General features: G+C 45.0%; 3 protein-coding genes and 2 long non-coding RNA genes across 10 annotated transcripts in view; 3 read left to right on the top strand and 2 right to left on the bottom strand.

Annotated features, from left to right (window-relative positions):
• Nucleotides 1-18,023: 18,023 nt before the first annotated feature.
• LOC143527183 (uncharacterized) lies at nucleotides 18,024-25,213 on the bottom strand. Of its 2 annotated transcripts, none has more exons than XR_013134046.1 (2): nucleotides 25,110-25,213; nucleotides 18,024-21,757 (listed from the first exon to the last, which is right to left on the bottom strand). It is a non-coding gene; the product is annotated as an uncharacterized LOC143527183 (long non-coding RNA). The 2 variants fall into 2 exon arrangements; XR_013134047.1 differs by lacking the exon at nucleotides 25,110-25,213 and adding an exon at nucleotides 24,541-24,670.
• chst1 (carbohydrate (keratan sulfate Gal-6) sulfotransferase 1) lies at nucleotides 24,911-27,666 on the top strand. 2 transcript variants are annotated; one of them, XM_077022216.1, is made up of 2 exons: nucleotides 24,911-25,051; nucleotides 25,977-27,666. In XM_077022216.1, exon 2 carries the CDS (start codon nucleotides 26,037-26,039, stop codon nucleotides 27,297-27,299), a length of 1,263 nt encoding a protein of 420 aa, XP_076878331.1. In that variant the 5' UTR covers nucleotides 24,911-25,051; nucleotides 25,977-26,036; the 3' UTR covers nucleotides 27,300-27,666. The 2 variants fall into 2 exon arrangements, with proteins under 2 accessions (XP_076878331.1, XP_076878332.1); XM_077022217.1 differs by having other exon boundaries at nucleotides 24,927-25,065.
• Nucleotides 27,667-28,723: 1,057 nt separating this feature from the next.
• LOC143527182 (transmembrane protein 263-A) lies at nucleotides 28,724-46,972 on the bottom strand. The gene is made up of 3 exons (XM_077022218.1): nucleotides 46,778-46,972; nucleotides 46,162-46,264; nucleotides 28,724-30,800 (listed from the first exon to the last, which is right to left on the bottom strand). The coding sequence occupies exons 1-3, from the start codon at nucleotides 46,781-46,783 to the stop codon at nucleotides 30,520-30,522; spliced, it is 390 nt and encodes a 129-aa protein (XP_076878333.1). The 5' UTR covers nucleotides 46,784-46,972; the 3' UTR covers nucleotides 28,724-30,519.
• Nucleotides 46,973-52,702: 5,730 nt separating this feature from the next.
• LOC143526492 (uncharacterized) lies at nucleotides 52,703-53,767 on the top strand. The gene is made up of 3 exons (XR_013133866.1): nucleotides 52,703-52,814; nucleotides 52,931-52,967; nucleotides 53,492-53,767. It is a non-coding gene; the product is annotated as an uncharacterized LOC143526492 (long non-coding RNA).
• A 5,818-nt stretch (nucleotides 53,768-59,585) lies between these two features.
• Nucleotides 59,586-70,000, top strand: part of shank2b (SH3 and multiple ankyrin repeat domains 2b) — a 93,070-nt gene continuing 82,655 nt past the window's right edge. For all 4 annotated transcript variants that reach the window (XM_077022201.1, XM_077022203.1, XM_077022204.1 and 1 more), the window contains exon 1: nucleotides 59,586-59,804. The gene's annotated coding sequence lies outside the window, so the exon portion shown is untranslated. The remainder of the gene's footprint in view (nucleotides 59,805-70,000) is intronic.

Genomic DNA, 70,000 nt, shown 5'->3' with positions numbered 1-70,000 from the left:
ATTAAACACGCAGCTAAACATAAGAATTACCTACACAAGCTGAACAACTAAGACAGAGCTAGGAACTGGAATACTGATTACAGAGGAATAACGTACAACAGAGAATCACCAAACTCACAAGTTACACACACAGTAACATATGAGTTCAAAGACTTACATACATGCAATAACCAACAAGGACCCACACAAAACACAGGGATTAAATACACAGGAGATTACGAGAAACCAAACAAGAAAGAGCTGGACTCAATGACGAGGGTACGGAGTTACAAATGACAGGGGCGTGACAGGGTAACCCATGGAGAAACAAAACAAAGAATGACTGACAGGCGGGAGTCGGAACCAAACCACACGACAGGGGAGGGGGGCGGAGCTATACTTGACACTCCCCTAAATCAGAAGTCCGAGGACATGCAGAACAAACCAGGGTCCAGTGCTATTGACCATCACAAATGAAGCTCTACACCCATGAACTGATGAACGGAGCAAATGTGGATACTGGTGGTGACAAGCCAACCTGGAACACCCTTCTGTTCTGCACTGACAGACCGTGACTACACTGTGGCACAGTTAGGCTTTTTGCTTCGATTCTGCAGTATTTCTGAGTTTCTGTGCTCATTTCCTATTTAAAGTCCAGCAAACTATCAGTCTTGGCTGGTGACCTGCTGTTTTAATGAAAAAGCCATTTAAATGGAGCCGAAGCTGCCAACCTGCTCACTGGGACAGGCACCAGTGTTACATTCGCAACCCTATCCTTTGGTTTCCGATGTCGAATATGAACATGTGAACACATTATAATTCTGCCATGGCAGTAGCCGTGAAACTCAGCACCTGACCCACCTCACCTTTGGCACCTGAGCCCATTTTGTGCTAATCCGCCTTCCCACAGGCACCAACAATGGACGGAGGTGCATTTAACTCACCTGGCACTGTGACGGCTCCTTTACTGCCCAACCTCAAGTGCTCTGCCTGAGTGTTTCGCACAGGCTAAACTTCTTTTGTAGGCCACCGTGAGTCCCAAGGCATGGGTGGCGTACAGCGGGGATGTGTTCAAGTCTCACCGGGCCGTGCCAGACCCCTTTGTAATTACTGTATGTCTGTCTTCTTTCTTCTCTGTAAAAATAGCACAGATTTCGGTAAAAATGAAGGCAGTTTGATTAGTGCTTCTAACAGCATGATTGCAATCTTGCATGTTCTTTCATGGGTAAATTTATTTGATTGAGTGCCATACTGCGATGATAATAGTAATAAAAACAGATTTTAATCACATATTCTTTTACAAAAATAATCAGTATCATTCATGCTGCCCAGGGACCAGGCAGGCTTGCTTCAAGAATCAGAGGTCCTCTTCACCTGTTCATGAAAATACCAAAATGAAAATGTACCTAAAGCACAACAAAAGCTGCTTAGCATGATGGCATTTGGATAATGCTGAGAGGCCCCTGCCAGGGTATATTAATAATATTAACAAGGTTTGGAGAAGAATACACATCTCACACTGTTTATAAGAGCAATTTGCTGCATTTGACATATTGGCACTTAAATTATGATTGTTGGTGATTGTTTTATTTTTGTATTGATGATTTACAGTGCCTTGTGAAAGATATTCTTATGTTTTAAGGAGGGTGGGGTAAGTTTGTATTTCTGTTAAGGGCTCTGTGATGCTGATGACCTAAATAGATCAAGGAGAGAGGGAAGGAGAAGACAGACAAAAGAGGAGTTGAGTGGAAGAGAGGGGAGGAGAGAGGAGAGGAGAGGGGAGGAGAGATGAAAAGGGGGTGAGGAGAGAAGAGAGGAGAGATGAAGAGGGGAGGAGACAGGAGGAGAGAGTTGAGAGGAGAGGAGAGAGGAGGAGAGAGAAGATGGAAGGGGATGATAGGAGAGAGGAGATTCTAAATGAAATAAAACAGGTGCCAATGATGATTGGGAGACAGAGCACAGAGTAAGGATTTGATATTAACTGGACGAACGCCTTTCCTTTGGAAACACAGGTGATAAGTAAGATTAGGTCAAATAACAATGGGCCTTTACACATGCCCTATGGGGAAAAATGGACAAAGTTTTGCCACCAAGGTCACCTTCCTCCTCTGTGCTGAGTCATTCTGTGCTGCACATCCAAAAAGCCTGACAGGCTTAGCAGCACTCTGGCTGCCAGAGGGAGGTGCTTTAAATGAAACTGTCTCTGTCAGCTGGAGAAGACCTGTGCCATGATGGTTCAGGAGAAATCATTCCTGATTTACCACTTCTGGGAAACATCTGAAATGTTTTGGGTGCAGAGCTGGTGCTGTTTCTGATGATTAAATTTGCAACCAGCAAAAGCCAAACCCACATGACATAATTTAGTGTTGGATGAACACTTACAATGTTGAATGAACACCAACAGTGTTGAATGAAGAGCTGTGGTGTTGAATAAGCTCTTACAGTTTTCCTGTGTTCTGTAACCAGAGTCAACACTTCCCCTTGTCCTGTGTAACGGACTATCCTTTACTCTGGGACAGAGATTAAACTGGAACAATATATATGTGCTATTATACTGTTCTCAGTCCCTAAATACCTTAGAGTAAGATATGCCAAATGTTTAGTACACTTTGGGTTTAGTATTCCATACTATGTATACTCTAACACAGTGGTTCCCAAAGTGGGGGGCGCGCCCCCTAGGTGGGGCGCGGAGCTATTGCAGGGGGGGCGCGGAGCTTGAAAGTAAAACGTGCACATGTGTCAATATTAGGGATGCACCGATTCCGATATTAATATCTGAAAAAATTCTAGATCGGGTATCAGTGACAATGTGACCGATCCATTAAAACAGATCTATTCAGTCTAATTCTATGCTTGTAACGCTTTTCGGAGTTACACTCCGACACGGACAGAAAACTTGGACAGTTAACAGGCGAGTGAAACACGAAGCACACAGAGAAGAGGTGAATCACTCACTCGTACTTGCGCTGGTGCTATTCCACTTAGTCCGTTTATGTGCTGGTTAACCAAAATAAACCTGGGCTCCATCATTACTTGACTGTTCATACATGAACTGGTGAGTTGTCCAAAGCTCATTGAATGCGTTACTTACAGAAATAAAATAAAGATAAAATAAAGAGCAGTGGTTTTCTACGGCAGAAAGCTAAATAACAACAATATTCCATACGCGCGCTCAACTCGCTGCCTTAAAGAGACAGTACACATATTTCTGGCCGTTACATGCTTTGTGCTCTGCGTGATGTCAACGCTAGCAAACTAGCCGCATAGGTATTGCTGTTTCTCTTATTTCATCTCCTTATTTATTTTAAATGATATTTAGAATTCTTGAACCATTTCAAAGGTTTCTTGCAGTTTATTTTTTTCATGTTTGACCAAAGTTGTGAACCTATTGTTTTTGTAAGTTTCAGGTTCTTTGGTATTATTTATTTTACATTCAATGTTATATTCATAATTGCCCTGACTGAACAAATGCAAGTTGTGCTGTTTTTACATGTTTTTATGTGTGTTTAAGTGTGCTATACTGGTGCAGAGTTTTCAATAAACTTGTAATTCAGTATGTCTGTGTTAAAAAAAAAAATGTTTTAAGTCGATTCAGCACTGTTTTATCAGATCGGTATCGGATCAGTATCGGCCGATACCAAGCCTCAGATAGATATGAATGGGTATCGGAAGTGAAAAACGTGAATCGGTGCATCCCTAGTCATTAGGGAGGGGGGGGGGGGCGCAAAAATATTCTCATCTACTAAAGGGGGGCACGGCAGAAAAAGTTTGGGAACCACTGCTCTAACACATATGTAGCATTGTCTAAATCTTTGAGTTGGCTACACAAAACATCATCACGAACAAAACCTCCTTCCCTTTCAATTAAGAACTTGAACTTGTTCAAATGAGCAGTTTGCAGATTGCAGACCATCTGTCGTCCTGCCCAACCCGTCCAGCGCTCTCCACACATGGAGTTGGGTTTAAGCTGTTTCACTGGAATATCAGTGCAGCCTGCTTCTCCTCTCACTCTCCACCAGCAGACGGACATGCTGACAGCTCCTCCTGGGCCTCAGACTGTTGAACTTGAGGCTTCGTTATCCAATCACCTAGTGCAACATGCTGAAATGGAACTGAAACATTAGCATATCATTCATTACAATCTAATCTAATCTCTAGTGTTGAGTTTTAAGATATATTCTACTTGGACAACATGGAAAAATGTTAACGTAGAGGTTAGGGTTATGTTAAAGAGGTTAGGGTTATGTTAACGATGTTAGGGTTATGTTAACGAGGTTAGGGTTATATTAACAGTGTTAGGGATATTTTTACAAGGTTAAGGTTATATTAAAGAGGTTCGGGTTATGTTGACGAAGGTAAGAAGTTAAGATTATACTAAAAACATGTTGAGGATTTCAACTTTCAAATTAAATTTTGCATTTCATAGAATATTAGCTTCAGCATGTTGAATGTCAAGGCCTAATATAGAATTCAGGAAGGATTTTCAGTTGTCAGCCAGCAATTGTTCTCCATTTTCATCTGTTCACCCTGTTAAAACATGTCTGATTCAGTCAGTGAATCAGAGAAAATAACCCTTTCAAGAAGTGAGCCATGTTTGTTAGGACAGAGAAGTCAACAAGAAGACAGAGAGACACCAGTGTAGCAACTCAGCTAAACAGCTAAATATTCAAATGTGATTAACACTACACCAAAAAAGAACAGAAAGCACAGAAGCAGCAGTCAGAGGAGAGGTGAAAATATTGACTCATGTTCGGTGTATAAGCAGGTCTGTCATTATTTTATCTGTTTACTGCTGTTCTGTCAAGCAGCCAAGATCATTTCAACTCCTGAAACAAGGCGTTCCTGAAGGGGTTCCTGTACGAGGCACTGTGGCCATGTTTAGACCTTGTGCAACTCTGAGGTGTTTCATTATTAATTCATTAATTTATTTATTTATTCACCTATTCACTTATTTATTATTCACTTCATCATTTGGTGATAGAGTAAGTCTGTGCAGACTGAACTAATCCTCATGAAGTCAGTAATGGCTTTAAGCAGTGTCATTGCTTACATATTTCCACTTCCCTTAAACTCTGTTGGCGGGGTTTTCGCGCACACGTACTGGACGTACTGGAACGTGTGTCTGAAGGTGGAGAGGCAGCCAAGGTTGTGCCAGTGACAGTCCCCATGGATGCCTGGCGGAGGTGACTGCTGTACAGAATATACATCACACTCTGATGGAAACATTTTGGACCGTTAGGTGATTGGACAGTTGGTTCTTTCCATGCGTAATTTCATGGTTGTAAAAAATAAATTAGCAACCATTTTGAAGTCGTAGGATAATTAGTTCAAATCAGCAGACACCTTAAGTGTTTTACTCCACTCTTGGAAAGCTGTTAGTCTGGAGATTGAAGATTTTCTCAAAACGGTGAAAAAAGATTAAATATTTATTTGGTCTGGGATTGTAAAGTATTTTCAGCTACAAAACATGACCTTTTCCTGAGAAGCGCACTGATGCTTGAAACAAGAGGCTTTTCACATCATCTGCTCCACCCATGCAGAGCCCAGGGCTTCCTCCACCCAAAAGCACTGCTTCACCCTTAATAATGCGTTTCCCTACTTACCGGCCCCTTACAGTAATCTGTCAGCTCTACTCTGCATGCTGTTCTTAATGTAGCTATTTAAGCTCCACCCCCCCCCCCCCCCTCCTCAAAGGCAGAGTAGAGCTTTTCAGGAAGTCACACCGAGCTTCCCTTGTGTCTGAGACTGCTGTAGGGGCTGGACTGACTGCTGTGTGAGAAATATCAAACATGTCAGATGGGCATTAATGCAGTCCAGGGTTACTCCCGGGCCTTAGCCGTAATCCAGCCCAGACCAGGAGCGACAGGAAATCGGTGTAATCTGACAGCAACGTGGCCGGCTGTTGCCACGGGGGGCTGCGTTTGCCCTCTCATACAGCCAACCCCGCGCTTCCACGCCGGGTCTCCCCGATCCCCAGCACATCACCCAGCATTAGCATGCAGACGCTAACAATGCCAGGACCAAGCAGGCTGTTAGATCGAGGGCATTTGCATAGCGTTTTGCATATTCTAACATCACGAACGGGACAAAGAAGACTGATGCAAAACAAATGCAAGAAGAGACAGGAAGAGAGACGGCGAAACAATCTGAGAGGTGACCTGGATGCCGTCTCCAGGACTGTCCTGCAGGCCTGAGAGACGGCGGAGAGTCTGAAGATGGCTTCTCCTGAACCTCTGGATACTGTGTCTGCTGGACCAACACCCCGTCCATCTCCCCATGGCCCCTGACTCATGTCCTGAGTTGAGAGTGTCTCTGTTTCTCCACCTTGGTTGGGGGTCTGGTGCTCTGCTGTGAGAGGGATGGAGGGTGATGTGGTGTAGTGGGGGTTTAACCTTCAGCTCCTGTGTTGCACACAGGTTTATTTTCTTTAATCCAGTTTATCTAGTTTGTGTATTTCAGTACATAAATGCTGTTATGATAACATCAAAATCTAGTATATTTACAGTCAGTAAACAGTAAATACTGTACATGGTGAATTCACACACACGCACACGCACACACACACACACACACACACACACACACACACACACACACACACACACACACACACACACACACACACACAGATCAAGGGTACTTTTTGACACTTCCACTCTCTGCTGAAAGGTGATGAGCAATGACAGGTGTGCTGAGTGAAGCACAGCAGGAGAGGAGCTGGCCACACACACACACACACCACACACACACACACACACACACACACACACACACACACACACACACACCACACACACACACACACACACACACACACACACACACACACACCACACACGCTCACACACACACACACACACACACACACACACACACACACACACACACACACACACACACCACACACGCTCACACACACACACACACACACACACACACACACACACACACACACACACACCACACACGCTCACACACACACACATGCACACACACACACACACCACACACATGCACACACACACACACACACACACACACCACACACGCTCACACACACACACATGCACACACACACACACACACACCACACACACACACACGCTCACACACACATGCACACACACACACACACACACACACCACACACGCTCACACACACATGCACACACACACATGCACACACACACACACACACAAATGCACATCATTACATGCACACATACAAACTCACAAATGCACATCATCGCATGCACACACATGCACAAACAGATGCATGCACACACGCGCACACACACACACACACAGAACACACCTACAAAACTGTGCAAGAGTGGCAATCAGGCGAGTGGTAGCACCTCCACGAACCTGTTACTGACAGGAACAAACTCTCTCCTCTCTGGGATCCTCTCTGCTCTGACCTGGTGCTCTCGCTCTGTTGTGAACTTTGACCCCTCAGCCTGAGAGATTGCTGCAGTATGTTCACACATCAGTCTCACATGTATCCGGCATTTAGACAATCCGGCCGTGACCAGAGAGACACACTATGAACATGCACCACATATCGGCGTGGAGAGGAGGATTCTGGGTCTTCCAGATATATATGACCATCTTTAAATGCAGACATTGCCCTGACAGTTGGTTAAAATGGACGTTTCAACCAAATATCCATCACTTCTCAATTCTAATGCGAGAGTGAGAAATGACAGGTGTTGATGCCATTTTTCACATCAAATTGCATTTCATCAGAAATTCAACAATCTTCCATTGATTTCCATGTTTTATTTACAGAGATGGTTGGAGGAGTGATGGATCCAGGCAGCTTTGGCCCAGAAGACTGATCTTCAGGACCCATCCAGTATTTTTGTGTCTGTTTATTTTAAACGTATCAGAAACTGTGGCTGGACACCAGCCATCCTCAGGGTACGCTTCTCACGTCTGCAGCTCCTCACGTCTGCAGCTCCTCACGTCTGCAGCTCCTCACGTCTGGCACGTTTCTCGACAGCTGCTATTCCGCACTGTTCCCCAGCCCCCAAGGATCGGCTGGAGGGCCTTCCTTTACTGCAGCCCAGAAAAAGGGCTGAACTTACCTCAATGCCAGTGCATTGTTTTACCACTTCAAGGGTGTTTTTATAGAGGGATATTAAAAGAGAAAAACCCCTCAGCTATAAACATCTCAGCACTTTGTCTCGGTTATGGCTCTTGGAGGATGATTACAAGGCATTTTCTCATGGATCAAAGTCTCAGAGAGATCAATAAGGATCGGTTCTGCTCTCTTCTCCTATCCAGCATGTTATTTTTTAAGACTGTTAATTTGCACAGGTGATGGGGATCTCTGCGGGAGTACTTAGCAGTCCAGACATCGACCTGCCTCTTAGATTACCTTTTTCTATGACAACTCAGCTCTCATGAACCACGAGGAGTGAAAGGACGCACTAGGCAAGGAACAACTGGGAATAATAGGACAGGAGTGGGAGGAGATAAAACAGGCCATTGATCTACGAAATTTCAGATAAGCACCTTATTAAAGTCCTGTTTCTGTCACCACAATGCAGTGCACATGCACTTCAGTCAAACCCACCAAGATTAGTGTCATTATGTGCACAGCCGTACAATGAGTGCTTTGTGTTATCAGTTTGGTGTTCGTCAGTGCTCTCCGTCTTGCGTCGAGACTTGAAAGCTGAGAAAGATTTGACAACTCTTGAGATGGGGCATAAGAAAATGAACTGAGGACATGTCGGAATTTCTTGTGTATTATTTGTTTTGTGTGATAACGAAAGCATGGAGACTGCACCGCTCTGTGTGCTGTTCCCAGTGTGCTGTTCTCTGTGTGCTGTTCCCAGTGTGCTGTGTGTGCTGTTCTCTGTGTGCTGTTCCCAGTGTGCTGTTCCCAGTGTGCTGTGTGTGCTATTCTCTGTGTGCTGTTCCCAGTGTGCTGTGTGTGCTGTTCTCTGTGTGCTGTTCTCTATGTGCTGTTCCCAGTGTGCTGTGTGTGCTGTTCTCTGTGTGCTGTTCCCAGTGTGCTGTGTGTGCTGTTCTCTGTGTGCTGTTCCCAGTGTGCTGTGTGTGCTGTTCTCTGTGTGCTGTTCTCTATGTGCTGTTCCCAGTGTGTTGTGTGTGCTGTTCTCTGTGTGCTGTTCCCAGTGTGCTGTGTGTGCTGTTCTCTGTGTGCTGTTCCCAGTGTGCTGTGTGTGCTGTTCTCTGTGTGCTGTTCTCTATGTGCTGTTCCCAGTGTGTTGTGTGTGCTGTTCTCTGTGTGCTGTTCCCAGTGTGCTGTGTGTGCTGTTCTCTGTGTGCTGTTCTCTATGTGCTGTTCCCAGTGTGTTGTGTGTGCTGTTCTCTGTGTGCTGTTCCCAGTGTGCTGTGTGTGCTGTTCTCTGTGTGCTGTTCTCTATGTGCTGTTCCCAGTGTGCTGTGTGTGCTGTTCTCTGTGTGCTGTTCTCTATGTGCTGTTCCCAGTGTGCTGTGTGTGCTGTTCTCTGTGTGCTGTTCCCAGTGTGCTGTGTGTGCTGTTCTCTGTGTGCTGTTCCCAGTGTGCTGTGTGTGCTGTTCTCTGTGTGCTGTTCTCTATGTGCTTTTCCCAGTGTGTTGTGTGTGCTGTTCTCTGTGTGCTGTTCCCAGTGTACTGTGTGTGCTGTTCTCTATGTGCTGTTCCCAGTGTGTTGTGTGTGCTGTTCTCTGTGTGCTGTTCCCAGTGTACTGTGTGTGCTGTTCTCTGTGTGCTGTTCTCTATGTGCTGTTCCCAGTGTGCTGTGTGTGCTGTTCTCTGTGTGTTGTTCCCAGTGTGCTGTTCCCAGTGTGCTGTGTGTGCTGTTCTCTGTGTGCTGTTCCCAGTGTGCTGTGCTGTTTTGTGTGTTGTTCGGTGTGACCACACTGTTCATCTAGGCTGTTCATTTCTTTATTTCTCTTCTTTCTCTCTCCTCTATTTCTTTGTGTACCTGTTTATCTCTGTTTCTGTCTCTCTCTGTCTCTCTCTCTCTCTCTCTCTCTCTCTCTCTCTCTCTCTCTCTCTGTCAAACCCGCATGTTTGAATACACCATGAACAAACCATCCCTACATCCCTGTGAAATTCAAATGAGCTAATGGGGGCACAAACACAGAAGAAAACACAAATGTCTGCTAGTGTTGACTTGTTTGCTTTTAAAAACTTGGAGCCGACGTGTGCAACATGTGTGCAAACTCTACAGCTCTGTAAACAGCAGCCAGCACACAAACATAAACAACAGACACGCAAACAAAACCACAGCACTTTGGATGTTGAATGTCATCCTGAGCAAAAAATTGCTTCGGTGTTTGTAACTTTACATACAAATGTAAATTCTAATGTGCAAACGTAAATTAGAATATGATCTTTAAAAAGGCTACCATGTTTCTTCAAGAGTCAGCTGCCTCCTGGAAGAGCCATTTTTAACCCCCCCCCCACCCCCCAGGTCCCTCCAGGACAGAAATGCATTCACAGTTCCAGGCATTGTGGGATGTGTCTTAGCTCTCTGTGTGATCAGTGGAAACATGAGACAGCCTCACTGCTGATAAAACCAGAGACACTGGAGAGGGCCAGCGTGCGGCGAGGGGCCCAGGCACCATCCCTCACTCCTGCATTCCCACTCATTTCTTCGCTGTCTGCACAATGGATGCGCTGTGGTCGCTCTTTCAGTCATCACCAAGCTCACTGGAAGAGTACAACTGCAGTGAATCATGTTTTAAAACCGATGTTTCGAGCCACAGAAAACACCTCAGCACCTTAATTCCGCTCACTGTTGGAATCCCAAACACCACACCGACAACTCAAACAGTGGTCTCCATAAGTCTTACTAATAATGCCGTCTCACTGAGAGAGCCCCTGGTGAATGCTCTTTACTGAGCTGAAATTTGGGATAATTTGCATTTGTAATACTTTATAGGATCGTTTGGTTATGTAATTTACTGGGGATTTATTGTTGATATGGTGCAGCAGTGCTGGATAATGGTGCTGGTGTGGGTGATTAATGGCACCCATTAAATCACGGAGTGGGGTAAAACAACTTTGCTACGTCTCCACTGATTGTTTGCGTTGTACTGATCTTTAATTGACTTCCAACTTCCAACCAAGAGTTAGTGGCAGTTTTGAAGTGGACGAGTCATAAAGAAAACATGTGCGCTGTGATTCAGTCTTCAGAATCATGACTTCCCTGCACCACAGTCTGTCAGCACCTCCTTGACCTGACACATGAGACACATTACTGAGTACTGGAGTACGTGAGTCATTCTGTTTATGTATGTGTGACACCGACACATGTCCTGCTTGACACGAAGACCCTAGGATTTGGGGGTAGTGATCTTGGGGTAGTGGTGTTGGGGCTGGGGTAGTGGGGTTGGGAGTAGTGGTGTTGGGGCTGGGGTAGTGGTGTTAGGAGTAGTGGTGTTGGGGGCTGGGGTAGTGGTGTTGGGAGTAGTGGTGTTGGGGGCTGGGGTAGTGGTGTTGGGAGTAGTGGTGTTGGGGCTGGGGTAGTGGTGTTGGGAGTAGTGGTGTTGAGGGCTGAGGTAGTGGTGTTGGGAGTAGTGGTGTTGGGGCTGGGGTAGTGGTGTTGGGAGTAGTGGTGTTGGGGCTGGGGTAGTGGTTTTGGTAGTAGTGGTGTTGGGAATAGTGGTGTTGGGGGCTGGGGTAGTGGTGTTGGGAGTAGTGGTGTTGGGGCTGGGGTAGTGGTGTTAGGAGTAGTGGTGTTGGGGGCTGGGGTAGTGGTGTTGGGAGTAGTGGTGTTGGGGCTGGGGAAGTGGTGTTGGGAGTAGTGGTGTTGGGGGCTGGGGTAGTGGTGTTGGGAGTAGTGGTGTTGGGGCTGGGGTAGTGGTGTTGGGAGCAGTGGTGTTGGGAGTAGTGGTGTTGGGGCTGGGGTAGTGGTGTTGGGAGTAGTGATGTTGAGGGCTGAGGTAGTGGTGTTGGGAGTAGTGGTGTTGGGGCTGGGGTAGTGGTGTTGGGGCTGAGGTAGTGGTGTTGGGAGTAGTGGTGTTGGGGCTGGGGTAGTGGTGTTGGGAGTAGTGGTGTTGGGGCTGGGGTAGTGGTGTTGGGGCTGAGGTAGTGGTGTTGGGAGTAGTGGTGTTGGGGCTGGGGTAGTGGTGTTGAGAGTAGTGGTGTTGGGAGTAGTGGTGTTGGGGATGGAGTAGTGGTGTTGGGAGTAGTGGTGTTGGGAGTAGTGGTGTTGGGGCTGGGGTAGTGGTGTTGGGGCTGGGGTAGTGGTGTTGAAGGGCTGGGAGATAGTGATTGTGAGGAGCTGGAGGTGGCGATGGTGTGGGAGTAATGGTGATGGAGTAGTGGTGATGGGGTGAAGGTGATGGGGTGGGAGTAGTGGTGATGGAGTGGTGGTGGTGGTGATGGAGTAGTGGCAATGGGGTGGTGGTGGTGGTGATGGGGTGAAGGTGGTGGTGATGGAGTAGTGGTGATGGGGTGAAGGTGGTGGTGATGGGGTGAAGGTGGTGGTGATGGAGTAGTGGTAATGGGGTGGGTGTAGTAGTGATGGGGTGGTGGTGATGGGGTGGTGGTGGTGACGGGGTGAAGGTGGTGGTGATGGAGTAGTGGTGATGGGGTGAAGGTGGTGGTGATGGAGTAGTGGCGATGGGGTGGTGGTGGTGATGGGGTGAAGGTGGTAGTGATGGAGTGGGCAGCCTTGCTTACAGGCTTCTGTCTGCAGTCGAGAGGACAGTCAGCAGAACCCACAGTGTTGAAAGTCGTGAGTCTCTGTCAGTACTGGAGACAGAGCAACAGGGTCCAAACTAACAACCCTGCATGTGTCAGTGCTCTTCTCCCAGTGTCCCCGACCTCTACACTCACACTGATGTTAGGTGAGTCCTGCAGTGTCTTACAAGAGCTCACCTGTATGTTTACAGTACACTATACACTACATACATGCACCAATAGGTCTTCATATGTACTGTATATCTTCAATCACATTCATCCACAGTCAAGATGCAAAAATAAAAATAAATAAATAGCTCCGTATTCCCTCTTCATTCTAAAGTCATTCTTAATTCATAACTTTTAGAAGTGCCATCAGAGCTCACCAATGTAATCATTCTCACACTCTTGTGTGATCTGAGCCAGGGGAATGTAATTATGGAGAAGTTTCAAGGCAGATTTACACCTGCTGCCATCTGCCCAGGTGAGGGGTAATTACTGGACCTACTTCGCAAGACTGGGGTGTTTTGGCACCGGAACCCAACAGAGTGTGTCGTCATGGCGATCACTGGGATGAGGAGGAGGGGAATGTTTCCAGACGGAAGCTCGGAAGCTTCTTCGGTGTGCTGTGTTTTCTGCTGTTCGGTCTTCCACTCAATAACCCACTTTCGCACTGTTAATCATCATTAACGTCCATCCCAGGAATCTCGCACAGACTCCGATCTCATGCTCCATGCTCCATCCGGATTATCCTGCCAATCCCACTCCAGCTGGCTGTGGAATCCGCTATGCTAATAAGCCCCAGGCAGCGGTAGAGCGTATGCAGTGGAGTAGAAATGGCGGATTGTTCTCCAGGGTCCTATTGTTCTGCTAAAAATGCTGTCACCGTGCCACAAAGCAAAACAGACTCAGGGTAGCAAAAGCAATGGTAGCACTGCACTTAGAGAGCTCCAGGCTCCAGGCCAAAGCCCTTAAATCCCAGCATGGCAGGCTGGCTAATTCCCATAGCTCCAGGGCAGCTCACGCCTGGACTGGGACCTGAACACTCCCCTGGACCTGAACCCTCCCCTGGACCTGGACCCTGGGACACCTGGAGAATGTTCTACACGTTCTACCTGGAGAATGTTCTACACGTTCTACCTGGAGAATGTTCTCTTGTGCTCTCCTCTGATTTTTCCAGGTGATTCCCAGGTGTAGTTTAGAGTTGGACATACTGCATGTAAAAATCAAGATGTTGCTTTGTGCATCAGTAACTAGAGACTGCAAAGAAACACTTTCTGTAAAACAACAACAACAACATCAACAAAAAATAGGATTAAAGATTAAGGATTATGGTGTGAGGGTCACCCAGTAAGGCGTTTGAAAGTTGAAACAGATTCATATCTGTTAAAGCCAATTCATGACAGTTGATGACCGATGATGAAATTTTGAAGACCTTTGACCTTTCATCTTTCAGCATGTGGATGAGACAACATCAGGGATTCCAAAACATCAGATAAATTCTAATATTCTGTTCAAAATTATAAAATAATAGAAATATCTGAAGCGTGTACACAGACTGATGCTAAGAACACAGGCCTTGAACCCCATTGGCTGTCGGGCTGATCCCCACAAGGCCACATGTCAGTCCTAAGCCACCTTCAGCACTTTGGGAAAAAGGAAAACAGAAATAGAGAAAGACAGAGATTCAGAACCCTAGTTAAAGTCTTATTTAACAGATGGATATAAAGTAAATTCACCTCTTGCAGGGCCGGGTTTGTTTCTACATTTCAGTGCATCGGCATAATGTAGCACTGCAATGCCGAGAGTCTATTGCATTGCCGGCCAGTATAATGTGATTAATGTCCACAGAAGGATTATTCAGCAGGCAGCAGTGAAGTGGGTAGGCTTCATGGGAACAGTGATAGGGACCTGAGGTGGAGAGAAGTTAATGATATGTCTGGGAGCTCCAGGCTAAAACCTGCACACAGGGAGTGACGGAGAGTGTGTTGTTGAGAGAAGGATATAGAGCAGCATTTCTCCTCACCACGACACGAGAATTCAGCCCGCAGAATAGAACCGTCCCATTCAAACCCAGCATTTCACACACCGCAACACAGGCGCCAGGACACGGACCAGAGAGGCACCTTGATGATTACATCACAGGATCCCATGGTGATGCTATCACATTTGGCAGCAACAAATACCATTATGCAGCAGGGACAGGGGACAGGTGTCCTGACCAATGACAATACATGATTATGTGGCATAGTCTGGCAGGGAACGATCTGCTTCTGCTCCATGTCTCTCGGGTGGTAACACATCAGTAAAACTCATCAGGAATTAGCTGCAAAACAGGTCTAAAGCGTGTTCAATACAACCTGAGTTCCAGTGCTTCTCATCTCTGCGCTTGGACACTTCCACCCAGTGCAGACATTTCATCTATTTGAGTTGCCAGAACAGCTCAACCTGGTAAGCACTGCCTGGCAAACTCCTTATTTATCCACTGTGACTGCTGCAATCACTTGTGACTATTAGAAGCATGGACAATTCTAACTCCTCAGCATGTGACAGCTTCACTCTAACAGGTACCTAAGAACAAAATAATTAAGGTTATATACTTATTTGAGAGTTTGAATTCTGGGTACGCCCATCTACACAAAAATCAGGAAGGTTCAGTATCCACAACCTAAAAACAGCTGAGATCTGGGCTCTCTGTTCTCCAAAGGTGGTGGTCTTATGAGGAGCAGAGTCAGGAGTCAACCCTGCAACAGAAGCACTACTTAAATCTGTCACATTACCATTGTATGATAACATGGATATTACCATAATTATAATATAAGAGCGAAATGCAAATAATGTTTTATTGATGTAATTATATGGTCTAAAAGCAGATGGGTATAATAGATTATTACTGCAACCTAAACACGGATAGCACATAATTGCTTAAACAGCTGTGTCTTTAGGGCATGTGAACAACTAGACTGGGTAGAGAACAAATACATGAAATACTAGTACATATCATCAGTATTTTTACATTCTAGTGATTACAGTGATTCTAGTGGTGTTTGCATAGTCTGATGTTTGGATGGTCTGGTGTTTGGATGGGCTGGTGTTTGGATAGTCTGGTGTTTGGATGGGCTGGTGTTTGGATAGGCTGGTGTTTAATTAGTCTGGTGTTTGGATGGGCTGGTGTTTAATTAGTCTGGTGTTTGGATAGGCTGGTGTTTAATTAGTCTGGTGTTTGGACGGGCTGGTGTTTGGATAAGCTGGTGTTTAATTAGTCTGGTGTTTGGATGGGCTGGTGTTTGGGTGTGCTGGTGTTTGGATGAGCTGTACGGATCACGGCTGCTCTCCTGTGGTCTTTGAGCTTGGCCTGTACACTGGCTAAATGTTCCCACACTCACACGGTATGAAACAGGACAGAAAACAAAAGCAGGAGGAAAATACTGCAGCTCTCGACAATGGGACTGTTGTGAAGAAAGCGGCAGCAGTAAAATCACAGTGCCATCGCGGAGCTCAGCTGCCATTCACAGCTGTCATTCGCTGCCACCAAGCCCTGATACGCCCCAGTGCTGTGGAATTGCCACTGTGTTGCTAGGCACGTGTCATTTTCTTATTACGTTATTGTTACCCTGTACCTGCAAACTGATCCTCAGGAACAAAAAAGCCTATTTAACCTCACAACAGTGTATCAGCACCCAGTGATCCAGCTATCATTCCACAGATGGGTTATAAAGTGTGTTTTGTTTTGTTTGTTATAATGTGCTAATGTGCTGAAATGTATCCTAGCAAACCCCACAAAATGAATATCTCATATAGAAAAATCCAACATTTTGAACTGTCTTTATTTATTTTAAGCCATTTGCTGTCGATGGACCTTTAATGTCTATTTGCAGTTAAATATTTAATGTCTCAGTAATATCCACCATTATTGGCACCATTCAGTGTTTGTCTCCGTAATGCCAGCAGTATTGTGAGTCTAAAGCTCACTGGCCCGTCCATTGAACTGCTACTGTTCAAATGTTATCCAAGCCTCACACAGCACAGAAATGGGGAACAATTCATTTCTGTTATGCACATGGTGTGATGGAAGTGAAAGTAAAAAGACTGATTTAAGTGGAGAAGTCAGAGCTTCGGTTCACAATGTAGCCATATTTGTCCCGTGTTGTCCAAACAATAACCACAATGGCTGTCTAAACTAGGGATGTCCCGATCCAGCTTTTTGAACTTCCGATCCGATACCGATATTTATTTGCACTTCCGATCCGATACCGATATCGGCCGATACCGATACCGGCCTATCCGAGCATGTATTAAAGTTTAAAGTTATTTAGCCAACTTACTTTGTTGTCAAACTCATGTTGAAAAGCGTTTTACTCTTGATAACAAGTAGCCAGCTGAATTAGGTGTGTTTGAATAATACACAATGGTTGGTAAGGAGAAACTGACCTGTTTATTTAGCAATTAATAAACTCAAAATAGACAAAATATTAAATAACAAACAGAAATAGCATCAGTAAACCAAGGATTAAAAAGCCACAAGTGCAAATAATATTGTAAATTATATTAAAAAAAAAACACACAACCTGAGTGGAAAATAGTCTATTATTAACATTAACATTAACATCCATCAGTGCTCTTGTGTAAAGTGTAAACCAAAGCTTTAAAAAATCCGTGCACATATCGTAAACTAATTAAAAGCAAAATGCCTTCTACTCCACACTTTGCTGCTCCATCCCCATCTATACACTCCCTTCAATTCAAACGTTTCTGCCAGTGTTAGTTGTGTAGGACCTTTCTTTTTGTCTTCGGTTTTCATTAGAAACTCGTCATGTTGTTTATGGTGGTATTTTGCTAAATGCTTGATTAGATTGGTGGTATTAAAAGTTCTTACAGCTTTACCACAACGCTTGACTTTACTGTGGCATATGTTGCACTCTACCTCTTCGTCTTTGTCATCCTTTAAGGTAAAATAATCCCACACAACTGACCGATAACTTCAAATTTACACGGCGGTCCGAGATGCCACGGAGCTAAATTGGGGCAGAAACTACGCTCGTGTGCTGAAGGTGCTGGAAAATGCGGACCGGATTTTACTCTCACTAGCAAAAACTGGAAGGGATTATCTAAATGGATTATCTAAACCGGGATCGGACTTAAAAAAACTGGATCGGGAGTCTGGATCGGCATTTTCTCGTGTCTGCCGATCCGATACCGATACGCATTTTTTGCTAATATCGGCGGCCGATCCGATCCAAATATCGGATCGGGACAACCCTAGTCTAAACCCTTCATTTCTTCTTCAGCCTACCTCCGTTATAGTTGTATAAGAGCTTTGTTTGTGTTTCAAACAGAAAAGGTGTGTCCATTGTCATTAGATATAGTAACGTTTCAAGGGGCGGGTGTGACGCAGATGCAGGATTTGAAGGAATTTATTAAACAAAGTAGAGACAGGACAAAGCACAGGGAGACAACCAAGTACACAGGAAAGTAGGCAATGGGAAACATGCTAACAGTTAACCGAACTAACAGCTAACCGAACAACTAGGGACAAGAGTAACAATAAATCAATCAAACACCACATGCCACCAATAAGGAAACCCTACAGAATACAACTAAAACGACAAATTAAACGGTCATACAAACACACTACTGGATGCACTACTACGGCGACGGACAACCCTGACTACAAATGCAGTAAACATAAACAGTAGAACAGTAGAACTAGACAGTAGACAGTAGAACTAAATGAACATAAGGTCCTTTCACTCCCAAGCGTAAATCAGACACTACATAAACAGGACAGAACAGCTGAACGAACATACGATTCTTTGACACAGGTGCGAGCACCGAAGACAGGGGCGTGACAGAAAGGGGGAAACTAGGCGGGACCAGGGAGGAGGGTGGAGCTGGACGTAAAAGATATGTTAATAGATCTCCCACATCACATATAGCATGTTAACACGATTTAAAAATGGAACCAGCAATAATATATGAATATATGGATACAGTATAGGAAACCTAAAAAAAAGAAAAAAGTACATCAACAAAAATAATAGTGACGGTTGTTTTAAATGGTTTGGTTCCCATCGAGTGTAAATGAGTATTGTAACACGAGGCTCGAGGAAGCACAATGCTAAACAGAGAGCATTTTTGTACATGTTTTATTTTTTGTAAACCTTTATTTTAAACATAAAAAACAACAGTGACATGAAGTCAAGCCAAGTCTGATGAAGAACACAGACTACACACACTTAAATACACAAATGACAACAAGACACAAGTGCATAACGATACACATAACAATATCAAGACAAGAGACAGGTGTGTCGAACACATACACACCAAGACACACATGGAACCCACCACATACGGACAGGCATAAACACGTGGACACGCTCGGAGGGACGGGTCAGGGGTCGTACCGTGACAAGTATATTATCCACACATATTTCAACAGCTCACACAACTGCCTCTTCATCTCACATGCATTCTTTCACCCTGCTTTTCATCTGAGGCATCGAGCCATTACGGCCATGTAGGATTTTACGGCAGTATCGGGGACAATATAGCTGTTGGAATAATCCACTTTGAATTAGACCCAAGACAGCGGCACAAAGCTAAGACAGCAATTGCTCACACTTGAAAGCAATTTGCATGACATACATCATTATTAGAGGCCATAAAAGACATTCACGTTAAGGACTGGGTGTTTAGCAAGAAATAATATTTCCCCACTGTGTAATTTCTATGTGACCTGAGTGTTGTGATGGATCTACTGGGTTAATTAGCATCAGATGAGAGGCTTTGGTTTTAATCATCAAAGGTGCTTAATTAAACCTCTTCACTTGGTGCAAATGTCATTGTAATCTAGGAATCTGCTTTCCAGCAATGCTAATGTCAGTAGAGTGACACCATCCTGCAGAAATACAGCACCTGCTCCCCCCGCTCCCTTTTGGGAGAGAACCTTCAAGGGAGTTTGGACTTCTTGGTTTGGTTTCGAGCTCTTTTACTGACTACTTCCTCTTTCTTCTCAGCCTGGAAAGTCCTTGTTTGTGCTGTGCCACCGTGCCGGTGGAGGTGAGGGGTCTGACTCCACAGGTGACCCTGTGCTCAGGTGTGTTTTTCTGAATTATTCAGCACTGCCCCCTGAATCCTTTGTTGCTGCTCCGACCTGCTCTGCCTCCTCTCACTACTCTATAGATGCTGTACGAACTCATCCAGACATGGCGTGTGCCATTATCCTCCCGCCACGCATGCTTGTGCCTGTTTAGAATGCTCTCTGCACACTCGCTAAACCATGACGCTGCGCTTAAATGAGGGCGCTGTGTACTACAAGGTACCACTTAACTTGTCTGGCCTTCCTCAGCCGGGCCAGGGATACGCGGGCGGCCTTGACCCTGAACCACCGCGCATACAGAAGAGGCGGCGCTGATGTTCCTCAGTCTGGACCGGTGCCTGCCCTGCGAGAGAGGTGTCTGTGCCCAACGTGCCCTGTGCCCAAAGCTTCCCACTGGGATGCCATCCGGATCGGTACCCACGTGCCTCTTCCTGCCCCTGCAGACGGCGCCTGCCTTTCGGGAGAGACACTGCAGGCTGGAGAAAGATGGAAGTGCTGGATGTGTTGCAGACACCTGGGTTCCCCCCTTTGGAGCAACATATGGTGCAGAGAACAACCTTCCAAATGGCAGGAGATGACACATTACTGTATATACCTGACCACATGACATTCAATTAAGTAAATAAATGCACATTTTATTTCACTATATATGTGTCTGCGATGGAATATCAACATCTTTCCTAAGAACAGTTATTATCAGTATATTACCAGTGTCAGTATTATGAGTAACATGTTTTTAAATGACCAACCCTAGCTCAAGTTCAGTGAAGTCTTCCAAATCCCATTGCATGGCATGTCATTAGTACAGAGGGAGAGCTGTGTCTAATGTCATGACCCTCCCTCAGATGTGAGAGTCCTGCCAATACATACTATCTCTTAGAAATCCACTTTCATCAAAGTCATTAGCAGTCAATTTACAGTCAATCTATTTCAATATTTACCATTTTCATAGATGGTCATAGATGGTCACCTGTAACATCTCAATAGTAATTGTGTGCACTTAGAGGCACGTGATCTCAGACCTCTCATTGTTACAGCGAGTGTGTGCACAACTCTGACCAAGACATGACTAGGAGATGTTAAAGGCAGCAGTGAGTGTCAGCAGAGAGATGACCAGGAAAACATTCTCCTTTTAAAGTCTTACACTGAACTGCTGCAGTCGATTTTATTCTCAGAATATCTCATCTGGCTGCTTGCCTGTGTCTTATTTCTGTTCTCTTCTATTTTTGTCTTGAACAGGAAGCAGACAGCTATTACCATGAACGTCTGCTGAAGTCTAAGAACATTGAGACCTTACAACCCCAGCTTGTGATCAGAACTGCTAAACTAGGCACAGGCATACATCCATGACAGCTGTTAGCACAAACATTGTTTGAATGATGCCTGAATGAACTGAGCTCAGAGACTGTTTTGATGATTGTTAATAATATGCTGTCATGTATTAGTTTTGATTAGACCTACTATATATATGTGACGTCGTTCTGAATAGTCCTTGTATAGCGAAGGGCGAGTGTGGTTTCCTGCAGACAGTAACAGAGCTACACTAACTTCCTTTTGCTTCTGGATTAACTTTCCAGTAACTGATTTTGTATTTGGGATTAAATATTTTACATGCTGTTCCATCTGTTTTCATTTGTCCCTTGATGACTACATTCTGGAAAGCAGCTTCTAATGTTTAAGCCACATAGGATGTGCCTGAAAAGGGCTGCTAGCACCCCAGCAATATCGCTTTGAGTTTACTAGAGCACAGCATGGTAAGCCAAGCCTCTGTGGGTTTTAGCAACTTCATACACTAATTGTTACTTCAAAGTCTTTATTGTTGCATCACGCAAACCGAGCCTGTCAGCTGCTACACTTGGGAACCAGGACTTTAATAGAGAATGTTACATGTACCTTTAATCGGTCTGCCTCTCCAGGGTGTAATCAATGGGACACAGTGCTGTGTGTGCACTCTCAGGCAGAAGGCTGCTGGTCTCTCCTTCAGTCTGGCCTGGACACGGCGTCCCCTGTCCACATCCTCTCCAAGCATCCTGGAATAATTAACCACACAAAGTCTGCTCCTGTCTCAATTAAGAGTTCAGTCTGGCTCATTCCGGCGATGCAGAGGAAGAACCTTGACCTGTAGTGACCTAAATGCGCCTGGCTGAAGGTAAATCAGGAGAGGCAGGAGAGGCAGTGATTGGAGGAGAGCAGAAGCACTTTTTAGGACTGTGCGAGTGAGTTTCAGCTTGGGAAGAATAGGCAGTTTGGTTAAATGCTTGGTCAGTGGGTGTGAGCTAAAAATGTGAGGTGTGTGAGGAGAAAGAATCAGTCGGACCTCATGTGGAGTTCTGTGATAACAGGAGCTGTGAAAACGATGACGCCTGGCACTTCTCCTTCATTGGCTCATCTGTTCCCCAGTCAACACTCCCATCCTGCAGGACACTGTTACAGCCCCCCACACACACACATATTCCCCCACCCACACACCCCCCCCCCAACGCTGCATAAGGTCCTTCAGGAGAACTGGCCTTCCACTGCACAGGAGAAGCCAGCGCCCAGAACTCCAGCCCAACGTACTCTGGCGTCCTTCCCCTCTGTTTTATATTCTCCACAAACCACAATCGATTAATTGAAAGCATGGTCCGTACTCCCAAAAATGTCAAATAAACTCTGTGGAGAATGCAATGCCTGATATCTGATTCCTTCTTTTTTGAGGGAGAGACTGCACTTTGTGGCATTACATGAGAATGTCACAGACAATACATTTAAGGGGATTCTCATTGCTAATTCTAATGGTGGTATTTCCCTACAGGGATTTGATGGGCATCGCTGACCTCAGCTGCTCACATGAATTCAAACGTGAGATAAGCAATGCAGAAACTTTCCCCATCGGTACTGAGCCAGTGTTATCATGCACTCGGAATAAATCTGACCTCTTAGATGAGGGTGCAAATAGCAATGAACTCATGCTTAATTGTCTTGACTTTTAATCTGAAGCAGATCGGCAACCTGTTGACCTCGTGACTGGGCTCCAAGGACAACGGCGGAGTAGACACGACCAGCACCGGCGCCTCCTGCCACGCCTGCCTGGATTAGGAGGTGCGCACCCATTTTCACACCTCTGCTCACACTGGGTCTCTCCAGCACAAAGGGTCTGACATTTTCCAATGCTTGAGCACATACGCTGATTGAAACTGAGGGTGCATTGAACACACAAAGATAAAACTGATTTAGCTAAAGCCAGCCATAATCTCACATTTGGCAGCCTCCGTGATTGCGAGACAGCACAAGTGAGAGAAAAACCCCATTTGAGATGCAGGAGGAGCAAACACCACAGCTAGAGGAGAACCTTCCAGATGAGAGAGGTGGGAAAGAGGTCCAGGAAGTGCGAACTGAAGGTAGAACACTTTGTACAGGAAAGGTGCAGAGTTTCATTTGAAATTCTAAAGGCTGAATTCATTAGGGCAAATTCACAGCCTCAGTCTTAGGACTACTTATCTATGCCATTTCATGATGAGGTAGCTAGCATTTGAAAATGCTTGATATCAGATCAAATGCTCACAGCATAGAAACATGGGCTACGGAAAGGAGCAGTTATGTATTTTTATATATTATACATATTTAGATATTTTCTAATTTTCAGATTTTTAAAGTGCCCTATGAAAAACACCTCTTTATGCACAAAATGCCTACTCCTCTAACATGTGATTTTATATTGTATATCTCTTAATTGATTTTGGTCATTTTATTGTGTGATACACATTTTTTCTTACAATGACATGGCTGTGGTTCGATAATATGACAGACTATGCTTTCGAGTCCTCGTATCTCGAGGTCATCCAGCTCCTGGCCCTACCACGCCTGTTTGAACCACATTAAAGTCTAGTTAATGAGCCGAGGAGGTGAATCCAGGCAGTTTGCAGCTTCATGCATGCTGTGAAATCCTGGGTTGCTCTAGCACGTGCTGGAAGGCGCTGTGTTCAAACTCCATTGAAAGACGATGAAGTAAACGTCATCATTTTCAATGTTTTTTTCGTACACATTCTGGCACATGTAATTATTATTGAACAAACAGTCGGTACATTCTGCGTGAAATTGTTTCATTTATCAAATGTATGTTGTTATACCTAGCACGAAAGCGTTTTAATCTGTAAGCTTTTAAATATTTCTGCACTTTGCACACCGACCAGTCACTCTGACCGCACTTTCCGAATCTAACATTCTCGATATTATAGTTTTGCCAAATTATTGATATCTTCGTGATATTCTTAACGTCTCTAGTTTCTGAATCAGCTGTCCGCTCTCGCGCACGCACTCACACATAACTTTTCAATAAACGAGCCGCCTGGACTCATAAAACCATTTTTAGTTTGCTTTGATTTACTTACGCATTTCGATACGTTTAAATATTTAGGGAATGCTCTCTTCATTTCGTTCAGATGCACTTTTTAAAGTCGATTGTTTCCTTTAGAATTAGATCATGATCGTATTGTGGCACATCTTAGGACATTCGGTCGGTCCATTCGATATTACATTAAACGGCTCCAACTGTCCGGTGAGTAAACGGGCTAGAATCGTGTAACGATGCAAATATACCTGCAATATACCTACAAAATGATGAGACGCAATGCAATTACACAATTACGTCTGCATCAAAACGGAAATACGCACCGTATTCTACGAACATTACGCATAGCTGCCGTGAGAGTGTATCCCACGCCAGTCTTTCATCGGATGAAATCGAACAACCGCAAAGTGGAAATGGCTTTAGACTGGAATAAACCCGCTTTGGATGGCCCGAGCTCGTCCCCAAATCAATCACCACAGTCACCTGCAATATCGGCCACGCCGGGCTTCCGTGGTCAGAGGAACGGTGCCGTTTACCTTTCGAACTTGTGATTCTTTTTTTCAAACCTGACAGCCTCTTTTTTTCAAGGCGGGGAGTATTAGTAGCCTGGAGGGTTCGGGGTGGTCTTAGAGCTCGCGCTGCCACTTCAGCACACACTCCACCAGCGGAGCTGCGCGTGACTCAACGGAGCTGCGCGCGAGCGACCTGAAGCTCTCGGGACTAGTACGAGATGCCTCACGCGCGCACAGACTTTAAACGTTGTCCTTTTTCGTTTCGTCGTCGCATTGTTGCAGCTATGAATCGACTTGCATAGGGATATACACGCTTTCATCTGCCCGCACGGATGGATCAGCGTACTCGGCTTGTCGCTTCTTGATGTTAATTCATATAGACAAACCTAACACCTCCATGACGAGCTATGACAGCACTCACCAGGACCTAAAAGAATCCGCACATTTTTCTTACATTTTTTTGCCTCGTACAGCTTAACAAGGCAAGTACAACAAGGTAAAACAGTTTTTATAGGCTGCTCTGTGATTTGGTGTGCTTACCCGCATGCGTGTATTTCCAGATTCGTCCGTGGTGCGTGGCGAGCTGCATCACCGGTCACTGTCCTCTCGCTTTTTGTCATTCTGAAATTAATGCGAGTTCCGTTGCACTGCGGTAAAGCGACCAGAGCACGCTGCCCTCACTTGTTGGCTTATATATATATATATATATATATATATATATATATATATATATATATATATATATATATATATATATATATTCATAATATACGCATATGGTAATATTTGCGTAAGTATTGCGCGAGATCGTTATATATGCGAAAACTCCACAGATACTTGAAGCTTGAGTACTTTTTAAGAATTCTGTGAAAATGTTCTAAATCAATTTAAAAGTATAGCATGTTGTGCGTTTCTTAGATTGACTACAAAAAAATGGTGCAATCTAGCATCCGAAATATATATCGAAATTGCATATTTCAGAGAGTTGAGACTCTTTAAAACGCAAATACTAGTTAGATGTTCACTGTTCACTCCAGCAAGTATCAAACACGATGAAGTTTTTTGCGCTTTAAGGTTGTGTGGAAACGGTTTTAAGGTTTTGTGTTAATTCATCTTCCTTTGTAAGCAGATGATCCAAATTCATAAATATATGTTTCATAATCACTGTTTCAGGACCAATTTGTAATAGTATAGTATTCAGTAATTTATCTTAAAATAATCGCTGGGAGGCTGTTAAACATACTGGTATTAAACAGAGATCGCCTCTTACGTTTAACTAGGGACCATGTGGAAACGTGTCGTTATCTTTAATCGTTTATGTCTTTCATCAAACCAAATGTTTGCTTGTCAGTTTGCCAACTATCGATACATCAAAAAACTTACGGATACTCTTTGTTTTAACCTCAGCTGTCCCTTCGCTGATGAGCATCAAATCGGACCGCGTCATCTAAATGAAGTTACTCAGCCATGCAATGTTCTTGGAAGGCAGTGATTCTGCTAGGGTTGGCGTCGATCGCCATCCAGTACACAGCGATCAGGACGTTCACGGCCAAGCCTTTCCAGATATGCCCAGTGCCGAACCCTCTGAACTGCGCCCTGAGCCAGGAGGCGGAGCCCTTTGACCGCTCGTGCGACGAATTCTCTTTTTTGTCGTACAACGCGTCCAGGAAGACACACGTCCTCATTTTGGCCACCACTCGCAGCGGCTCCTCTTTCGTGGGCCAGCTTTTCAATCAGCACTCGGACGTTTTCTATCTGTTCGAGCCCCTTTATCACGTCCAGACCACCCTGATGCCCCACCTCTCTCACAGCAGGGCCAGCGCCGACCGCAGGGTGCTGCTGGGGGCCAGCCGTGACCTTCTGCGCAGCTTGTACAACTGCGACCTCTATTTCTTAGAGAGCTACATCAAGCCCCAGCCTGCGAACCACACCACGGACAAGCTTTTCCGACGGGGGGCCAGCAAGGCACTCTGCTCCCCGCCGGTGTGCGACGCCTTCAGCCCTAGTGATGTAAACATAGAGGAGGGTGACTGCATCAGGAAGTGTGCCTCCCTTAACCTGACCCTGGCAACCGAGTCCTGTCGAGAGAGACGCCACGTGGCCATTAAGACAGTTCGCATTCCAGAGGTCGGCGACCTCAGGGCGCTCATAGAAGACCCCCGGCTGAACCTAAAGGTCATCCAGCTGGTGAGAGACCCACGGGGGATACTGTCCTCGCGGATCGAGACGTTCCGTGACACGTACCGCCTCTGGAGGATCTGGAGGGCCACGGGGCGGAAACCGTACAATCTGGACCTGAGTCAGCTGACCACGGTGTGCGAGGACGTCCTTCGGTCAGTGGGCACGGGCACCAGCCGGCCGGCCTGGCTCCGCGGCAGGTACATGCTGGTGAGATACGAGGACCTGGCCCGCCAACCTCTCCAGAAGACCCGGGAGATCTATGAGTACCTGGGCCTGTCCATGGAGAAGGCCGTGGAGGAGTGGATTCGCAACAACACCAGGGGCAGCAACGAGGTGTCGGCCAAGCAGAAATACGGCACGGTGAGGGACTCGGCCGCCAACGCTGAGAGCTGGAGACTAAAACTCTCACACCACATTGTCGATTACACACAGACGGTCTGTCAGCAGGTCTTAGAGGAACTGGGTTACAAAGCCGTGAACTCTCCTGAGGACCTCAAGAACATGTCCATCTCAGTCATTGAGGACAAAACATTTGTACCTTTTTTGTAACAAAAATAAGCGCGCACATGCACAACTATTTTTCTAGATTTCTACTGTTGCCTTAATTTGACGCGATTGGATCCTTTGCACTATGAACTTTGTAAAGCTTGCAGTCACTCTATGAACAGCACAACAAATCAAACCAAAATGGTGGGTGGAAATCTCCAACCTGACCTCAGTAAAAACAACAGAGATGAGTACTTCTTGGCCGACATCTTTAATTTTCTTTTCTCCACACACACCTTCTGCTTAACAAGCTCCTGTATGTTTTGCCATTACTTTGATAAAGTCCAGAAACAATTTTCCAGAAACTGCAAACAGAAGTTCTACGGAGAGGTGTGAAACCATGCAATAAACCTGTCAATGTGTAAGCTGTCATCTGGATCTCTGCATATTACTACATATAACTGACGTACTACTACTCATGGTCTGAAATATCAAGGAGAAATACAGTGTTTAGTTATATATGTGGAAAAATGGAGCCTGATTATTTATTATTTATTTATATTATTTATCATGACTTCAGTGACACAGACTGACCTTCCTACAGGTTTTTGTTGTTTGGTCGTTTATATTGTAACAGCAGGATCCCACGGTGATGACCTCACATGGGGCGTTAGTGTGGCTCTAGACATAACACACATATCAGAGCTGCACGGTATGGAATTGGAATTATAGTATAGCGCATTATGCTGCAGTTGTGATACGCCCTTGTCATCTTTTATCAAAAGTGCTGAGAATGTGATGCGAATGAAGACCAGGTGATGGTGTCATTTTGAGCTTTTTCATTTTACTGTTTCTTCCTCTTCTTTAACATCTTAGTTATCACAGCCACGGCACACATTGGACTCTCGGCACACACAGGACACTCGTTGCATGCGATGCACAGGGTAAAAAGCTGGAGATTTGTTTAAGGGCTCATCTGCAAACTGCAATATTCTGTGAGATCAGCACCGAAAGGCCAATAGTGATGAAACAATGAAAAGTATCAGCCCTTAAAGACTAATACCGTGGTATTAACAGCGATTATATATTCTGCAACCTCAAATGTGTCTTTTCATTGAAGTGCTACTGTAAACTGACAGATGTTCATAAGAACTAATTGGTGTTCATAAATGATAATCAATTTTAAAAACATTATTTCTACTTACCATGACAGAGCCTCGTTATATACTTGAGCCCATGTACACTGACAGGACCTTTACGTTCTGCTTCATTACACATGAACCTTTCATAAACGCTCACAGGTGTTAAATCTGAATTAACTTCCATATGAAAATGTTACTATTGTAAAAAATGAGATCAGAAATCCTTTCACTGTTCTTGCTCCTTCTAGTTAATGAAACCCATTATTCCTGAATGATGAATCTTATCTAACTTGTATAGGTTATAAAGAATAAACCAAAATGTAATAAACAACAGACACATTTCTAAAATACGGAATTGCTTTAATTGTAGAATACAGCATCAATTTAGCAAAAATAGTTCTATAATAGACAAAAAAATCTACATTTTTTATTATTTTTCTTTCCTGTTTTCAGTCCACTTTATAGTAACAGAGTCTCCAAGACAACAGATCACCCACTACAGTCAGAAAGATGGATAAAAATAACGTACATGACAATTTAAAAGCACAGCACATGGAGAAAACGGCCTGCATGCAACACACCAGCGTTCAGAGGCTCATGACAAGCTAGGAACTGCCTGCATGAAAATAATACTAACTGTAATAATAATACAAACAAAAACAAGTGCACACAAAGCAGTTCAATGGATGGAGAGAGAGAGAGAGACAGACAGACAGAGAGAAAGCAGGAGAGACAGAGAGAAAGAAAGCGGGAGAGAGAAAAAGCGAGGGAGAGAAAGCGGGAGAGAGATAGAGCGAGAGAGAGAGAGAGCAAAGAGCAATCTGCTCAGGTAAAATTCCATGTGCACATTGTCTTATGTTCTAATTCAGATCTCTATACGGGATGTAAGCAGCAGTGAAAGGACGAGGACGTGACACAGGGGTGATGGACACGGAGCTCGTTGGGGCGTCACAGTCAAATTCCCAGAGCCCTCACGGAAAATGGAGGCACGTAACTGAAACGCATCAGACAGTTCATGGCCCAGTAGCTCTCTGGCTGTAAGCAAATTTAGCAGCAGGTTCTGTTGACATGCATTATGGATCGGTCAGCTGCTCGGAGCATGCTTAAACCCAATGGATGATTATAGAGGCGTTTAGATGAAGACTCAAGGAGGCGTTTAGATGAAGACCCTCAACAGAGTTCTCGCTGAATGTGGTGGAGGAGGAACCGTGATCTCACTTTCATGCTGTGTGAAGAACAATGTTAGCACAACAGAAGAACATGCGGCTGATGAAGTTCTGTTTCTCAAGGTGCAATAATGGTAACTGGAAAAGGGGAAGGGCCTCCATCTCTGCATTATGCAGATATCACAGTTGTATCACATTTGTATCGAGTGGCTCAAAGACTCCAGAGGGTGGAAACAGCGTAGACTTCACAACACTCCCTCACCGAGCGGGAACAGTAGGAAGATAAAGAAAAAAAAATCAAAGGGACCGGAGTGGAATGAACGACGGTGTAAATACGACGCAAGATGTTCGGAGCGTCCGTCTCTCTGTGCTGGGCGGGGCAGCTGAGCTCCGTGAATGAGCGTGTTTTCCTACTGAGCTCGACGGGCGGAGGGGTTGAAGCAGGCGTGTGTGTAAGCGGGCCGGTGCTGTGGCGGGCTGGGGTTGTGACCCACGGCGTTACAGCCATTCCAACAGCCATGCATGCCTCCTGGGGTCTAATACTAATAAGCAGAAGTTCACACTGATCGGTCCAATTTTAGATACATTTGCATCTCGTAATTAATGAAGGTGCGAATGAGTGTGGATCTACGGTATGTCTCTGTCATCCTGCCATCCCAACCATTACATGAACAAACCGAAAGACAAAATCACACAAACTATTAGGCAGACGGAAAGCGAGATATGTCAGCTGTGAAACCTGCATCAGCAGAAGCTGCCCTCTGACTCCGACCCGTCTTGCAGCCCCTCTTTTAGTGCTAACGGGCTCTGGGAGACGCCACGTCGGCCACGTTCTACTGCAAGAGAGCAACTTCTGCCAGACCCCGGCTCTATAACCCCTTCTCTTACTCTTCCAAACAGCCTAAACCCAAGAGAGTGAACACACCTGCTCAGACAGACAGACACATCCAGGCGAACACAACTAGAGCCATCGGCCTAATCCGACTTGTCTTTTTTCTTTGGTGTAACTTTACTAGCCACTGCCGACCCAACCGCGCCCACCCCTCCCGTTACCATGGAAACACTGCCCTTGACCAATCCCACGCCGGCTGCCGGAACGCTCGTCACGGCGGTTTTGGTCAGCTCGAAACTCTTGCTGCCCACCCAGGCCACGCCCCCGAGGGTGGCACCCACGGCTCCTTTGGTGAGGCTGAAGAGACCGCCAGTCACCCTCCAGACCACGCCCCCCTCGCTCTTGGCATGGCCCTTGTCCAGATCTGGAAGAGATAAAGATATACATGTTCAATGAATCCAGAACTGGTGCTGAGAATTACAAAGAGAAGATGAAAGTGCTTCTCCTCTGGTTTTCTTACACTGATTCTTAACTACCCACAATCCCCCACAAAACCCACAGTCTTTCAGAGACAGTGTACAGCAGAATTTCAATGTTTTTATTATATTTCATAGATGGGGTTTTTTTGTTTAATTATGACAATATCTATAAGGTTTTAACATGAAACTGTATTGGATACACCTTTCATTACAACAGCTAGATAAAAAAAAAACTGAATTCCAATGATTTTGAACTGAATTCAAATTGTAATTCCATTGTAACTCCATGAATTTTAAACTGAACCCATGACACACACACACACTGATCAGCACTTCAGATCAGCATCAGTCATACTCTGAGTAAGCTCAGATCCAGAGCAGATAAAGAGGATTAAAGACATTCATTAACGTGTCCTGAAGCTAGCTCACTGAGACACGGTCCAGGTGATGCAACCAGAAATGACACGTTCTGTCCGAGCTCGCCTGGCTGCGTAATCTCCCAGAGAAGGGGGGGGTGTCAAAGGTCAGGTGTGTATGATACCTCTGGCCATTTTCTGCTTTGTAATTCAAACGCAGCATCTGCTGAGGAGTGAAACCGCTCGCACGGCGCCGTCAAAGCTTGAAAAGTGAAAAGGAGATGAAGAACTTTGCTCGAGGACATAACGGGAGATTTCCACGTTTTAAAGTGCTACAGTATTTAAAGTCTGGAAGACATCTCGAAATCGACGTCGTTAGTGAAGTAGGTACTGCGCATTTAGAAACGCACGGCATCTGTTTCCCCATAATTACACATTCACACACTTAAGGCTGTTTTGAAGTCGCTGCTTCCGGGGTGTGCTGGGTGAGATGAGACTGTACACACACCCAGGAGCAGATGCTTGTTCCAGCGTGCTGACAGGCCCTCTCAGCCACGCCCTGTGCAGCTAGGCTGGACACACAGCACAGGGTCCTGCACCGCATGTGTTTAGGAACCAGTGTGCAGGTACTAGAGGTACTAGTCCTGTTCAGACGTCAGTTTCTTCAGCACAATTGTACAGACGGATCACAGTTCCAGCACGTCTGCCTCTGGTCAATCGCAGGGAGATTTACATGATACGTGCGTGTGTATGTGTGTGTGTGTGTGTGTGTGTGTGTGTGTGTGTCCCACTCCTCTGCTGAGCTATGTTAAAGTAACCCAAAGTTACACACAGTACTCAAAATAAACTCAGGAAAGATCTGCTTCAGTTTTATACAACACAGAACACCACTCAGGAGTATTAGTATTACAACATGCCAACAACAGAACTCTGTAACCTGAGCTGATCTCACTCATTCCAACATTGTTCCTCCTGCCGCCCTGCTGCCAACGTGCACTTATTCATCTGTCTCTACCAGATCAGCGAGTGGCTTACTGTGTGACCGACCCAGGAAGTAATCCTTCTGATGTGTGATTTTCAGCCAAAAACCCATACAACAGTGTGATTTCGGGTCAAATCCCTCAAACAGGCTCAAATCTTCACACCTGACACGGTTGCTAATAGGCAGAGCAGATGCAATCGCACACATCTAGAGCTGTGAGCGTTGCGTCCGCCTTTTAAATGCCTCTAGAAGCTGCAAATTCTCTGCCAACCACGCACGGCCGGAACGAGAGCTCTCACCAAAACCCGACACATCGCCGGCAGCCAGAAACAAATCGGCATCTTTGTGCACAATCAATATGACCAAAGAACTGTGAAGGGGTGTGTGTGTGTGTAACAGAATCATCAGAGGGTGTGTGAGAATAACTACATCTCGTTTGATGAATGAGAGGATCAACATGATCTCTGCTGTGTTACTAGAGTCATGTAAAGTCAGCCAAAAGCCTCCCTGCACCAGCAGACACGGCCAGACTGGCGATGGCCAAGAGTACACAAACACGACGGTGATGTCATGTACGACGGTGAGGTCATACACGACGGTGAGGTCATGTACGACGGTGAGGTCATGTACGACGGTGAGGTCATGTACGACGGTGATGTCATGTACGACGGTGATGTCATGTACGACGGTGAGGTCATACACGACGGTGAGGTCATGCACGACGGTGAGGTCATGCACGACGGTGAGGTCATGCACGACGGTGATGTCATGTACGACGGTGATGTCATGTACAACGGTGAGGTCATACACGACAGTGAGGTCATGTACGACGGTGATGTCATGTACAACGGTGAGGTCATACACGACGGTGAGGTCATGTACGACGGTGAGGTCATGTACAACGGTGAGGTCATACACGACAGTGAGGTCATACACGACAGTGAGGTCATGCATGGAGGTGACAATTAACAATTAACTGTAAGGTTTACGTGACCAAGTATACTGTTCATAGTTGGTCATAACAATCTCTCGCTGTATGCCAAAACACCCTGCTGGAAGTCTTTCCTCCAGATCCTACACAGACTGTGCAGGCTGAAACACTGTTTTTTTTCTTTTTTATAACACATGACATTTGCTTCCTACAGGGAAGGCAGGAAGCCACAGTGTCCCATTAGGATCCTGGGTATCACAGTCCAGGCCTGAGCTGCGAGGGTCAGTCTGGTCCTCTCTCACTCCTCATTACAGGACAGGGCTGAGCTGGGGTGATGCCCACAGTCAGGGGGAATCACACATCTCCACCTGGGCAGGATGGCGCCATGCAATTAACTGCTCGCTCTGAGGACCAGGCCCTGACGAACAGTAATTATGTGTTTCACTAATGTCAGCCACAGGGTGCCTGTGTGCTGTTAAAACGCCCGCTACTCAGACTGGGGAAATGGAGATTTAGACCAGGAGCAAATGCACTATTAAGGGGGAAAAAGAAAGAAAGAACAAAGGAACAAAGAGATAAGAAAACAAAAATGAAGGAAGATTTTTAAAATGGACACTTATTTGCTGCCACACATTGCAGTGCTGTCCGTGGTCAGTCACACACACACACACACAGACACACCGACACACACACACACCGACACACACACACACCAACACACACACACACACACGTCTGAACTCAAAAGAAGTTTGATTGATGGCATGACTGTGGAACCAAAGGCAGAGTTCTGGTTCTGGTCACTGGCTGTATGCTCGAGCGGGTGGAGGCACTGCCAGGCTGCTTGGTGATTCTCTACAAGGAGCCCGGTCTATAGATCTGTTCTCACTATCTACGATCTAGTGCTACATCCTGATTAGATTTAGTTGGGCGCAGAGGAGAGAGAGCTGTCCTTTAATCTCTCCTAACTGATACCTGATTAGTGGCCTGCAGCACCAGGTCATAAAACAGGAGATGACAATCAGAGAGAGAGAGAGAGAGAGAGAGAGAGAGAGAGAGAGAGGGGGGGGGAGGGAGGGAGAGAAAGAGAGAGGGGGAGAGAGGGAGGAGATAGAGTGAAAGAGATAGAGGGAGGGAGGAGAGGAAGGAGAGAGAAGGAGAGAGAGAGAGGAAAGGAGAGAGGGAGAGAGAAAAAAGTGCATGGAGAGTGAGTGAGAGACAGAGAAAGAGACAGAGACAGAAGGAAGGAGAGAGAGAGCGAAAGCCAAAACCTGTACTAACATATACAGGGGTGCATGTGCTTATCCAGTATAAAACACTTTAAAACTGTGAGTAGTAGCGGTGCCCTGCTCAAATGACTCATCACGATCAGACCAGTGTGAGAACATCAGCTCCAGTGTGCGGACATGATCAGACCAGTGTGAGGACATGATCAGACCAGTGCGAGGACATGATCAGACCAGTGCTAGTACATCAGCTCTGGTGTGACGACATGATCAGACCAGAAAGAAGACATCAACATTAGTATGCGAACATGTTCGGATGAGTGAGAAGACAACTGATGCTCAGACTGAAAACATGAGCACTTCCCTCCTGGCCCAGAGTGACCAATTTGCTCGTACTGACAGGAACCTTAAAAGATCGATGCAATTCTGCAGCAAAGCGGAAAATGTCACTCTTCCCTCAAATGCACGCTACAGAAGCGTGACATTTGAACACTCCCATGGAAAGGTTAAGATATTCCACTGGACGTTTTTTCATCGAGGAACATGGCCCGGGGTGGAGGTACTCCAGTCTTGGGGAGTTAGCATCAGTTGGACGATGACACGAGACACGTGGATGAAGTGACGGTGTTGACATCCGCAGGGTAATGAAGGAGACCGACAGCAGGGCCCACCAGTCAGGTCCAGCCCAGCTCTGTCCTCATTACTCTAAATATAGAGCCAATATAGAGCCCATAAATGTCAAATATGAGGGATGAATGGATATTTCAAACCAACAGGCTAAATTATAAAATGCAGTTAAAATCATCACCAATCATCATGATCTTCATAATAACTATAATTCTGTTGTATTGCATTCTTGTGGCCCCAGTGTGAAGCACACACTCTTGTTCAGCAGGGGCAGATGCACGATGGGGCAGGGAGAGACGGAAAGACCGGGGCAGATTTAATGGGGTACGATCAGCAGCGAAAGGGCTTGTTGTTAGGAGGAGCTGGTGTTGTCAGTCCTGGAGATCAGACCAGTCCTGGAGATCAGACCAGTCCTGTATCTCCATTCACACGGTTTCCCTCCGGTTCCTCACGCACAGGCGTTAATAAAGACCCGACACCACACTCACGATTCGAATCGTTCTGATGGAGTTAAACACACTTCTGCAGGACAATGACAAGTGCGAGACCTTATAATGGACCTTCTGCGGTTGGAAGAGACAGTTCAGAGTGGCCGCTGCTCCTGGTACCAGCAAAACACAGCAGGACATTCACACTCTGGTTTGCTGCCATTTGTTCAAATACTGAAAGCGTGTGTGAATGAGGTTTGAGTTGTGGTGTGTCGGTTCCTAACCAATCACCAGCCGGCGAGGTGGCAGGCAGCCTGCCAATGAGCTGCAGACGTCTGGGCCGCTGACTGTACGGCTGTACTAATGGTGTGTACTCCTCACCTGGCATTTACACCACACAAGAGGGAGGGAAAGAGAGAGAAGAAGGATGGAGAGAGTGAGAGACAGAGAAAGAGAGTCTGTGTGTGTGTGTGTGTGTGTGTGTGTGTGTGTGTGTGTGTGTGTGTGTGTGTGTGCAATGTGTGTGGAAAAGGAGAGATAGAGAGAGACAGAGTGTGGTGTGTGGAGAGGGGGAGAGAGACAGAGCAAAAGTGTGTGTGTGAGTGGAGAGAGAGAGAGAGAGAGAGAGAGAGAGAGTGTGTGTGTGGGTGTGTGTGGAAAGAGAGTGTGTGTGTCGAGAGGGGAAGAGAGGGGCTGGCAAGAAAGAGAAAAGAGCAAAAGCAAAAAAGGTGAAGAGAAGAGAAATAAAGACAGATGAGTGTATGAAAGAGGAACAGGAGAAAGGAAAAGAGGGAGGGAGAGAGAGAGAAGATAGCAAGAGAACAGAGGGAGATAGAGGGGGAGAGAGAGAGAGAGAGAGAGAGAGAGAGAGAGAGGAGAATCAGTCCTTCCCCAGTGATGTGAATCCTCAGTGGGGTTAAGTCCTCCCCACTCACGAGCTGGAATAGTGTCAGCCACATCCCCGCTGGAGAAGCTATTTTTAATCCGCACCCCCAAGACGACGGAGACGCCCCGGGGCCAAACACAATGTGGGGTCACACAAAAACGAGGTCTCGTGTGACACACACAAAGGAGAAGAAAAGAGCCTGCACGCAGCTCGGGGTTTGGGACATGGGGTTGGAAAGGACCACAATGCATCTGCTGCAGTGTACATTTACACCAGCTGCCTCTCCTGCGGGGTGAGAAGCAGACCGCTCCGTCTGACCAAACCCCAGACCTCCACAGCACCACCACACAGGTACCAGACTCCATCTCCCTCCACCCTCACTGCCAGCGCCACCCTCGGCTACTTCAGTCACATGGTGCAGCTGGGGCCCGAACCAGAATCTGAGCTGTAGAGTTCTTTTGTGTGCTGCTAAACAGCCTTTACAGGGTGTCTCCTCAGGAGACATGAGAATCCGTTCATGGCCAGAACTCGCCGAAGTCCTGCCCTGAGTCAAACCTCCTCCAAGAGTATCTGATGTCCGTCTGGTGTCCCAAGGCGACGTCGGAGTCACTAGAATTAGAAACTCTTAAATGACAACCTCTAGTGGCGGGGGCCAAAGTCAGAAGGCTGGCCGCCATACGATATCTGGAAAAGAAACAAAAAAAAAACCCACACAAAACCACCACAAACCTGTTCACCACCTCACACAGGGACACACGGAGCAGAATACGGTCTAGATGGGTCCAATCTAAAGGGACAAATCTCCGACAGTGGTTCCTTTGTTCCGGGACTCTAGAAGACGTCCACCGGCTTGGCAGGAACAGAAGCTACCTACTCTCCCGCAAGCATAAAGGAACCTCTCCTGGACCGCAGCCACACAGGCGTGGTCATGTGACCACGCATAGCCGTTCCAGCTCAGACACCCTGAGATTTTTGCTGAATGGAAAATACAGGCCAGGGATTAGGAACAGGTTGATGAGATTAAACCAGGCCTAGACACAAGGCTTTCACGTTTCTGTAGAAATTCAGAGGGAGGAAAGGTAAGGTGAGACACTTACGGGAAAGGTCAGCGCTTCCCTAAGGTCGTTCACTACTGACCTATCAGGGGCGGCAAGAATAACACTCAAATCTCAATGCAAAATGCACAGACTTCCCTTTCCCCAAACCAGCAACAGGACCGCACACCGAGGCCGGAGTAGAGGTGTGAGGAGGCTCTCGTCGTGATAAACCAGGTCCCAAACACACACAGGCAGACAACGACAACATGATGGAACAGAAGATCTGGGCCATTGCACACAGCTGGAGTCTATGGGGGTGTAGCCATGGCCCACCACACCAACAGCCTCCACCATCGATGCACTAGTCACCTCTCCAGCTTGCGTTTAATATTACAAACCCTTCGTGGTGGAGGATTTGAATCACGGTGTCCCTGAGAAGACCTGCGGGAAGACGGGAAGACGAGAAGCTTGCAGCGAAAACACAACCTTGAAATCTTGAGACTCTCTCAACATTCAGAACAGCTGACCTCTTACTTATACTGGCTCATAACATCTATTTAACATTCAGCCAGGTAAACAAACTAAAGCCTAGAAGTAAACAACCCGAAGCAGGACTGTGGGAAGGAAAGGCTTTGGCAGGACTCAGACAGCAGTTTTTAAGAGCGCCGTTATTCCCCTGTTCCAAATCCATTTGCCTTCGTGTGCGCACGGCCCTGTGAACTCCAGCGCTGACACGCACATCCCCTTCTGAGCTCCCTCAGAGGTGGTTCTAAAACCAGGTGTTCTCAAACTCACAGAATAAAACCATTTTTCAAAGCATCTTCAGCGTCTCACGCGTGAGACTTTAGTGGCAGGGTCAAAGCACAAACACTCCTGACTTTCGTAGGTTTTGGAAGCAGCAGACAGAGAGGAATAGGATTTGAGGGTAACAGTGCTAAGAATAGGCTTCTCCTTTCTCTAAACTGAGTATGCTCAATATGCAATTAAGAGTCATCAGTCCGTGACATATGCCTGAAGTCCAGATCAGCCACCTGCCGACCTTTCGGACAGGAAGAGGAGGAGCTTCCACACATGCCCCACCCCTGTGTACGAGGCTCCGATACTCACTCAGAGCCAGAACGAGGGAGAGAATGAGGAAGAGAGAAGGGGAGATGAACAATAGAAAGAGCATGAGGATTGAGGAGAGGGTGAGAGAGGTGGGAGACACACACACGCACAAACACACACACCAGGGAGACAGTATGCACTCTGTAGTCAGGAGCAGGTCTGCAGTGTTGGGGGTGGAGACGACACCTGTCACTTTCGGAGGGAACCTGGATTTAGCGATACGCCCCAATCCTGACAGACCCGATACTGCTTCAACTTCAGGGGTGCAGAAACATAGGCACAGAGACAGTGACAAGAGGGCAAGAGAGAGAGACAGGTGAACAGAGAGTGTGGGAGACAGACAGGTGAACAGAGAGTGTGGGAGACAGACAGGTGAACAGAGAGTGTGGGAGACAGACAGGTGAACAGAGAGTGTGGGAGACAGACAGGTGAACAGAGAGTGAGGGAGACAGACAGGTGAACAGAGAGTGAGGGAGACAGACAGGTGAACAGAGAGTGAGGGAGACAGACAGGTGAACAGAGTGAGGGAGACAGACAGGTGAACAGAGAGTGTGGGAGACAAACAGGTGAACAGAGAGTGTGGGAGACAGACAGGTGAACAGAGAGTGAGGGAGACAGACAGGTGAACAGAGAGTGAGGGAGACAGACAGGTGAACAGAGAGTGTGGGAGACAGACAGGTGAACAGAGAGTGTGGGAGACAGACAGGTGAACAGAGAGTGTGGGAGACAGACAGGTGAACAGAGAGTGTGGGAGACAGACAGGTGAACAGAGAGTGTGGGAGACAGACAGGTGAACAGAGAGTGTGGGAGACAGACAGGTGAACAGAGAGTATGGGAGACAGACAGGTACACAGAGAGTGAGGGAGACAGACAGGTACACAGAGAGTGAGGGAGACAGACAGGTGAACAGAGAGTGAGGGAGACAGACAGGTACACAGAGAGTGAGGGAGACAGACAGGTGCACAGAGAGTGAGGGAGAGAGACACACACACCTCAGTAGTAGTACCTCAGCTTGGTTGTCCTATCGAAAAATCTAATATATTTCTACAGTAGAAATATATTAGTGGTGCAAAGATATTACAGGTTTACCGACTGAGGCTGCATTAGCGTGTCAGTAGTGTGTTCTGCATTAGCGTGTCAGTAGTGTGTTCTGCATTAGCGTGTCAGTAGTGTGTTCTGCATTAGCGTGTCAGTAGTGTGTTCTGCATTAGCGTGTCAGTAGTGTGTTCTGCATTAGCGTGTCAGTAGTGTGTTCTGGAGGAAACCTGCTGACTCAGGGTCAGTAGTGAGTTGTGCTTCTCTCAGGATTGTGCTGTATGAATCACTATAATAGTGCTGCATTAGGAAGCTTTAACTTCACGAGGTTAAACTGTCGCCGACTGTGATTCACAGTAGGTAACAAATATGCATTAAGCTTTATAACTATATGCACTCTATAAGTAGCTATATAACGGTATGTGTTGTTATGAGAGTAATCCGGTGATGAGGATGGTGTGTGTGATGGGCAGAGGCCCCTAGACCCTAACGGGTTAAGTGATGAAGATCATTTTACTCTCTTGTCTCTTACAGCTGCTGAACAATCGTCAGCACTTCCGTCCCAGTGGGCAAGCCCGACCATATCTGCTGAATTAAACATCAAAGAAGATGAACTTCTGTGGCCAGCACACACGTTTCAATAATTCACCAGCCCCGCCATCGCCGCCACCTTGTCTGGCCTGCAGAGGTTTGTTCTGAAGGCACTGTGCTCTCCAGCGTAGTGGTGAGTGGTGATGAGTGATGATGAGTGATGATGAATAGTGATGATGAGTGGTGATGATGAGTGGTGGTGAATAGTGGTGGTGAATAGTGGTGGTGAATAGTGGTGGTGGGGATGATTGATGAATAGTGGTGGTGGGGATGAGTGATGAATAGTGGTGGTGGGGATGAGTGATGAATAGTGGTGGTGGGGATGAGTAGTGGTGGTGAGTGATGAATGGTGGTGGTGGTGGTGGTGAGTGATGAGTGATGGTGAGTGATGAGTGGTGAGTGATGAGTGATGGTGGGAAGTGATGAGTGGTGGTGGTGAGTGATGACTCATCACTCACCACCACTATTCATCACTCATCCCCACCACCACCACCCATCACTCATCACTCACCACCACCCTCACCACCATCACTCATCACTGATGAGTGATGGTGGTGAGGGTGGTGGTGAGTGATGAGTGATGGGTGGTGGTGGTGGTGGTGGTAAGTGATGAGTGGTGGTGGTGGTGAGTGATGAGTGGTGGTGGTGAGTGGTGGTGGTGGTGAGTGATGACTCATCACTCACCACCACCACTCATCACTTCCCACCACCACCACCCATCACTCATCACTCACCACCACCCTCACCACCATCACTCATGAGTGATGGTGGTGAGGGTGGTGGTGAGTGATGAGTGATGGGTGGTGGTGGTGGTGAGTGATGAGTGGTGGTGGTGAGTGATGAGTGGTAGTGGTGGTGAGTGATGAGTGGTGGTGGTGGTGAGTGGTGTTGGTGAGTGGTGTTGGTGGTGAGTGGTATTGGTGGTGAGTGGTGGTGAGTGGTGGTGGTGGTGGTGAGTGATGAGTGGTGGTGGTCAGTGGTGTTGGTGGTGAGTGGTGTTGGTGGTGAGTGGTGGTGAGTGGTGGTGAGTGATGAGTGGTGGTGGTCAGTGGTGTTGGTGAGTGGTGTTTGTGAGTGGTGGTGGTGATTGATGAGTAGTGGTGGTGAGTGGTGAGTGACGGTGGTGGTGGTGGTTGTGATTCTGCCCACCACAAGCTGCACAGATGCTAAACAGCACGGTCATCTTTCCTGAGATCAGAGAGTGGCTCTGGCGGACCTCAGACAGCAGGTCACACTGCCCAGGCTCTGCTGAACATGCTTCACACACACACACAGACCTCAATTACCTGAAAGTGTTCATACTCTGGTTCCGGGAGGCAGGGCAGGGGTTTAGCCGACCTCCACCGCCAGACCTGTTGCATCTCCACTTGTGGTTTGCTCATTAGAAGCAACAAACTGGTTTACACACTCTGGACAAACCACCGCACACACTGCGCACACACACCACCCCCACAAAGCTTGCTGTATCTCTATGGATTCCCATGGGAGTGAGTTGTGCAGGTCATTAAAGGCTGTGCTGTTGGGAGAGTACACGAGGAAGGGGAGATCACGCAGCACACGATGGAGAGAGAGAGAGAGAGAGTAGGAGAGAGAGAGAGAGAGAGAGAGAGAGAGAGAGAGAGAGAGAGAGAAGGTATCGGAGAGATGAGGGAAAGTCCCCAGTCAATAAAATAAGCAGCAAGAGAGAAAGAAGAGAAATGTACACAGATTAGAATGAAATTGTTTACCAAAATTAGCCCCATAATCTCTGAGTTTAAAAGTCTCCCTGATGAGGAGAAGCTGCTGTATGAACATAGAGTTCAGGACACTGGCAGCGCTGTAGGTCCACTACTGCCACTGTGAGGGACCATGACACTGAGATACAGAGCTGTCATTAGTATTATTATTATTACTAGTAGTAGTTATAGAGCAGTTAGCAGTTGAAGTATTGCTGTTTATTCTGCATCTTGATCAAAACATTAATTTCCTTATCAAACTTTGGCAATACAAATGTGAATATCTGTCATGCCAATAAAGTGCCACTGATTTGAACTGAACAGAAAGGGAGAGAAAAAGAGATAAAGAAAACAAAAGATGTAAGGAAAGGTGAGGGAAAGGAGAGAGAGAGAAAGACAGAATGCAAAACGGAGAAGGAGGGAGAGAGACAAAAATGTTAAAGGTGTGTTAACCTGAGGAGAGAGAGACAGAGAGAGAAAGTAGAGGAGGGAAAAGAGGGAGTAGGGGAGAGAGGAAAGAGGAGAGAGAGACAGAGAGTGTTAATGTTGTTACTTAAACATTAGTTGATGCTTGCTAGTTTATTTATCGAGGCAACCCTCTTGCTTCTCTGCTATAAATCCCCAGAGGTGATCAAGGGTAAGTGTATAATGTATGAGGAGGTCCAGTGGACCTAACAGAGAAGGACCAGTGGATCTGAACAGGACATTCAAATTGAATCAGAATCAACTAATCCAAGATTTGTTGTTAAACAATGTTGAGCACTAAGCCCATGTGGGTTAATTACACCAATGCAGTACTACATTTTGGGCAGATACATCTGTTAGACACACACAGTGAGGGTTCATGGGACAGGAGCAGATTCAGGAGGTCCATCATCAGGATTTGACAACTGCAGCAGTGATGTCACATTTATTTCTCCTTGCTGATCAGTAATCAGTGAGGTGAATCAAGAGTAAGTCTTTTTAAGTACAGATAAGTCAGATCAATAGAGTGGCATATCGACTGCACACACTGCAACTGCATTACGCAGCCAGACATCTTCGTGACTTCCTACTGAAACAAGCATTTTTCTCCAATAGTGGCAAATGAAAAGAAATGCTCAGACATTTTTACCACTGCAGAAGTGCAAAGTCTGCACCGACTGAAACACATTAAGGTGGCCCATTTATTCCCCTCACTGTCATTTTCCACAGGGACATTAACATATGGCCTGGTCGCTGTGGCAACACTTCAAGTGTCCCAATGCGCACAGCCAGCCACAGCCCCGCCTCCCCCAACACCTGGGGGGGGGGGGGGGGGGGGGGGGGGTGCCTGCGCGTGGCCAAGACTCCACCCACTCCGACCTTATTCGCCACCATCGCAGGGGAAAGTGTCCAGGCCGGCGAGAGTCTCGTTCTCACGGTGCTCAGACGCCGACCCGGTCCTCTCCTGCTGCAGTCACACGCAGCTACAGTAACAACACGCCACCCCCTTCTAGCAGCTGGTCTGAGATCAGAGGCTGTGTCTGAGGCCTGCAGCTCCGCCCACACGGCCGGTGGGCCAGCTGTCTCTTCCATAATCAATACTGATAAAGCGGAGAGTGAGGGAGCAGACACGGACACAGGTGCTGCTAGCAGCCAGGGCGAGTCACAACAGGCACAGTGGTGCTTTAGAAATGTGAACCCTGCACTAAACCCTGATCTAAAGAATCACAGTTTCAAATACACCACCGTTACAGGTGCAGGATAACAGCAGAGGCTATAAACCACATTTCCATTAAACAGCCATTATAGAATAAATACACTATTTTACAATATATGAATTGATTACTACTTAAAAATATATATATGTGATTTGAAACTGGACCAAGCAATTGCAACGGCAAGTACATCCACAGCACCAGGGGGCGTTAGTGTGCCTATAGCTAGTGGGTCACCACAAAACTAAACTACTACTTCAGGATCTGCAATATGAGCAGCTGGTGCAGAGCACGAGGGTTCAGTGAGGTGTTACACAACCACCAGCTCTGTGCTCCACCACGCAGGGCTGTAGTCTGATGAATAATGTGTGACTTACACAAGGTCCATGTCTGCACACCTGCTGGCTGGCTCGCCTGCGCGGACCACTTAAGACGCAAAGAAAACCCAACGGCTCGTGTAATGTGAGCAGAGCCACACGGAAGACCCACATGCGTGAGAAAAGATTGTTTTGATGATCGGTAATGAATTAGATCAGGACTAACAGAGCCATCAAGATGACAGGACGGAACAGGATGTACTGTTAATCAGCAGATACGCCAGGCAAATACACCGTGCTTTCACACAGGGCTAAATCCAGCCCGATTTCCCCCGAGGATGGATTAAACTGAAAAGAAAATCAAATGCATTATAATAATCCACTTTGTACATTATCTGGACAAAAATATATGTATAATGTGAACACAGGAATGAATTCAAACGATTAAAGCGATGCGGCTGCATGCTGACACGAACTGGCTTATTCTGACTTACTGCACCATTTACACATTACTTACAAACAGGTAATTCAGCATTAATATCAAGCACATTAAATCTGACTCTAGAGTATCTGAAATTATGATCAATACTATCTACCTTTATCATCATCATACAGCAGCTTGGCCTACAGGTTACCAAGGTTACTCAAGAGTTCACGCAATTTGCTTTGCATGCACTGTTTCTTCAGACAAATGCTGCCCCCTGGTGGCCATACTTTAATACACCTTCACGTATTTGTCCTTGTTCCCTTTGGAAATCCATCCAGGGACACGGGGCTGTCAGAAAAAGCCTTCACAAAGAGGAGACGTGTTTAATAGAAGGGGACCGTTGATGGATCAGTTCTGCCGGTCCTGACCACTGAAACGTCCCTAAATTCTAATTTTGAACAGAATTGAGTCGTTTTGATTCTTGACTCATTTTTGTTTGATTAGATTACGAGAAATAACCCCAGTGGCCACTAACACGGAACACATAACACGTGATGCCTGAACTGCAAGATACGGACATAATATACTGTGATTTTATAGTTAAATAATGTGATCATAATATGCCTGCCAATATATTTCAATACATCAGTGAACCCTTCACGTGTCATGGCCGGAGTAATTATTTTTCTACAATCGTTTACGTTTGTTTGATCATGTGATCATACTGTGATCGATCAAAACGGTCGCAGAAAATACAACAGGGATTTCTGAGGTTAATCAGGATGCATACAGCACACTGTAAAGAATTTGTTTTTCCGTGGGCTCATTTTCATACTGGATCAATATTGCAAAGGACAAAAATGTGATAACTAACAAACGACTAACAAATAACGATGTCTGACCAACCAGCTCTGCCCTCTGTAGGCCAACGGGTGTTATTACAGCATATGAACACGGTAGACTACTTTGTGGAAATGGATTCTACTACAGGGGCAAATACCGTAAAATGGGAACTGTAGAGTATTTAATCGGTGCAGATGTTGTTGTCAAACATAAACAACAGCGATGGAGTAATAAAGGCTAATTCTGCAGTGTACATTAGCAAGTTTTAGCAAAAACCCAAGCACATTATAAAGCTGAGGTCAGTGACTAAACCAGTGACCCACACTGGCACAAAAGACGGGTTATTTTTATACGTAGATGCTTATAGCCTAGCTTACACACTCCCCAGAGACATTGTTTTAAAACACTCTGTAGGTGTACAGCCAGAGTCAATATTGCATCTGTTGCCATGGAAAGTTTGTGTCAGTGATCTTCCAACATGTGGTCATCAGGCTGGACATCCTGGGGTTGTGAACTCCCACCGACAGTGAACCTGACATGAATAACACTGCCCCCCCCCCCCCCCCCCCCCCCCACCGACACACCGACACACACACACTGCTGTAACACTGCTCAGCCCGATACACCTGCACCAGCTCAACACCCAGCTCTGTGGGTGTACCATGGGCAGGGTTATAGCCATGTTAAGAACGGTCCACCACCCAAATGCTACCTGGTGTGTTACTGCCTTACAGACACTTGTATTACACATGTTACTGGGCGTCTGACAATTCAATGCCAACAGATTACAGGTTTCAGGTGTAATAATACACCTCCAACTGGCGTCTTTCAGGAAGGAGTATGTACACAGCACGAGACTAATGAAGACGTTGAGGCTAGTGGACATGTGTGTTAGTCTGTGAGCTAAGTGGCCTGTTATTAGCCTTGACCCACAAAGAAGATCTCCTGAATTCTGGCTGTTTTGTGTGTCATGTTACCTTCTGAAAATGTGGTCATGTGACAGTTTTACCCTGACTAGTTATAAAGAGCTCAGAAGAGAATTACGCACTTGAAGACAGGACAATTGAAGACGCAAACGTTTGTAGGCGGGAGGCTAGAATAAGATTCTTAAACACAAACCCTCAGGTGGGTCTTCACGCAGGTAAGGAGGAAGCTCTTCGTTGTTGACGTCATCAGCTGATGAAGTACCCTTCTCTGCTACTTCAGTCTCAGCGTTTGGACCCTGGAAATCGATTTGCACAATACCCTGTGTTCAAGATTTATACCACACAGGCTATTTTTTAAAATACATAAAACATATGAGACATACTTTCAAAAGGAACGTTAGTAGTGTAGACGGTGAAAATGGCCAACTCAATAGCCTGTTGGGGGCAACAGTCTCATTATTTTTGCAGTCTACCAGCACGTTACCAAATGTTCGGAACAGTAAGTACTATACGCAGTGGAATAGATTCACGATTGCTCACACGATTTATTTGGTGAGGTACAGTGTTTATAAAATAGAGCCACCCCCCGTGATAATAAATAAAGTAAGATTATCTTATTGTGCATCAACGCTGTAATACGATAACCTTGTGCTACATCTCAAACTACAACATGGAATAATATGCAGATGCAACAAGATAAGCACACCAACAGCGAAATATTACACTTTTTCCACCTTATTGCGTCAAGCGCTACTAACGTCCCAAAAACAAGCCCCGCAAATGCGAACAAAACAAATGAGTGCGCTCACCTTCATAGCGGACGCAACAGCACACAATCGCTCGCGGCACTTTAGTTCGAGCCTCTCCAACCGAGCACGCGACGGAGAATGCGCGCGATCAACAACACACAAACCACCTATTACGTGAAATATTGAATTTCTAGACCTCGTATGTTTTGCAGCTTAAAGTAACAGGAAATGACGTTTGGGATGTTTACGGAATTTTGGTGTAGGTTAAAAGGATTCTTTAGGTTCTGTCGCTAGATGGCGTCAGTATTCAATCTTCAGCTAGAATATATTCGATATACTGTATGACTAAATAACTAAATGACTAAAACTCCCTATGTCAGAAACTGCAACAATGGAAACAAACACACACACACACACACACACACACACACACACACACACACACACACACACACACACACACACACACGCACGCACACACAGCCAGATACGTGATACATGAACAAAAAAGACTTGAAAGACCTGAAACGTCCTTTTTCTATGGATGTTAATTTCCCGTATAAACTAAATACCCGTATTTTAGTTTATACGGGAAATTAACATCCATAGAAAAAAGGACGTTTCAGGTCTTTCAAGTCTTTTTTGTTCATGTATCACGTATCTGGCTGTGTGTGTGTGTGTGTGTGTGTGTGTTGTGTGTTGTGTGTTTGTTTCCATTGTTGCAGTTTCTGACATAGGGAGTTTTAGTCATTCCTGCGCACGCTACATGTATGATGTCTTGGGTTGGGGGCCTTGGGCCCTCTTTACTGTGTAGTGGGCGTTGAGGTGGGGGTCTATTGGATTAAGATAGACGTAATGACACAGGCAGTAGCGTTATACACGTACTGTAATTACAGGCTGGATCAACTGAGTCTGCATAGAAATTTAATAAAGAACAGGAAATCTTCAAAAGTCATTAGGAAATATTACATTTCAGCTAGTGGTTATCTGTGCTGAGGCCAGACAAGCATTTATATATGGAATCCTGATTTGTTTTATTAAAAATAAGATGATCAATATACTGTATATACAGTATATTGTAAATATATATTTTCTAAGCAATTGAATACATAAATATGTTTGATCCAGGTCAAGATCAAACAGATATGCAGTGAAGCCACTAGTCACCACAGCAGGAGGTAGTTGAAAGCTGATAGGACAGATCCACAGTACTGAGTACAATGTGAGGTCATACCTCAGATAAGCAACACAAATTTTTATGTGTGGTTACGTGTATTTACAATCTGAGTGTCTAAGTGAATTTACTAGTAATCTGCATTAAAGGCACAAAATATTAGGAGTCATCCCTGTACGTCTGACATAGGCACGCCCGACAGTGAAGAAATGCGACAGGATATTCAGACTTGTGGGCAATAATATAGAGGGCAAATATATGTGTTGTGTGATGTAGTGTAGTGTACTGTAGGGCAGTGTTATATGATGTAGTGTAATGTAGTGTAGAGCAGTGTTGTGTGATGTAGTGTAGTGTAAGGCAGTGTTGTGTGATGTAGTGTAGTGTAGGGAAGTGTTGTGTGATGTAGTGTAGTGTACTGTAGGGCAGTGTTATATGATGTAGTGTAATGTAGTGTAGAGCAGTGTTGTGTGATGTAGTGTAGTGTAGGGCAGTGTTGTGTGATGTAGTGTAGAGTAGTGTTGTGTGATGTAGTGTAGTGTAGGGCAGTGTTGTGTGATGTAGTGTAGTGTAGGGCAGTGTTGTGTGATGTAGTGTAGTTTAGTGTAGAGCAGTGTTGTGTGATGTAGTGTAGTGTAGTGCAGTGTTGTGTGATGTAGTGTAGTGTAGGGCAGTGTTGTGTGATGTAGTGTAGTGTAGTGTAGAGCAGTATTGTGTGATGTAGTGTAGTGTAGAGTAGTGTTGTGTGATGTAGTGTAGTGTAGGGCAGTGTTGTGTGATGTAGTGTAGTGTAGAGCAGTGTTGTGTGATGTAGTGTAGTGTAGAGTAGTGTTGTGTGATGTAGTGTAGTGTAGGGCAGTGTTGTGTGATGTAGTGTAGTGTAGTGCAGTGTTGTGTGATGTAGTGTAGGGCAGTGTTGTGTGATGTAGTGTAGTGTAGTGTAGAGCAGTATTGTGTGATGTAGTGTAGTGTAGAGTAGTGTTGTGTGATGTAGTGTAGTGTAGGGCAGTGTTGTGTGATGTAGTGTAGTGTAGGGCAGTGTTGTGTGATGTAGTGTAGTGTAGAGCAGTGTTGTGTGATGTAGTGTAGTGTAGTGTAGAGTAGTGTTGTGTGATGTAGTGTAGTGTAGGGCAGTGTTGTGTGATGTAGTGTAGTGTAGGGCAGTGTTGTGTGATGTAGTGTAGTGTAGTGTAGGGCAGTGTTGAGTGATGTAGTGTAGTGTAGTGTAGAGCAGTGTTGTGTGATGTAGTGTAGTGTACTGTAGAGCAGTGTTGTGTGATGTAGTGTAGTGTAGGGCAGTGTTGTGTGATGTAGTGTAGTGTAGTGTAGAGCAGTGTTGTGTGATGTAGTGCAGTGTAGTGTAGTGCAGTGTTGTGTGATGTAGTGTAGTGTAGAGCAGTGTTGTGTGATGTAGTGTAGTGTAGGGCAGTGTTGTGTGATGTAGTGTAGTGTACTGTAGAGCAGTGTTGTGTAGTGTAGTGTAGGGCAGTGTTGTAGTGTAGTGTAGTGTAGAGCAGTGTTGTGTGATGTAGTGTAGTGTAGGGCAGTGTTGTGTGATGTAGTTTAGTGTAGAGCAGTGTTGTGTGATGTAGTGTAGTGTAGTGCAGTGTTGTGTGATGTAGTGTAGTGTAGAGCAGTATTGTGTGATGTAGTGTAGTGTAGAGTAGTGTTGTGTGATGTAGTGTAGTGTAGGGCAGTGTTGAGTGATGTAGTGTAGTGTAGTGTAGAGCAGTGTTGTGTGATTTAGTGTAGTGTACTGTAGAGCAGTGTTGTGTGATGTAGTGTAGTGTAGGGCAGTGTTGTGTGATGTAGTGTAGTGTAGGGCAGTGTTGTGTGATGTAGTGCAGTGTAGTGTAGAGTAGTGTTGTGTGATGTAGTGTAGTGTAGAGTAGTGTTGTGTGATGTAGTGTAGTGTAGTGTAGGGCAGTGTTGTGTGATGTAATGTAAGGCAGTGTTGTGTAATGTAGTGTAGTGTAGTGTAGGGCAGTGTTGTGTGATGTAGTGTAGTGTAGTGCAGTGTTGTGTGATGTAGTGTAGTGTAGAGCAGTGTTGTGTGATGTAGTGTAGTGTAGTGTAGGTCAGTGTTGTGTGATGTAGTGTAGGTCAGTGTTGTGTGATGTAGTGTAGAGCAGTGTTGTGTGATGTAGTGTAGAGCAGTGTTGTGTGATGTAGTGTAGAGCAGTGTTGTGTGATGTAGTGTAGTGTAGGGCAGTGTTGTGTGATGTAGTGTAGTGTAGGGCAGTGTTGTGTGATGTAGTGTAGTGTACTGTAGAGCAGTGTTGTGTGATGTAGTGTAGTGTAGGGCAGTGTTGTGTAATGTAGTGTAGTGTAGGGCAGTGTTGTGTGATGTAGTGTAGTGTAGGGCAGTGTTGTGTGATGTAGTGTAGTGTAGTGTAGTGCAGTGCAGTGTTGTGTGATGTAGTGTAGTGTAGTGTAGGGCAGTGTTGTGTGAAGTAGTGTAGTGTAGGGCAGTGTTGTGTGATGTAGTGTAGTGTAGGGCAGTGTTGTGTGATGTAGTGTAGTGTACTGTAGGGCAGTGTTGTGTGATGCAGTGTAGTGCCCTCCCTAGGGGAGATGCAGGATGAGTGTAGCCATTGGAATCAGGTCCCACAGTGTGAAAAGGTCACCAGTGTGAAAAAGTCACTAGTGTGAAAAGGTGTTTGACTGAAGCATCAGTCGGTTTGTTTCAGCTGGAGGAAACAGAAGTGACACAGAGTTTTTGCAAAATAAAATATAAAAAGATTTGCCCCCAAAACAATTGAAAGTGACAGACCTGAGGAGTCATGGTATTCACTTGAGAAGAGGCAGATGTTTCCTTATTAGAAAACGCTTCATCAACATGTCACACTTGCTTAAAATGTTTATGCATATAATGATATTACCATGGACACCTCAATCAACAACACAGTAATTTTTCCAGCACCTGGGACCATGTTTCATGTTGCTTTACCCACAATGCTTTCTGATGGTGCATAGGGAAGTATGATATTGCATTGATGCAGAAAGTGTAATCTCAGGAGCTGTCAGTCAAAAAAGGGATAAAAAACGTATGTGTGTTCAATTCTATGTACATTTGGTTTCAGCTGCATTTAATTCTGCGGCTGTTCTAATCATGATTGTGCAAACTCTATTCAGTTTAACGTTCTCTCTCTTCAGTGCCATGACTATATTCAGGCTCAGACTTTACTTCACTTTATTGTTGAATCTATTTCAGATTCCCAGGACTGGAATGATAGCTAATGCTCATCTAATTTAAATTCAGTAATATTCCTCTAAGAAGATTCTTTTTCTTCATCAAATTTCATCTACCATTTATGTCGCTCATCTGTGTTGTAAAAGAAATCACTGTGACAATCAAAATGTGTGTGTGTGTGTTTTCAACCATCCCCTCCCTGAGTAAAAGTTCTCAGGCTGTGTTTGCTGGTGAAGGATGAGTGTCAGGTTAAGTCAGGTGACTCATTTTATTTCATTTCATCCACAGCTAAAGCTCTTCCATATTATATCATCTAGTTCTGACCTCGTGCAGAAGCAGTAAAGGAATATGTATGTAAGTAATATTTCATGTAATTCTCTTATGACCATTTTGAATGTATTTTTAATTTTTTTGAATTGTTGTTTTTTCTCATGTAATGTTTCCCAGTTTATGTTTTAGTTGTCTTTGTACACCAGCCCTGTGACCATTTCAGAAGTAACATTTTATAGTTACCTGTCTGACCTTTCACCTCACTTCAGTCCATCAGGCTAGTCTTGACACTTTCAATGGAACCTAGTGACCCTGACCAAGACCGCAATACTGTTGCTATCTCTCTGTCTCTATCTATCTCAGAAAATGATTTCAGAAGTATAAAAAAGCAGTAAACAGAAAAAAAGCACACGCAGGTGTCTGGACACGCGTACATGGGAAGAAGCTTTAGTTGCACTTTTCCAGGAAATGAAGTCAGCTTGAGTACAAGACTCTGAAACGGAGACAGGCAGGGTAATATGGCAATCTCTATGGCTGTATGAGCTACAGTTGGGGGCACATGTCTTTAGGTCAAGGGTGCAGGCCATCCTGCTCACAGGCAAACCCCCAACAGCCATTTGACCATCCACGGGTGCCCTTCATCCGTACCATGAAATCACTCTATCTCTGATTCACCTGAATGTGTAAAGGGAACCGTCTGTGTCTTGCGTGTCCATCCTTCACTAAGAACAGACCTGACTTGCGTGTGCGTCCTTCACTAAGAACAGACCTGACTTGCGTGTGCGTCCTTCACTAAGAACAGACCTGACTTGCGTGTGCGTCCTTCACTAAGAACAGACCTGACTTGCGTGTCCATCCTTCACTAAGAACAGACCTGACTTGCGTGTGCGTCCTTCACTAAGTACAGACCTGACTTGCGTGTGCGTCCTTCACTAAGAACAGACCTGACTTGCGTGTGCGTCCTTCACTAAGAACAGACCTGACTTGGTGGTGCATTTCCCACACACATTATACCAGCTTTGGGAAGGACTTTTGAAGACCTGCTATCAGAGGCAGCCTGACCACAGCTTTGCCCTCACTCACGCCCCCCAGTGGACAAAACCCATTCAAAAGAGCTCTAGTGGCCATTAATGACCACTGTTCACCTTATTTATAGTTGACCTGCCATGCCATTCCTTGACCAATCGATTGCCCAGTGACTTCCTGTCCCTACTGTAGTGACTTCCTGCCCCTACTGTAGCCTTAGCACTCTAATGGCCATAATTGATCTGCTAATATTAAACGCAATTGGTCTCCAACAGCCACTTAATAGGCATGGATTCCAGATGGCTGCCTACTGGTGTGTGTGTGTGTGTGTGTGTGTGTGTGTGTGTGTGTGTGTGTGTGTGTCCTTAAAAGGCCAGAGGCCCTCCGTCTCTGCTGTGCCATTCTTCCTCTGGGAGGTCTTTAAATACAGGGAGCAGGTAAGAGAGATGTATGCTGTCTCTCTCTCTCTCTCTCTCTCTCTCTCTCTATCTATCTATCTCTCTCCCTCCCTCTCTCTGTTTTAATCGCCTTCTCTCTCACGCTCTTTCTCGAGGGAGCATGTGTTCCAGGCCTTGGTCTCGTTCTCCTGGGTGAGTGTCTGCTCTCAGCGTTTCTCATTAAGCTAATGGTTTGTTCTGTGTGTGAGAGATACAGCAGCTTCAGTCACTTCCACACTCTGCATGAGTCGAAGGCACAATGAAGGAGCATGAAGACTCTCAGCTCAAAAACTCTGGAGTTTTCTAAGTAAACTCGTCTAAGTAAAGTCGTGAGGTCTATTGTGACATTACCTGTTAAAGCTTTTAGTTACAAGGTTCTACTGCACTTTGTGAAATTGCCTTGTAATATGTAAATAATGTTGGTTCATTAGGCTGGTAGGGAGCTCAGCTATGATGCAAGCATGCAAAGTCTTTTTTAGGCAAATGAAAAGGTTGTTAGCATGTTTATGGTACAAATATTAATAATATTTAGTAATGATTCACTGATTATGAATGAGTCATTTTTTTCTTGATAACCTGCTTTCTATATATGTTATGTATCCTTGTGCAACTGTGTGTGTGTGTGTGTGTGTGTGTGTGTGTGTGTGTGTGTGTGTGTGTGTGTGTGTGTGAGACAGTCTGCAGCTGTCTGAATAAAGATGTGTGATGTGGGCTAGTGTGTGATACCAGCCCTGATGAAGGTAAACTTCAGTGGAAACCACGCCCCTAGAGCCATGCCCCGCCCCCTGTGGGAGGTCTTTGACACCAGGAGAGTCCCTCTTCACCCAGTCTTCCCCACTCCCAGACCACTGTTCATACTGGGACTCCTGCACAACCCAGATTGCCTCACATGCCTACAGGCTCAGAACAGCCTACAGCTCATAACCTGTTACTTGAGCTTAAGTTGAGCTCTTTAAAAGTTCTATAAAATACATTTAAATAATTAGAATAAAAAACTTTTTGTAAGAGATCATCTCATGAGGAACTTTATGTAATGTGTTTCCAAGGCACGTGTTTGGTTAATTGTGCAGGCTCTATAACAGGGTTTGCTTTGTACAAGGTAAAGGACAGTATGATGAGCAACCTCAGGGATGATAAACTGCCTGTAGGGGGCGATGGCATCTTCACCATCAAAGACTCCATCTAGCACAGCGTAATCACCATGTGAGGAAAAAGAGAAGAATCCTGGAGAAGAATCGATCCTAGAGATCTACCAACATCCAATCGCGGCTGCCGGGTGCAGATCTTCAGGGCCAGACAAAGGCACCCATACATGTATTCAAGCCTGTAATGATGAATAATGATGAGTAATAATGAACATATATGAATAATAATTAATGAGCTCTAATGTCTGCCCTTTCGGATCTTGCACATTCCATAATGAGCTGCAGGTTGTCCGTGAGGAACACCTTGTCCTCCTGACTGAGGCTCCTCTCAACCCCAAAGTCGGCAGGGAGGAAAGGACCCAGGTTGCCTTCTAAACCCTCCACCTCAGGCCATGTTGAACAGCTGGGCTGGTCGGCTCCAGCTGGATCTGGTTCTCAGTGTGTACTTCATCAGATTTGTGTGTTTGGCCAAGCTGTCAGCATGTGATCAGGGGAAAAAATGTCAACACTTTTAGCAGCAGGAAGGGGCTGTGTAAACTCAACAGAATAGAGCAACCCTAAACATTTATATTAAATAAAACTTTCAGCTGCATGCTTATGAATTACCTCTCATTTGTGGAATAATGGTTATTTGGGAGTATTTGCCTACAACTGTGTATTTTCTTATGTATTTGCATATGTATGTGTATTATGTTATGTGTTTGTATGTGTGTATTTGCATATGTATGTGTATTTGGGTTTGTGTGTATGTATGCATGCATGTGTGTATTTGCATATGTATGTGTATTTGGGTTTGTGTGTATGTATGCGTGCATGTGTATATTTGCATATGTATGTGTATTTTGGTTTGTGTGTTGGAGACTCACAACATTCCTGCAATGTATGACCATTCAGGCTTTTCTCTGCCTCTGGCTGCACTGCAGGTGATAGCGAGACACTGCAGGTGAGAGCAGGACACTGCAGGTCAGGACAGGACATTACAGGTCAGGGCAGGACACTACAGATCAGGGCAGGACACTACAGATCAGAGCAGATGTGTTTAATGTTTTACTCACTCATATTACTGCTGGTTGATGTTGACATTTTAAAGAATGGATTTTGACTGAAATGTTTCTTTCTAAATAATTTAGCTGTTCTAAAATGTGTGTGTGTTTGTGTGTGTGTGTGTGTGTGTGTGTGTGTGTGTGTGTGCCATCTCCACAGGCATCATTGCAGACGCTGGTGATGGTATAACCCGTGTCATTTCTGTCTATGAGGACCCCACTCTGTCCCCACCACAGGCTGAGCAGAACAGTATGTGGCTGTCTGAGATCTGACTACCTCATGATGATCCTGTCTGAGAGAAGTTTCTCCGTCATGACCACAGGTACGTCCCCTCAGGTCCACATCTGCCCAGGGACCACCACACACACATGCTAATCTACATTGTGCATTGGCCTCTACCTCATAATCAAAACCACTCCATATGATTCAGGTGAGATGTTTTATAGAATAAAACATCATCTAGGAATTATATCTGTAAGGTCTGTGTATATACAAATCATCATGATGAAAAATAGCTCCAGTTTACACTGAAGCATCACAATGTGTGCTTACGTCGACTACGTTTGAGAAACATCTTCGTGTTCAGAAACTGTAGTCCATCTGACTCCAAGATCAAAGGTTGCCTCCTTTCACCCAGCAGGGCCTCGGTGAACTGATCACAGGACCACTGGACACACAGTCACACAGACACGCAACACTGCTGTGCCTAATATAGAGCTAGTGTTAGAGGTGTTCATTTGGTTTATCCAAGGTCCCATAAAGCTATACAAGTCTCAGCAAGTAAGCTAATCTTAATGTACAATATTGCGTTGGCTGCCATTGGACCAGGAGTGGACCAATCGGAGAGAAGCAGGCCTTGCAGGATGCCATGTGCCTCTCTCACGACTTATTTGATGATGTTCCTAATGTGCTGTTATTTGATTGAATTCTGAGCATATTTTGATGAGCAGTGTAGTTAAATGAGTCTTTTAGAAATGTGTTCCCCCTCCTCTCCTTCATCATATTGTCTCTGACTTTGAGCTATACCCCATTCTTTCAGCTCCACTTCTGTTCCTCTGTATGGGAGTATTTTTAAAGATTACACATTAACCACGATTTAACCACTATGAAGTGCTATTTGAGCATGAATGGCACACTCTACTTCTTTTTCTGTGCTGATGCTACAGTCTTCATCTCTTTGAGTCTACTCGTTGAACTCGAATGATGAAAATGGAATTCACTTAATAATTCAGATTGTTCAATAACTCATTTACTCATCCAACAGCAGGACGGTAAGCCACAGTTCTGTAAAGCCGTCTTTAGGTGCATGATGTGAAGGGCCATAAGGTGGTGAGGTGGACAACACAGTTCCTCCTGAAAATGAGACAAATGTCCAGCTCGGTCATTAAAAAAGGGTGGCAGGTTGAATGCTCACCTTCTGGGGCAGCTAATTCCACGTGGTGCCACATAACTGGAGGCACTGGTTCTATTTATGGGGCAGATGTTCTTTGGGCTTGACTCTGAACATCAATCACTGTCTTAATTACACAGAGCTGAAAGAGCATTTACTACTGCATCTCCTGCTTTAATGAACTCTTTACAGGTCAGTTTATCCAGAGCGTGCTGACGCGTACACGGAGATGGAGTGTGTGCTACTTAATGCATTAGTCTGACATGTTTTCTACTAATGTTTATCAAAGTAATCACTGCATATTTGGATGTGCTGACCTTTGTCATTATGACATGGATCCGGAGGTATGGTGGCATCTACAAGACCTTGTGTTGTCAGTGGTGGATCTGTTCAGTCAGTGGTGGATCTGTTCAGTCAGTGATGGATCTGTTCAGTCAGTGGTGGATCTGTTCAATCAGTGGTGAATCTGCTCAGTCAGTTGTGGATCTGCTCAGTCAGTTGTGGATCTGCTCAGTCAGTTGTGGATCTGCTCAGTCAGTTGTGGATCTGTTCAGACAGTGGTGGATCTGCTCAGACAGTGGTGGATCTGCTCAGTCAGTGGTGGATCTGCTCAGTCAGTGGTGGATCTGCTCAGACAGTTGTGGATCTGCTCAGTCAGTGGTGGATCTGCTCAGTCAGTGGTGGATCTGCTCAGACAGTTGTGGATCTGTTCAGACAGTGGTGGATCTGCTCAGACAGTGGTGGATCTGTTCAGACAGTGGTGGATCTGCTCAGTCAGTGGTGGATCTGCTCAGTCAGTGGTGGATCTGCTTAGTCAGTGATGGATCTGTTCAGTCAGTGATGGATCTGTTCAGTCAGTGCTCATTATTCCCGGTGAGTTTGATCTTGGAATAAAAATAATTTTGTAGTTTTCTTTAGTTTTTCTACCAGAATACAAGATTTCATCATATTGTCTGATTGTGCTGCCTATTTCTAATCTAATGCGGAAAGTAAAAAAAAAAAAACATGTTAGTTTTCAGCATATTTGATGATATAGAGCTGAGGTTCCATGCTTTGCATCATCTGGTACATGCTGGGCCTTCATGGGCAAATAATGTGGGAATGTCTGCAGTGAGTGGAGCTGTTTCCCTCAAGAGAGGCTTGATGTTTGGTTTATTTGTTTCTCTACCATATGGTGTACGTACCATATGGTGACGGGACCTTCTATCGTACACAGGAAGTGCTTTCGAAAGACCGCACCTCCATTTCCTTTGAGTCTTTCCTTCATGCATGGTGGAGTTCTCCCACAAGCCCACTTGTTTCATGTCAACAGGAAGTGCTGGAGTTGGCGAAATTCACTTTCAGTAAATGGCTTTTTTGCATACGTTTTGACTGTTGCACAGCATGTGGGATTACCTCTTCATTACTTATGCATGGCTGTCATGTCAAAAGCAGGTGAAGACCCTCAGGAAATCGTTCCCCATGGAGCCACTGGATGGCAGACTATTGCAGGTTTCAGAACACCCTCCAAATCTGCATCCACCAATGACAGCCGTTGCCACCATTTAAACTTTCAGCTGTGATTTGTATGATTGTAAATGTGTTCACTAAGGGTTTCCCCGGTTAAATGACATGCATGGTCCAGTTTGGCTTATGTTCATTTTGAGATAAAGCATTCAAAGTGAAAGTCTCTCTATCATTGTACATCATCGCCTTTTGTGATTCCCTGCTTTTGGAAACTAAGACCAGATCAGCAAGATTCTTGGACTCATTGGGGTCATTAGAGTCGTTTTGCAGCCAGGCTGATCAGTGAAAGTTTACCAACAGCCTGGAACATGCTGTAGATCACAGAAACCAGGTCACTACAATGTAGGCCAGCGAAATATCTGCCACTCTGCAAGCAAACTTAAACACAGCACAAACTGTATCTCTCTCTCTCTCTCTCTATCTCTCTCTCTCTCTCTCTCTCTCTCTCTCTCTCTCTCACACACACACACACACCAAGAGATGCCCTCTTTCTCCAATCATTGCAACATAAGCCAGAGTAATAACAGAAGACCCCCCAATCCTCTCTTTTGTATAGAATGCCAACACTGGAAAGAAAACCTTTTACAAAGCAAGGCTACCCTCTCACTTCTAGACATAAAATCAGAAAAAACTTTCTCAAATTGAGAATTTCTTTTGCTCAGTAGGAAAACACCTTATGTAACAAGGCTCTGTTAGCAGTTCTACCTAAAACCCAATGCACATTATAGGCTGAAATCTTTCTCTGCCTCTCTGGCACAGATACACCACTGATCTAAGGTATGACATTTGACTAGTGCTTTCTGGCCATCTACTGGACATAGCATATAAATACACAAGTTGTTTATTTGTATCAATATTTCAGCCACTCTTAGTGTTTTCTGAACTGTACCTAGACAATTCAGACTCCTCATAGATGTTTATAAATACACCAGAGACCTACTTTTGTGCGTCTTGCAATATGTCAGTTTTAGTGAAGGTTAGTTGGACAGGTTCCACCACACACCCTGTTTCTGACGGTCACAGCAGACTGGCAAACCAAGCTAAAGGCATAAGTAATGAGTGAATAACGAATCTAGACCAAACACTGAGAGAGACAGAGGGAGAGAGAGAGAGAATGAGTGTAAGGAATGAAGGGGGAAAAGTCAGAATAGAAGACTGATTTAGAACAGAAGGTACTGGCTCCTTCTTCTACAGCTGGCTGGTGTGAATCAGCACAAAGTGTGTACCAGCTACACATCTGTCACATCTGGGAGAAAGACGAGGAAAAAAACCCCTCCAAGCTCACACAGGTGAAGAGGGAATCATTTGGAATCCTTTGACCCTACTGTGATTAGCACGCATGACCATTCTACTAAGCTTGTATTGATTAATTGAGGTTAAAACATCAACACAGTTTGAAATGAAAGCAGTCTACTCTTTCATCACACATTCATCTCAGTGTTTTGTAGTATATTTCGAAGAACCTGGAATTTGGTGGGACAAATGATGAGAAAGAACCCGAAGTAACCATGTAAATGACGTGTTGGGTTTGCAGACATGCCGTTAAAGTCTGTGGCATGTCTTATCCGTCCAGGACTGTGATCGTGTAGAGGACAGAAGCGTTGGACTCCGCCTCCAGATACACCCCCCTGTGCGGGCTGTGTTTGCTCCAAAGACGCTTTCTTGAGTTAATATCCTCCCTCTACGCTATACTACGTTCCAAATCGATACTGCGCATTCAACTCTTTCCACATCTGCGGAATACTCTTGTGATATTGCAAAGTACTGCCGAACGCGAGCGGTCACTCCCTCGTGTCCCTTTTGCTGGCCGGCGACGCGCCCTCACAATTCCTGCACAGTTTTGTTGTATTTTGGTGCTGCGAGGCGATGGTGTTCAGGAGACCGTGAAAGTGCTGCGAGCGCGAGGTGGGTGTGTATTCTTCTTTCTCCGCGCGCGCAGTCTTTTTTTGCCTCCTCTCTGTCTTTTTCAATCCGGTACGTTTAAGTTGTTAGAACACAAAGCGGACAAACTTTGCCACGTTTCTTGAGTAGCGTTCCGCGAAGAAAAAGTGTAGCACAGAAAATGAGTGAACGCATAAATGTGAAAAGGGCTTTTAATTTGACCGTGGCATAAAGCGGGCTTGAAAGGATTAGTTTACTTTATTATAGCATGGTGGTGAACACAACGCGTACTGTGCTGCTATTGCTTGTTCCTTCAAGACAGAAATGAGGGGACATTTGTTTTAATAGGAATAAAAGTTACGCTAATGGAGTGTGATGATAATTATTCTAACGAGTTCTCTTATTGTCTACATATTGACATTAACGTTTATACTAAATATGCCATTGTTAGTTTCATTATTTATCTATATCTGTTTAAATAACAAATTTAAGTTTTTATTTTACCCCTTTAGACTGAATCATCTAAACTCATCTAAAAGATCATTTCTTTTGATCCTTCCTTGAAGGTTTGTTTTCAAGATTATTTTCTAGATGTTCAATTCTTCATCATCAAATCCCAGCCTCCTCTGTCATCATTCGAGGTGGAGGGTAGCACACAGTGAAAGAGAAAGGTGAATCTCACCATTTAAAACCTGTTAATGTTTAGTGCTAGGGGTCAGCAGAGGTGGATAGTTTAGGTTCATAAAACAAAAGTCCTCCCTGGGATTTTGTTCATATTGCTTGAATTTGCTAATTTACTCATGATAATAAAGATTATATGAAATATTGATTTAAGAATAATAATAATAATAATAATTACTGCCGAGATAATAATTATATTAAAAAATTCTTAATTACATTAACTGGTTATATAGCTTCGTTACACATTTCTTTTTGAACCAGAACCTGTACAACCTTTAGCATATTTGTGTTTGTTACTGTTGCTTGTGAATATGTGGTATGATAGACATACTCAATGAGATATTATAAAATGAAAGGGCGTGAATCATACTTTAGATATGAGCTAGACTTTTATATATGAATATGATGTAGGGGTGTGGTTTTGTTGCAGTTCTAGATGGTACGTGCACCATGTCCTCGATTCGGAACTGTTTTTAACATTCTTTTGTCAAGGGGCTCATGAGGGGAATCCCCCTCACCATCTTCAGGGCGGTTTCTTCAGTTCACCCAGTTTATAAGGGAATAAAGTTATAAAGTTTATAAGGGAATAAGGGATTGAGTCACCATTGCTCTAGAAGACCTCCTGTAAAGCTGATGGATTGAGTCACCATAGCTCTAGATGACCTCCTGTAAAGGTGAGATTGAGGCAACATAGCTCTACATGACCTCCTGTAAAGGTGAGAGATTGAGGCATCATAGCTATTGAAGACCTCCTGTAAAGGTGAGGGATTGAGTTATCATAGCTCTAGAAGACCTCCTGTAAAGGTGAGAGATTGAGGCACCATAGCTCTAGAAGACCTCCTGAAAAGCTGATGGATTGAGTCACCATAGCTCTAAATAACCTCCAACAAGTGTGAGGAATTGAGTCACCATAGCTCTACATGGCCTCCTGTAAAGGTGAGAGATTGAGGCACCATAGCTCTAGATGACCTCCTGTAAAGGTGAGAGATTGAGGCACTATTGCTCTATATGACCTCCTGTAAAGGTGAGGGTATGAGTCACCATAGCTCTCGAAGACCTCATGTAAAGGTATGTGATTGAGTCACCTTAGCTCTAAATAACCTCCAGCAAGTGTGAGGGATTGAGTCACCATAGCTCTAGTTGACCTCCTGTAAAGGTGAGGAATTGAGTCACCATAGCTCTACATGACCTCCTGTAAAGGTGAGAGATTGAGGCACCATTGCTCTATATGACCTCCTGTAAAGGTGAGGGTATGAGTCACCATAGCTCTAGAAGACCTCTTGTAAAGGTGTGCGACTGAGTCACCATAGCTCTAAAAAACCTCCAGCAAGTGTGAGGGATTGAGTCACCATAGCTCTAGTTGATTTCCTGTAAAGGTGAGGAATTGAGTCACCATAGCTCTAGATGACCTCCTGTAAAGGTGAGAGAATGAGTGTGGGATTGAGTCATCATAGCTCTAGGTGAACACCTGTAAAGGTGAGAGATTGAGGTAGCATAGCTATAGAAGACCTCCTGAAAAGATGAGGGATTGAGTCACCATAGCTTTAGAAGATCTCTTGAAAAGGTGAGGAATTGAGTCACCATAGTTCTAAGTGACCTTCTGTAAATGTGAAGGATTGAATCACCATAGCTCTACATGACCTCTTAAAAGGGTGAGGGATTGTGTCACCATAGATCTAGTTATCAACAGTAGAACATGGCCCATAATGCATTGTGCTATGACACATTTCTATTTTAAATCAGCAAATACAGGAACATCATGCAAAGCTGTTTTCATATCTAAACAGGAGCTTAAAACTCACATACAATTACAAATATAATTAGGATCTATCTTCCTCTCATGGACCTCTGGATGGGGTCATATCTCTTTCTCACACTAACCCTGTCAGAGGCCTGGAAGTTGGATGGTTTGGTAGAATTGGCACAGTATTTTTGCTATTCCTAGGGTTGTTCTCTTCTGGACATTCCTGTGTAACAGACAACTCACCCCTACCTATGCTTATGTAAAACAGTACCTACTACTCAGCCCTACCTAAGTACATGTTAACCGAGTAACTACTACTCACCCCAACCTAAGTACTTGTTAACCGAGTAACGAATATTCACCCCTACCTAAGTACATGTTAACCGAGTAACAAATATTCACCCCTACCTAAGTACATGTAACAGAGTAACTACTATTCACCCTACCTGAGTATATATAACAGAGTAGGTACTACTCACCCCTACCTGAGTACATATAAAACAGTTACTACTCTTCACCCCTACCTGAGTACATATAAAACAGTAACTACTACTCACCCCTACCTAACCAACAGCTATAGCATCTTATCCCCCCACGAAGTATGATAAGGTAGCCTGCCATCTCCAGTAAAACTGCGGCACTGTGACACTCTGCTCGCATTTGTCTCTAGTGCCTCAGAGGACTGTGGAGCCCCCCGCCCCCGTAGAAACCGTGATGGTAATGTATCGTCTTTTTAGGCGAGTTTTTTTGGGTCAGCATTATTCCGAGATGGCGTATTATACAGGCGCCCTGGCCCCCTCCCTCCTGCTGCTAGGGTAGTGGGTCTCCTGGGTTTTCCAAGCTGTGACTCCATAGCAACAGAAGAGACTAATGTCAGTGGTGACATCTTTGAGTGTAGCTAGAGCCAATTCCCATCATGTTGAAGTGGTAAGTATCTAGAATTCTAAGGTGGATCGAGACCCACCCCAACGAGACAGCCGGTGACCAGGAGTCTGAGTGAAGTATCTCGTTTCAGTTTCAGTGTTTCTTGTGTTATGGAGCTGAATTGGCTATGGGTGAGAACATTATTACTGTACACACTGGCTATTACACACAGGGCCCTCAGCACCATTCTAAAGCATCTTGCTGATGGCATTAATGTTTTTATTTACTTTTGTAACATTTCAGCAAAAAATGTTGGACAAAATCAACCAGATTTGTCTGCCAAGCAGCGAGATTTTGTGGTACCAAATGAACCCCATAAGCCCCAGTACTCTGTTGCCTGGCAATGTACCGTTTCACCTTGCATGTGCACTTATTGTTCGTAATTACTACGAGAAAGGGAGTGCGCTACGCTAGCCTCTTTCCCATGGGGCTAATAAGTGAGAGAGAAGGATCCTTGTGGAATGTCCTCTCCCGGCCCTGGTGTCCGCGTCAACACCGAGCTGTGTGTAGAAGGCCAGTGACTCGGTGGCAGTGGTCACTCAGAGGCAGTGGTGACTCGTGGCAGCAGTGACTCCATGGCAAGTGACTCGGTGGCAGTGATGACTCGTGGCAGTAGTGACTCATGGTAGCAGTGACTCGGTGGCAGCAGTGACTCGGTGGCAGTGATGACTCGGTTGCAGTAGTGACTCCGTGGCAGTGGTCACTTGGTGGCAGTGGTGACTCGTGGCAGTAGTGACTCGTGGCAGTAGTGACTTGTGGCAGTAGTGACTTGTGGCAGCAGTGACTCGTGGCAGCAGTGACTCGGTGGCAGTGGTGACTCGGTTACAGTAGTGACTCGTGGCAGTGGTCACTTGGTGGCAGTGGTCACTCAGTGGCAGTGGTGATTCGGTGGCAGTAGCAAGGTCGTGGCAGCAGATTGTTTTATGCATCATCCTGATTTCAGACATGAAAGGAATTTTTGCGCACATAAGTGAGAAAGCTGAGCTGATGGTAGATTGTGAAAGGAGGATATGTGACGAAGTCAAATCCATGAACAGATCAAAGCCAGCTAGATCCATCTTCTATAAATATAAGCTTATTATATGAATTGCAGTAATTGCTGTAAGTGCTTCAGTCTGGATGAAGATAGATCTTGGCTGGGTTGCTTTTGCCCTTTGCTGGTGTGCAGAAGCTGCCCCTGTCACGTGGCTGGCCTGCTATTGCCTCACTGAACACTGGAGTTTCTGCTCTGCCCTATTTTAACACTTTAGTGTGCTGCTGTGAAGTCACCTGGGGTAGGACTAGCGGACACAGATCCAGGCCAACCCTCTCTGCCTCTCTCGCTTCCTCCCTCCCCCTTAATTTCCTTCTCTCTTTCTCTCCTTTCTCCCTTTATCTCTATCCAATCTCTCCCTCCCTCTCCCCCTCTCTCTCCATCTCTCCCTCCATCTCCCCCTCTATCTCTCCATCTCTCCCTCATCTCCCCCTCTATCTCTCCATCTCTCCCTCCTTCTCCCATTCTGCATTCTTTCCCCATTTATTCATCTCTCCATCTTCCTCATTTATTTTTCCCTCTTGCTGTCTTGCTCCATCTGTTTTTTCTCTGTCTTGTCTTTCCTGTCTCTGCTGCCCTGTCTCCACTCCCTATCTCATCCCTTTCTTTTTCTTTCCCTCTCTCCCTCTTTTGTTCCTCATATCCATCTTCTATTCATCTTTCTTCATCCTGCTGACTTCCCCTTCAGAGATCTTTCCCCTACCTTCTAACCCTCTTCTCTATTTTCTCTCATCATCTCCCTCTTTTTCTGTCATCTCATTCTCTCTGTCCTTCTCTGTATCTTTCCTTCTCTTTCTCCCTTCTTCTCTGTCCCTTTTTCTCCATTTCTCACTTTCCTTTTTTCACTCAGTGTCTCTCTTCACTTTATCTCACTTCCTCCTCTCTCTCCCTCTCTCTCTCTCTCCCTCTCTCTCCCTTATCACATACACTCTTCAGCCTTCTCTGTTGTCTACAATTATCACTGTACTCATTGTCATAACTTATTTCATTACTGGCATAATCTCAGTTCTTTCTCTCTTTTATGAGGCTGTGTGTTATGTCGACTGTTAGATTTTGTAATATTGTCAAGATGTGAATGGGCTTTTGGTATTAAATCTTCAGCACTCTTGGGTGATAACATAACTTGTTTACGAAATATTAAAGCTTTCTTTGCTGGTGGGATGAATAGCACAGACCTCTGGAGGATCTTCCTCTCTGAGTATTCTTCTTCTGCTCTGCAGTAGTTCGGTTGTGTGAGAGCTGTCCGTGGTCCTGAAATGGCAGTTTCCTGCTCTGAGTTTTTTCTCCCTCAAGAAAGAGGCCAAACATTTCTCGTGCAGGACTGGGCAGTTTCTTTGTACTGCTCCTCCAAGTCATGAAAATGTGACTGTTCTGAGTTGGGTCCTTCCCTGCTCATATTGTGGTACATGCTGCTTAACAAACATTCCCACACACGGGTGTGACCCTAGTGCATAGTGCTGGACCAGCTGACAGCCGTGTGGCCTTCATACGCCACAGACAATGTATAAAGTTTAATGTTTAAACAAGTGCTCACTGGTTGGCATATATACTGCTCAAAAAAAAGGGGAACACTTAAACAACACAATTTTACTACAAGTCAACCACACTTCTGTGAAACCAACCTGTTCAGTTAGGAAGCAAGACTGATTGTGAATCAATTTCCATTGGTAATTGTGGGCCATAGGAGGGCAACAACCCAGCAGCAGGGCCGCTACCTCCTTTGTGTAAGGAGCAACAGGAGGAGCATTGCCAGAGCCCTAAAAAATGGCCTCCAGCAGGCCACTAATATCCATGTTTCTGCTCAAACTGTCAGAAACAGACTCCATGAGGATGTTATGAGGGCCTGACGTCCACAAGTGGGGCTTGTGCTTATAACCCAACACTGTGCAGGGTGATTGGTATTTGCCAGAGAACACCAAGATTGGCAGATTTGCCATTGGCGCCCTGTGCTCTTCACGGATGAGAGCAGGTTCACATGTAACAGATGTGACAGAGACTGGTGATGCCATGGAGAACATTATGCTGCCTGCAGCATCCTCCAGCATGACCGGTTTGGCAGTGGGTCAGTAATGGTGTGGGGAGGCATTTCTCTGGAGGGCCGCACAGACCTCCATGTGCTTGCCAGAGGTTCCCTGACTGCTATTAGATACCGGGATTAGATCCTCAGACCCATCGAGAGACCATATGCTGGGGCAGTGGACCCTGGGTTCCTTCTGATGCATGACAATGCTAGACCTCATGTAGCTGAAGTGTGTCAGCATTTCCTGCATAATAAAGACATTGATGTTATGAACAGGCCTGTCTGTTCCCCAGACCTGAATCCAATCGAGCACATCTGGGATATCATGTCTCAATCCAGCTTCCAACGCCATGTTGCACCACAGACTGTCCAGGAGTTGTCTGATGCTTTAATCCAGATCTGGGAGGAGATTCCTCAGGAGAACATCCACCTCCTCATCAGGAGCATGCCCAGGCGTTGTACGAAGGTCATACAGGCACGCGGAGGCCACACACACTACTGAGCCTCATTTTAACTTGTCTTGAGGAATTTCCACTGAAGTTGGATCAGACTTTTGAGTATGATTCCAAATCCAGACCTCTATGAGATAATAATTTTGATTTACATTGATCATTTTTTGTTATTTTATTCTCAACGCATTCCACTATGTAATAAATAAAGATTTTCAACTGGAATATTTTATTCATTGATATCTAGAATGTGTTATTTTAGTGTTCCCTTTATTTTTGAGCAGTGTACTTATCAATGATGTTTTAATTAAGAATAAAAATCTGAACATAGGTGGGATAACAGATTACATTACACTAAGGTCCATTTGCAGTAAAGTATGAATGAAGTGTATGATTTTACAGAGGACTCATACATGCACATAAATAACCCTTGAAACAGACAACAACATCATCTACTTTAATATGCTAACAGCAGACAAACACTAATAGATATACATAGACCCTTTAAATCACTTTCATTTGATTGATTTATTTTTCAGTCTAGGGGCAGTTATGGAGCCTGAAGCGGGATTTAAAATTTCCTTATGTATAACAACAACAATAACAACAATAATGATACTAATAAAAACAACGATAACAATAATTCTAATTATTTTTATCATTAATAAAAAGTTTACATGGTAAAATATATTACTTTTTTTTCATAACAATATTGCATATATCATTATTACCTGTTTTAAATCATGACATAAAATGTAATAGGATTAAATAAAAGCCAATAAATATGCTAAACCTCATATAGCTCAGGCTAAACAATTCATTCTTTAATAAAACACCTGTATTGCTTGTGTCCCTAATATGCTCTGGAGTATTGTTCCTGGAGTTTAGGAGCTATTTAAGTTAAAGCTCGTCCTTCACCTGAGTTGTAGGTGATGCTGGGGGTTAACATTAGGTCTGCCTTAACTGGGTGTTAACAGTAGGTCTGCCTTAACTGGGGATTAACAGTAGGTCTGCCTTAACGGGTTGTTAACAGTAGGTCTGCCTTAACTGGGGATTAACAGTAGGTCTGCCTTAACGGGGTGTTAACAGTAGGTCTGCCTTAACTGGGGGTTAACAGTAGGTCTGCCTTAACTGGGGGTTTACAGTAGGTGTACTTTAACTGGGGGTTAACAGTAGGTTTGCCTTAACTGGGTGTTAACAGTAGGTCTGCCTTAACGGGGTGTTAACAGTAGGTCTGCCTTAACTGGGGGTTAACAGTAGGTGTACTTTAACTGGGGGTTAACAGTAGGTGTACTTTAACGGGGGGTTAACAGTAGGTTTGCCTTAACTGGGAGTTAACGTGCTTGCCCATCTATCACTATATTCAAGGCACATCTAAAAACCCATCTTTTTCAGTTGGCTTATGGCTGAGCCTATATTGTTCTATTTGTATTTTTGTATTGTATTTTAACGTAAAAATTGTATTTTAACGTTCTTATATTTTCCTTCTATTGTTCGCTTTTATTGTGCAGTGTCCTTGGGTGTATTGAAAGGCGCTTATTAAATAAAATGTTATTATTATTAACATTAAGTCTGCTTTAACTGGGGGTTAACAGTAGGTCTGCCTTAACTGGGGGTTAACAGTAGGTCTTTCTCAGCTAGGGGTTTGATGTCAGGATGGGTTGTAATGCTTCGAAAGATCAGCAACATTTGGGCAAATAAGAGTTTTGCAGGATTAGCTAACATTGCTAGTGTGTAGTGCTAGTTTGCTCTGCTAGCTTGCACATCTAGCTCATGCTGCAAGCTCGTTCTGTTAGCTTCTACTGCTAGGTCATACTGATAGCTCATATTGATAGCTCATACTGCTAGCTTCTACTGCTAGCTCACACTGCTAGCTCATACTGCTAGCTCATACTACTAGCCTGAAATATAATTATTATTATGTGACTCATGCTGAGTGATGAGTTAATTATATTTAATAAGATTCCTTAATCATTGATAATTCCCTGAGCAACCAAGAGGGAACTGAGTTGATGAATCATGGTGGTTCTAGAGATCATGAAGGTGTGGAAGTCGTTGCACCAATATTAACACAAACTCTAGCTGTTACAAGAACCTTATGTTGGGTAAAGAGAGATGGTCTATTTGAAAAACAAATTTTTTGCCATTTTCACTCACACCATGAATACATTTGTTTGACGTTAAGCTCACTATGTAAAGGTTCTTCTAAGTTGGAGCTGAGTCCAGACAAGACATTAGTGATTCACTGAACTCACGTGATCACAATATAAAGGCCCACCATGTACAGGAGGGTTATGTTTACTGCTGCCTACAAGTGGAGGTCTTTCCTCAGCGCACTGTAATGCTACTGAAAAATGCTGATGTTATGGAGATTTGCTAAGTAACCAGCCACAGCTGGACTTACTGTTTTCTCAGGTCATCTAGTCTTTACAAGTACAATTACATGTAATCTCCATGGCAACCATTTATTTGTGAGTCTTGCCAGAAGAAAGACTCTGTTGGTATCAAACTATAACAACAACGTAAAAGCACCAAGTCTGCTGAAAAAGAGAAGTTTGATTAAATGAAAATCTGTGTTCGGAGGAGACATGAAGCTTCCTGTCAGTGAACAATAGGGTTTGACAGGAGGAATGAAAGACACACAGAAGAGAGCCTCGTGTGCATGTCATGGACATGTTTTCTTCTGAAGGCCCTGGGAATCTTGTTAGTACACGTGGCATCTGGACTCCACTAAACACCAGGCCTTTATAAACCTAGCTGTCTTTGCCAGTAGACTAACACAGGGTCAGTGTTCAGTCTTCTAGCAGTGCAATTATTTAAGTATGCTTCTATATACACACAAAAAATGTCGACTGACAAAAAGCCTAGCAGCCCAAACTCCGACATGCTGAACGGATTCTACTGCTTTCTCTGCTGTTGTTGCCGACAAAGCTGTAATTGTCGGTGATGTCAGTGCTGCTATGGAGGAGGTCGGTGAGTTCGTAAGGGTGGCATCTGTACCCGGACACCAAGCAATGATCAAAGACTCTGGAGGCTCTGGAGAGAGCCGCAGTGAAACAGTGGCCTCACATCTCTTTATAGTAGCTGTTCTCACATCTGACCCAGCCTTGCAGAAGACTCAGCATTGCTGTCTGCTGTTGTCTTGATGCAGGGAACGTGTGCAAAGTTCTAAATTTAGAGACACCAGTAATTGCAATGTGTTTTTTTATGACTTTTATTTTAGAAAGCTGACTATTTTTAATAAAGAAATTTTTTTTTGTAGTTTTATATAATGAAAACTCACTCATGTCACTTAGGGTAAGCTATTTATAGCCATTTTAGCAACTGTGCATGCCAAAGACACGAAGAACCATTAAAGCCCTTTGACAT

The sequence above is a fragment of the Brachyhypopomus gauderio genome, chromosome 11 (genome assembly GCF_052324685.1).
Source record: "Brachyhypopomus gauderio isolate BG-103 chromosome 11, BGAUD_0.2, whole genome shotgun sequence".
NCBI classification, from domain to species: domain Eukaryota; kingdom Metazoa; phylum Chordata; class Actinopteri; order Gymnotiformes; family Hypopomidae; genus Brachyhypopomus; species Brachyhypopomus gauderio.
This window is presented reverse-complemented; position numbering and strand designations above follow the sequence as displayed.

What these genes read in the sequence shown, in the direction of transcription:
- chst1 (XM_077022216.1), top strand. Translation starts at nt 26,037, where the DNA reads ATGCAATGTTCTTGGAAGGCAGTGATTCTGCTAGGGTTGGCGTCGATC.
- LOC143527182 (XM_077022218.1), bottom strand. An exon ending in GCGTGAAGACCCACCTGAGG is followed by an intron (nt 30,801 to 46,161) that starts GTTTGTGTTTAA and finishes TATCTCTTCCAG; the next exon opens with ATCTGGACAAGGGCCATGCC.